Here is a 58,203-nt window from a genome sequence, read left to right as displayed (position 1 = left end):
GAAAACGGGGCTCCACAATTTAATAAACCTACATCTGTGGTCATGCCGAGGGACCAGGAACCTGCCTCAGCACAAAAGCCCTGCTCAGCTCTTAGGGATAAGGGCAGAAAGCCTGCATTTCTATCTGTGGTCTGTGCCTCATGCCCTTATTACTCTGTATCATTATACCAACACCATCACTGCTGTCCACGCTCCCACAGTAATAGACGGCCTCGTCCTCGGCTTGGACCCCAGTGATGGTTAACGTGGTTGTGGAGCCAGATTTGGAACCAGAGAATCGTGAAGGGATGCCCGAGGGTCTCCTGTCATTCCAGTAGATGACGGTGACAGGGGCACTGCCAGGAGTCTTCTGCTGGAACCAGGCATAACCGTAGCTGCTCCCAGAGCAGATAATCTGCACAGTTCATAGAATCATAGAATCATAGAATATCCTGAGTTGGAAGGGACCCGTGAGGATCATCAAGTCCAACTCCTGGCACCACACAGGTCTACCCAAAAGTTCAGACCATGTGACTAAGTGCACAGTCCAAACTCTTCTTAAATTCAGACAAGCTCGGTGCAGTGACCACTTCCCTGGGGAGCCTGTTCCAGTGTGCAACCACTCTCTCTGTGAAGAACCCCCTCCTGATGTCAAGCCTAAACTTCCCCTGCCTCAGCTTAACCCCGTTCCCGTGGGTCCTGTCGCTGGTGTTAATGGAGAAAAGGTCTCCTGCCTCTCGACACCCCCTTACGAGGAAGTTGTAGACTGCGATGGGGTCTCCCCTCAGCCTCCTCTTCTCCAGGCTGAACAGGCCCAGTGCCCTCAGCCGTTCCTCGTACGTCTTCCCCTCCAGGCCTTTCACCATCTTCGTAGCCCTCCTCTGGACACTCTCCAACAGTTTTATGTCCTTTTTATACTGTGGTGCCCAGAACTGCACACAGTACTCGAGGTGAGGCCTCACCAGCGCAGAGTAGAGCGGGACAATCACCTCCCCTGACCTACTAGCAATGCCGTGCTTGATGCACCCCAGGACACGGTTGGCCCTCCTGGCTGCCAGGGCACACTGCTGGCTCATATTCAACTTGCTGTCTACCACGACCCCCAGATCCCTCTCTTCTAGGCTGCTCTCCAGCGTCTCATCACCCAGTCTGTACGTGCAGCCAGGGTTTCCCCATCCCAGGTGCAGGACCCGGCACTTGCTCTTATTGAACTTCATGCGGTTGGTGATCGCCCAGCTCTCCAACCTATCCAGATCCCTCTGCAAGGCCTTTCCACCCTCATTCGAGTCCACAACTCCTCCAAGTTTGGTGTCATCAGCAAACTTGCTCAAAATACCTTCTATTCCTACATCCAGATCGTTTATAAAAATATTGAAAAGTACTGGCCCTAAAATGGAGCCTTGAGGGACCCCACTGGTGACCGCCTGCCAGCCTGACGCAGCCCCATTTACCATAACCCTTTGGGCCCTGCCCGTTAGCCAATTGCTCACCCATCGTATGATGTTTTTATTTAGCTGTATGGTGGACATTTTGTCCAGTAGGATCCTATGGGAAACCGTGTCAAAAGCCTTGCTGAAGTCCAAAAAAATCACATCAGCTGATTTCCCTTGGTCCACCATACGGGTGATCTTATCATAAAAGGAAATCAGGTTAGTTAGGCAGGACCTACCCTCCACAAACCCATGCTGGCTGGGACCAATGACTGCTTTGTCCCCCAGGTGCGCCTCAATAAGTTCGAGAACCATCTTCTCCATGATTTTACCAGGCACTGATGTGAGACTGACAGGCCTGTAATTGCTAGGGTCTTCTTTCTGACCCTTCTTGAAAATCGGCACAACATTTGCCAGCTTCCAGTCTACCGGGACCTCTCCAGATTCCCAGGATCGTTGAAAAATAATTGAGAGAGGTTCCGCGATGACGTCCGCCAGCTCTTTCAGCACCCGGGGATGAATCCCATCCGGACCCATGGACTTGTAGGGATCCAGGTGGAGTAGCAAATCCCGCATACGTTCAGGGTCGGTTGGGAGTTTGTCATCCCCACCGTCCCGGTCCTCCAGCTCAGGGCACCCAGGGTCCCGAAGCCCATCATCGGCATTGAAGACAGAGGCAAAGAAGGCGTTAAGCGTCTCTGCTTTGCCTATGTCATTGTCTGTGAGGAGACCTTCCCTATCAAGGAGCGGCCCTATGTATTCTTTAGTTCTCCTTTTTCCATTCACATATCTAAAAAAACCCTTTTTATTACTTATTTATATTTATTAACCCAGTTCCTCCCAGGTTTGCTGACTTTGAGGCCAGCTGAGTCAGCGCTGCCTGGACAGGGAACCTGGAGAGGGGGAGGAGAGAGGGGAGAAAACAGGGCTCAGCGAGTACCCCACATGCACAGCCCTCACCACGCAGCAACTGAACGGGTCCCAGGCATCCAGAGGCTGCAGGCCCAGGCAGGAATCCACAGACCCTGAGAAATGGGAGCCTGAGGACCAGGGGTTGCTGGAGCAGTCCAGGGCCTCTGGGGGCCATCCCCTGCCCTGGTGATGGAAAGAGACCCTGCACTGTGGGGTGGGGTGGGCAGGGCTGAGTTGGGGACCTCTGCCACCATCTGAGGGTACAGTGGGGAGACAAATGTTCCTGTGATGGCAGGAGGTTTTTGTATCACTTCCCCATTGCCCTGTGTCACCTTGACACCAACATAGCTGCCTTCGTAGTTCCCACAGTAATAGACGGCCTCGTCCTCGGCTTGGACCCCAGTGATGGTTAACGTGGCTGTGGAGCCAGACTGGGAACCAGAGAATCGAGAAGGGATGCCCGAGGGTCTCTGGTTGCTGCTATAGATCACGGTGACAGGGGCACTGCCAGGGGTCTTCTGCTGGTACCAGCCATAGTAGCCGAAGCTACTCCCGGAGCAGATGATCACAGATCCTGCCACGTTCACCGATTTCGAGTCTGGCTGAGTCAGTGCTGCCTGGACCAGGGAACCTGGAGAGGGAGAGGAGAGAAAATGGAGCTCAGGGAGTACCTGGTACACACAGCCCTCACTGAGAAGCAGCAGAATGGGACCTCTGAGGCTGAGGCTCTTACAGCACCGAGGCACTGACAGCCCTGAACACTGAGCCCATGGCCAGAGACCCACAGCCTCACAAGGACACCTCCCAGAACTAGGGATGCTGAATACCACAAACCCTGGAGAAGGGATCGGGCCCTGACCACGTTGGTTGAGTAGACCCCAGCCTAGTCCCAGAGATGTCCCAAGGGTCATAGGGCATAAAAGGGAGGAATCTAACACCTATGGCCATGCAGAGGGGCCAGAAACCTGCCTCAGCCCCACAGCCCTGCTCAGCTCTAAGGCACAAAAGTAGAAAGTCTCCATTTCGAGCTGTGCTCTGTCCCTCACTTCCACATTGCTCTGTGTCACTATACCAGCACCAGCACTGCTGTCGTAGCTAGCACAGTAATAGACGGCCTCATCCTCGGCTTTGACTCCAGTGATGGTTAACGTGGCTGTGGAGCCAGATTTGGAACCAGAGAATCGTGAAGGGATGCCCGAGGGTCTCTGGTTGTTGTTGTAGATCACGGTGATAGGGCCAGTGCCAGGGGTCTTCTGCTGGAACCAGCCATAGTAGTTGTAGCTGCTCCCAGAGCAGGTGATCTGCACGGTTCCTCCCAGGTTCACCGACTTCGAGGCCGGCTGAGTCAGCGCTGCCTGGACCAGGGAACCTGGAGAGGGAGAGGAGAGAGGGGAGAAAATGGGGCTCAGTGAGTGCCCTGCACACACAGCTCTCACCATGCGGCAGGAGGACGACCATGTTCGAAGTGCCAAAAGATCTTGGTCCCACCCAGAGACCCACAGTCCCACACACAGACTACGGACAGAGTCCCAGGACCACTTCAAGGAGAGCTGGAAGCAGCAGCAAGAGAGACAGCAACTGGTGTAGGCGGTTTCACAATATAAATCCCTGCCTGTTTTAGGGATGGGAACAAGGCACACCACCCCCAAAGACACCTCCCATACCACAAGGGACATGGGGGAGGACGTTCACAGTCGGGAACATAGAGAGGGAATAAGAATCTGGCTACTGCAACAGCTCTGTACGGCCAACAGGAAGGAGAGAAAACCTTCCTAGGGCTTTGGATACTCCCACATCTTGTAACTCACTGTCACTGTACAGCACTCCAGCTGCTGTCGTAGCCACCACAGTAATAGACGGCCTCATCCTCGGCTTGGACCCCAGTGATGGTTAACGTGTTTGTGGAGCCAGATAAGGAACCAGAGAATCGTGAAGGGATGCCTGAGGGTCTCTTGTTGTTGTAGTAGATCACGGTGACAGGGGCACTGCCAGGGGTCTTCTGCTGGTACCAGCCATAGCTGCTGCTACTCCCAGAGCAGGTGATCTGCGCGGTGCCTCCCAGGTTCACCGACTTCGAGGCCGGCTGAGTCACCGCTGCCTGGACCAGGGAACCTGGAGAGGGAGAGGAGAGAGGGGAGAAAATGGGGCTCAGCGAGTGGCCTATATGCACAGACATCACCAACAGTAGTTGGACATCACTGCGCAGCAGCGGGACAGGACCAACGAACTTGGAGCACATTCTCAGTGCTCTCTGACACCCTGACACCATCATAGCTGCTGTCCCAGCTAGCACAGTAATAGACGGCCTCGTCCGTGGCTTGGACCCCAGTGATGGTTAACGTGTTCGTGGAGCCAGATGTGGCCTGAGGGTCTGTTGGTGCTGCTATTGATCACGGTGACAGGGGCACTGCCAGGGGTCTTCTGCTGGAACCAACCATAGCCATCACTACTCCCGGAGCAGGTGATCTGCACGGTGCCTCCTGGGTTCACTGACTTCGAGGCCAGCTGAGTCAGCGCTGCCTGGACCAGGGAACCTGGAGAGGGAGAGGAAAGAGGGGAGAAAATGGGGATCAGCGAGTGCCCCACACGCACAGCCCTCACTGACAGTAGTTGGACAAGACTCAAACCCGGAGGCTCTTACAACACCGAGGGACTGACAGCCCTGAACACTGACCAATGAGCAGAGCCCCACAGCCTTGCAAGGACACCTGCCAGACCCACAAATGCTGAATATCAGTGCTCAGACCTGCTCAGCCCTGAAGGAGAACGGCAAAAAGCCTCCATTTTAACCTGTGGGCTGTTTTTCACTTCCACATTGCTCTGTGTCCCTGTACCAGCATCAGTGCTGCTGTCCTCGCTCCCACAGTAATAGACGGCCTCGTCCTCATCTTGGACCCCAGTGATGGTTAACGTGGATGTGGAGCCAGATGTGGAAGCAGAGAATCGTGAAGGGATGCCTGAGGGTCTCTTGTTGTTAGATCACAGTAGATCACAGTGACAGGGGCACTGCCAGGAGTCTTCTGCTGATATCAGCCATAATCGTAGCCGCTGCTACCCCCAGAGCAGCTGATCTGCACGGTTCCTCCCAGGTTCACTGACTTTGAGGCCAGCTGAGTCAGTGCTGCCAGGGAACCTGTAGAGGGAGAGGAAAGGGGAAGAACACAGGGCTCAGCGAGTGCCCTGCACACAAAACTATTTTCATGTACTGGGAAAGGGATCAACATCACTGGTAGAGTCCACAGCTGCCCCCTTGAGGGAAGAGGGCAGAAAAACTTTGTCTATAGCACCAGTCTGTTGCTCACTTCCACATCTGCCTCTGTCACTGAACCACCACCATAACTGCTGTCCCTGCTCCCACAGTAATAGACGGCCTCGTCCTCGGCTTGGACCCCAGTGATGGTTAATGTGGCCGTGGAGCCAGATGCAGAACCAGAGAATCGAGAAGGGATGCCCGAGGGTCTCTGGTTGTTGCTATAGATCACGGTGACAGGGGCACTGCCAGGAGTCTTCTGCTGGTACCAGCCATACCAATAGTTGCCACTACTGTCAGTGCTAGCCCCGGAGCAGGTGATCTGCACGGTTCCTCCCAGATTCACCGACTTCGAGGCCGGCTGAGTAATCGCTGCCTGGACCAGGGAACCTGGAGAGGGAGAAGAGAGAGGGGAGAAAACAGGGCTCAGTGAGGGCCCCACACGCACAGCCCTCACCACGCAGCAGTGGGACAGGGCCCCTGAGCCTGGAGGCTGTGCTGACACTGTGCGAATGACAGCCCTGAACACAGCCCACGGCCAGAGCCATACAGCCTTGCAAGGACACTTGTCAGACCCACGGATGCTGAATATCAGTGCTCAGACCTGCTCAGCCCTGAAGGATAAGGGCAAAAAGCCTCCATTTTAACCTGTGGGCTGTCCTTCACTTCCACCTTGCTCTGTGTCCCTGTACCAGCATCAGTGCTGCTGTCCCAGTTACCACAGTAATAGACGGCCTCATCCTCTGCTTGGACCCCAGTGATGGTTAACGTGTTCGTGGAGCCAGACAAGGAACCAGAGAACCGTGAGGGGATGCCTGAGGGTCTGTTGGTGTTCCAATAAATCACGGTGACAGGGCCAGTGCCAGGGGTCCCACACTGCTCCAAAGATTCATCCGAGTGGCCAGAGCAGTCACCTTGACCATTGCAGACAAAGCTTTTGGAAATACATTGTCCACTACTGCATGTGAACTCTGCTGCACTACAAGTCACATTGCCACAATTCTCTTCATCTTCTCCACTGTCACAGTCTTTCTCGCCATCACATTTCCATGACACTGGGATACACTGGGTCGACTGAGGACCACAGCTGATTTCATTTACCCGGCATGTTCTCATATGACACAGCTCAGCACTCTTGTCAGACCCATCTTCACAGTCCGGATCCCCATCACACTGCCATCTGTTTGGCACACACTGACCACTGTTGCACACAAAGTCAGATTCAGCACACGTCTTCTTCACATATATTCTTCACACAAGCACTCTCATCACTGCCATCTGAGCAGTCTTCACATTTTACTCTAGCACCGTTGGCAGCAGTGCACAGTCAGGCGAGGGCGAGCAGCAGGCAGAGTGCCCTGCACCGTCACCTGTGTCACTTATACTACTCCTATTACCCATGCTGTTAGTGTCAGTGGCATCCTCCTTGTACCATTTCTGTCTTTGTCTCCCCCCTTTTCTTTTTGTCACTGGCCATTCACCACAAATGGATGAGACACATGATTACTAGTTAGGAAAGAGAGTGTAACGTCTGCTATACGGCTGCAGGCAGTGCCAGCTGCAACCTTAGGTTTGTGAAAGAGCCTGCCAGTGGTCATTTGGCAGTGTAATCTGCGTCTCTGCACTCCTGCCCTGCAATAGAGCTAAGTCGTCATTAGTAATAGTTATAACACCGATCTGGGGACGAATAGTCTTTTTTACATTGCAAGATAAACCTTTTATAAAAAGAATGCCAGAGTGAAACAGCACAGCCGCTGCTGCCGCTGCCTCCATGGTTATGTCAGACAGGCTGCAGGGTCCTGATGTCTGCCCCTCTGCTCTGTGCCAACTCGCCTCACGATGAGGATCAGCTACTGGTGTCCACTGACGCCTCTGGTCTCCCGTAGCAACTCGATCTCGGATGTTCCGCAATTACTTTAATTTTCCCACATTTTGCAGCTTCTGCGAGGTCTATTCTGTGTCTCTCAGAGCCGTCCGTGGCTCTGCAGCGTCTCTCAGGGCTCTCTCTGTCCAGCAGTAGTTCCCTCCGTAGTGTCTCAGGTCTCCCAGCGCCGCTCCAGTCTCTCGGCGCCACTCCGGTCTCTCGGCCTGTTCAGGTCTCAGCAAGTCCAGGTCTTGGCCTGTGCGGGCCTCATGTGTTGCAGGAAGCATGTCATGTCATGCTCCTGCCTTTTTCTTGTCACAGTCAAAACATTTAAGAGCAAAAATAGGATACACGAGATACACAATATACACCGGGCCCATATATTAGGCACCACCACTCAAAAGATGGATAAAACAGCACTTCTTTTCAGTCTGTCAAGCACTTCGTTCGTCTCTGCCCACTCCCCTTGCGTAGAGTACAGAACCACGGATCGGAACTCTGCACTCGCTTTGCAGCAACGCTGCGTCTCACTCACACAGCACCATCGCACACAGAGGCCTCCAGCACATCTCATTCATACCACAGGAATATAATTTAGAATGATAACCAACCAAATAAGTATTGTCTCTGACTGTGTTCTTCGTGAAGTGACTTGTAACACTTTGTTTCAAACCCTTACATTTACACAAATACTTTCAACACAAAATACATACATAAAAACACATACAATTATTAACACTCCAGTTAGTATCCCTCCAGCAGCCGAAAACATACCGTTTGTCTGCAGTTTCAGGAGATCCTTGCTCCTGCGGTGAGCAGCTGAGAGTGGAGTCCCCTCCGAGCAAAAACGCTCAGGGTGCACCTAGGGGCGTCCACGCTGCAGCTGATCCCGCAGCCGAGCAGAGTGCCTCCTGCCTGGCTCACCAAAATGACTCACGGAAAGCTGACCCCACCATCAGTAGGATTGTAAAGTAGGTATGTTTACTCAGTTCCGTGCAGCACGGGGTGGGTAGTCCCACCAAAGTCGTGTGCGCCTAACGTGGCAACTTGCTTTAGTAAAAAGTTACATATACATAAACATTCCTATACATATACATAACCTGTCCCTTTATGAACAGTCCTCCTTATTTTAGACCCCTTGGTTAAAGTCTGAACCATGAGGTTGTTTTTGATCTGGTTCTCGGGGTCCGAGAGGCTCCTGTTATCTGGTGGTATAAGTGCAGCACAGGCACAAATGTAGCACATATTCATTCTTAATCAATTGCTCTCTAATTTCTAATTCGAATGTTTCAGCTTGCTCTTTTCTGGATCCACGGGTATTCTACTATTAATGTTCAAAGCCTGACAGACCCCGTCCTCCGTGGATCAAAATACATGGGGTCCTAAGGGTTCTTTTGGTCATTCTATCATATAATACTGGATCATTTTCAATTTACTCTTTAATTTTCTGGGGCCCCTATTGTTCCAATTTCTAATCATTATTCATAATGGACTTTTTGGTCATATATCTGGTAATTTGCTCCCTTTCTGGTCCTTGGTCTTCGATTTTATCTGACCCATCCGGGAATTTTACTAGTGGCAATTCCCACAGCCCTTGGTTGCCCAGTGAGAGTGTCTTGCAGGGGGTTTAGGACCTATCACCCACCCACGTATTCCTCTTCTCACCAGTCCAGCCCCCCCGACAGGAGATTAGAACCAGTGAGAAAACAAAAAGACCTCCACGCTGACTTTAGAAGTCTCAGTTACACTCTCACACACAAAAACTGGCAACCGTACCTTTACCCAACCGGACGGTATCTTACGAATCAGTCGTCTTCGTCCAGAATCCAATCGGACGGTATCCACCAGGGTCTCTGCTGTCTTCGTCTGGGATCGAACCAGACGGTATCCAAACGACTGTCGTCTTCATCCGGTTTGATCCTGGACACCAGAATCCAACCGAAAGGTATCCAAACGACTCTGTCGTCTTCGTCCGGATCTTCGCGTGCAGAATTACGGGCAAAAAACAGCTGGCAAGGGAGCTCAAAAAAAAAATCAAATTCTTTGCTTACCTTTATTCAGGTTCAGGATGGCATTAGTCCCGATCTGACTCAAACAGGAGCCACCAAATGGTGGGGCGCCTCTCCTAGATTAAATCAGAATTCAGGAACTATAGCCATCCCGGACGAGCCCCCAAATTGTTATAAATGGCTCAGGATTCAAATTAGGATTAAATAAAAAAATAGGATTTATTAAAAGAATATAAAGGAATAGAGGTAAGCAAACAGCGCTGGGTGCACCGTGAGTCTCCGCTCCACCAGGACGCACACCAGTTACATCAAGCAGCTAATTTTTATGCTCCTAGACTAATACATATTCATTACTACTTCTAAAAAAAAAAGGTTATTATAATTAGTTTCCGGGGTCCAGTCCCTCCTACTGGAGCATGCGCATCAGTCTCCTCTGGGGGTCTCTAGGGGTCTTTCATGCTGAAGGCTCGTAGTCTTCCTCTCACCTCTGTACTCACTTGGCACAATTCCAAGTTTATAGAACACTTTCTGCAGGTCTTGTCTCCCAACTGTCCTTCAGCTTCTTTTTCCTTCCTCTTAATCTCTTGGCCCCCTGGCCAGATACCAAAGATCCACATAGTATCCCATAACAGTCACTAGTTGTTATCAGTTGTTCTGAAACTCCCAGACATCAAACACAAACAGCTTTCTTATTTGACGCTTCACGAGTAATTAAAACATTCTTCCCCAGCCATTCACAGACACATCTATAGCAGTGTTAAGTTGATCTCGAAGAAGACAGGAAAAAAGGCTGTAACTGTTAGAAATAGAAGTCCGGAATAACAAAAGCAAACAGGTTCATGAATTTAAGGAGTATTTTCTGAAGACTTGATAAATTGACTAGAATGAGGGGGAGACTGGGACACACTGCATCTGTGGTTCAAGAATTAAATTGCCAGTGCAGGGCCCAGAGGCAGACAGGATTCAAACAGAATTGTTCTTTATGGACATGAATTTATGGACACGAATTTGAATTGTTAAAACATTCCTCACATTCCTCATATCCAACCTAAAACACCCCTGGCGCAACTTTAGCCCATTCCCTCTCATCCTGTCACCAGGCACGTGGGAGAATAGATCAACTCCCACCTCACTACAGCCTCCTTTAATGTACTTAGAAAGAGAGATAAGGTCGCCCCTGAGCCTCCTCTTCTCCAGGCTGAACAAGCCCAGCTCCTTCAGCCGCTCCTCGTAGGACTTGTTCTCCAGGCCCCTCACCAGCTTCATCGCCCTTCTCTGGACCCGCTCAAGCACCTCGATGTCCTTCTTGTAGCGAGGGGCCCAAAACTGAACACAGTACTTGAGGTGCGGCCTCACCAGAGCCGAGTACAGGGGGACGATCACCTCCCTGGCCCTGCTGGTCACACTGTTTCTGATACAAGCCAGGATGCCGTTGGCCTTCTTGGCCACCTGAGCACACTGCTGGCTCATATTCAGCCGACTGTCCACCATCACTCCCAGGTCCTTCTCTGCCTGGCAGCTCTCCAACCACTCATCTCCCAGCCTGTAGCTCTGCTTGGGGTTATTGCGCCCCAGCTGCAGGACCCGGCACTTGGCCTTGTTGAACTTCATGCAGTTGACCTCAGCCCATCGGTGCAGCCTATCCAGATCCTCCTGCAGAGCCTTCCTACCCTCAAGCAGATTGATACATGAACCTAGCTTGGTGTCCTCTGCAAACTTACTGAGGGTGCACTCAATGCCCTCGTCCAGATCATTGATGAAGATATTAAAGAGGACCGGCCCCAGCACCGAGCCCTGGGGGACGTCATTAGTAACTGGTCTCCAACTGGACTTGACTCCATTTATCACGACTCTTTGGGCCCGGCTGTCCAGCCATTTTCTAACCCAACGAAGCGTGCGCCAGTCCAAGTCAAGAGCAGCCAGTTTCTTGAGGAGAATGCTGTGGGAGACGGTGTCAAATGCCTTGCTGAAGTCAAGGTTGACCACATACACAGCCTTTCCCTCATCCACGAAGTGAGTCACTTTGTTGTAGAAGGAGATCAGGTTCATCAAGCAGGACCTGCCTTTCATAATAAACCCATGCTGACTGGGCCTGATCACCTGGTTGCACTGTAAGTGCCGCGTGATGACTCTCAAGATAATCTGCTCCATGAGCTTCCTTGGCACTGAGGTCAAACTGATAGGCCAATAGTTCCCCTGGTCAGTCCTCCAGCCCTTCTTGTAGATGGGCGTCAGGTTTGCTCGCCGCCAGTCAACTGGGACCTCCCCCGATAGCCAGGACTGCTGATAAATGATGGATAAGGGCTTGGCCAGCACCTCTGCCAGTTCTCTCAGTACCCTCGGGCGGATCCCATCTGGCCCCATCGCCTTGCGTACATCCAAGTGCCATAGCAGGTCGCCAAACATTTCCTCATGGATAGCAAGGGCCACATTCTGCTCCCCATCCCCTTCCACCTGTTCAGGGTACTGGGTATACAGAGAGCAACTGTTTTTGCCGCTAAAGACTGAGGCGAAGAAGGCATTAAGCACCTCCGCCTTTTCCTCATCTCTTGTAACTAAGTTTCCCCCCACATCCAGGAAAGGATGGAGATTCTCCTTAGTCCATTTTGCGTTGATGTATTTGTAAAAAGATTTTTCGTTGTCTTTAACGGCAGTAGCCAGATTGAGCTCCAGATGAGCTTTGGCCTTCCTAATTTTGTCCCTGCACAGCCTCGCTACATCCTTATAGTCCTCCCTAGTGACCTGCCCACTTTTCCAAAGATTATAAACCCTCTTTTTTCTCCTAAGCTCAAGCCACAATTCTCTGTTCAGCCAGGCTGGTCTTCTTCCCCGCTGGCTGGACTTTGGGCACTTGGGAACAGACCGATCCTGCGCCATTAAGATTTCCCTCTTGAAGAGCGCCCAGCCTTCCTGGACTTCTCTGCCCTTCAGAACTGCCTCCCAAAGGACTTGACCAACTAGTGTACTGAACAGTTCAAAGTTGGCCCTCCGGAAGTCCAATACAGTGGTTTTACTGGTCCCCTTACTGGCTTCTCCGACAATGGAGAACTCTACCATTTCATGGTCACTCTGCCCAAGACAGTTTCCAACCACCACATCTCCCACCAGTCCTTCTCTGTTTGTGAACAGAAGGTCTAGCGGGGCACCTCCTCTGGTAGGCTTACTAACCAGCTGCGTCAGGAAGCTATCTTCCCCGCTCTCCAGAAACCTCCTAGACTGCTTTCTCTGGGCTGTGTTGTGCTTCCAGGATATGTCAGGGAAGTTGAAGTCCCCCACAAGAACAAGTATTGATGATTTCACAACTTTTGTCAGCTGCCTGTAGAACTCCTCATCAGTCTCCTCATCCTGGTTCGGCAGTCTATAACAGACCCCCACCAGAATGCTTCCCTTGTTGGCCTTCCTGCTGATCCTAACCCATAGGGACTCAACCTTATCATTCCCAGCCTCAAGTTCCACAACACCAAAACTCTCTCTGATATAGAGAGCCACACCACCACCCCTTCTGTGCTGTCTGTCCCTTCTGAAGAGCCTACAGCCAGACATTGCAGCACTCCAGTCATGAGAGTGGTCCCACCACGTTTCCATGATGGCAACCAAGTCGTAGCCTGCCTGCCGCGCGATGGCTTCCAGCTCCTCCTGTTTGTTACCCATGCTGCGTGCATTAGTGTAGATGCACTTCAGTTGGGCCATTGCCTTCTCTCCCGGCCTTGCCGTTGTTCCCCCTGGCACAGCTCTAACAAGCCTTGTTTCAGTCCCATACCCTTCTTACCTAGTTTAAAGCCCTCTCAATGAGCCCTGCCAGCTCCTGGCCCAGGATCTGTTTTCCCCTTAGAGATAGGGACCAGTCTGTAGCCACCAGGCCAGGTGCGGAGTAAAGCGCACCATGGTCAAAAAAAAAATTAAAATAAAAAAATTCTGTGTTGGCACCAGCCTCTAAGCCACGTGTTTATCAGGTGGCCTTTCCGTGTCCTCTCTGTACCCCTCCCTGCCATCGTAGGGATGGACAAAAACACCACCTGTACTCCCGCTCCAACTAGCCCTGCTGAGCTGAGAGGAAGGGGGAGACTAAACCAACCTCTTGGACATGCAGGATCTCTCTGCCCAGTCAGCATCACCTTGTCATAACCACTGCTGCTGTCGTAGCTCCCACAGTAATAGACGGCCTCGTCCTCGGCTTGGACCCCAGTGATGGTTAATGTGGACACGGAGCCAGATGTGGAAGCAGAGAATTGAGAAGGGATGCCCGAGGGTCTCTGGTTGTTGCTATAGATCACGGTGACAGGGACATTTCCAGGGGTCTTCTGCTGGAACCAGGCATAATAGTAACTGCCATAGAAGCTACCACCCCCAGAGCAGGTGATCTCCACAGTTCCTGCCATGTTCACCGATTTTGAGTCTGGCTGAGTCAGCGCTGTCTGGACCAGGGAACCTGGAGAGGGAGAGGAAAGGGGAAGAGCACAGGGCTCAGTGAGTGCACTGCACACAAAACCATCTTCATGTACTAAGAAAGGGATCAACATCACTGGAAGAGGAGAGTCCACAGCTGCTCTCTTGAGGGAGGAGGGCAGAAAAACTTTGCCTTTACCTCCAGGCCCTCCCTCACTTCCACATCTCCCTGAGTCACTAAACCAAACACCACTGCTGTCACTGCTCCCACAGTAATAGTCGTCCTCGGCTTGGACCCCAGTGATGGTTAACGTGTTCATGGAGCCAGATGTGGAACCAGAGAATCGTGAAGGGATGGATGTCTGAGGGTCTCTTTGTGCTATCATAGATCAAGGTGACAGGGGCACTTCCAGGGTTTTTCTGCTGGTACCAGCCATACCAGCTGCTACTCCCAGAGCAGGTGATCTGCACGGTTCCTCCCAGGTTTGCCAATTTGAGGCCAGCTGAGTCACTGCTGCCTGGACCAGGGAACCTGGTGAGGGAGAGGAAAGGGGGCAGAAAACGGGGCTCAGCGAGTGGTCCACATTCACAGACTTCAATGCATAACAGTGGGACAGGGCCAAGGGACTTCCTGCACATCCTCATTGCTCTCTGACACCCCGACACCATCATAGCTGCTGTCCCAGCTAGCACAGTAATAGACGGCCTCATCCTTGGCTTGGACCCCAGTGATGGTTAACGTGTTTGTGGAGCCAGATGTGGAAGCAGAGAATCTTGAAGGGATGCCCGAGGGTCTCTTGTCGTTGAGATAGATCACGGTGACAGGGCCAGTGCCAGGGGTCTTCTGCTGGAACCAGGCATAGTCACTGCTACTCCCGGAGCAGGTGATCTGCACGGTGTCTCCGGGATTCACCGACTGAGGCCGGCTGAGTCACTGCAGCCTGGACCAGGGAACCTGGAGAGGGAGAGGAGAGAGGGGAGAAAATGGGGCTCAGCAAGTGCCCCACACGCACAGCCCTCACCCCACATTAGCAGGACAAACACAAACCTGGAGGCTCTTACGACGCCGAGGCAGTGACAGCCCTGAACACTGAGCCAATGGCCAGAGCTCCACAGCCTTGCAAGGACACCTGCCAGAAAAAGGAATGCTGAATACCACAAACAGTGGAGAAGGGATTGGGCCTGAACCATGTTGGGCCTGAGGGGATAGGGCCTGAAGGGATTGGGCCTGAAGGGATTGGGCCTGAAGGGATTGGGCCTGAACCAGCTGCAGACACCTCCCCAGGGCACTGGGGCATGAAAGGGAGGAAACTCAGAGCTGTGGTCATGCCGAGAAACCAGAAACCTGCCTCAGCCCCACAGGGCTGCTGAACACTGGGGGACAAGTGAAGAAAGCCTCCATTTCTAGATGTGGTCAGTCTCTCACTTACACATTGCTTTGTGTCACTATACCAGCACTAGCACTGCTGTCGTGGCTCCCACAGTAATAGACAGCCTCATCCTCGGCTTGGACCTGACCCCAGTGATGGTTAATGTGGCTGTGGAGCCAGAAGCAGAACCAGAGAATCGTGAAGGGATGCCTGAGGGTCTCTCGTTGTTCTGGTAGATTACGGTGACAGGGGCACTGCCAGGGGTCTTCTGCTGGTACCAGCCATACTGAAAGCTACCCCCAGAGCCACACATCTCTGCAGCTTGTCCCATGCACACAGGCATCACCGGTGCCTGAACCAGACCACTGGGCAACCAAAGGGCTGAGGCAGGAGCTCTCCCTGTCTGCCCAGGGCATGCCCGGGTCTCCCCAGGTGCCCAACGCGCACGCACCCAGCCACGTGCACTGCAGGCAGCTGTGCAGCTGCAGGGCCCTGGGCAACACTCAGCCTGGGCGAGCTGAAATACAGCAAAGCCCGGGGACATGGTGGACAAGGGGAAGGGGAACAGGAAAGAAGGGAGACCCCCACACCCAGTGACATGGCCTTGCTGAGCTGAGAGGAAGGGGGAGACTAAACCAACCTGTTTGACATGCAGGATCTCTCTGCCCAGTCAGCATCACCTTGTCATAACCACTGCTGCTGTCGTAGCTCCCACAGTAATAGACGGCCTTGTCCTTGGCTTGGACCCCAGTGATGGTTAACGTGTTCGTGGAGCCAGAATAGGAACCAGAGAATCGAGAAGGGATGCCCGAGGGTCTCTGGTTGTTGCTATAGATCACGGTGACAGGGACATTTCCAGGGGTCTTCTGCTGGAACCAGGCATAATAGTAACTGCCATAGAAGCTACCACCCCCAGAGCAGGTGATCTCCACAGTTCCTGCCATGTTCACCGATTTTGAGTCTGGCTGAGTCAGCGCTGCCTGGATCAGGGAACCTGGAGAGGGAGAGGAGAGAGGGGAGAAAACGGGGCTCAGCGAGTGCCCTGCACACAAAACCATCTTCATGTACTAAGAAAGCGATCAACATCACTGGAAGAGGAGAGTCCACAGCTGCTCCCTTGAGGGAGGAGGGCAGAAAACCTTTGCCTTTACCTCCAGGCTCTCCCTCACTTCCACATCTCCCTGTGTCACTAAACCAACACCACTGCTGTCACTGCTCCCACAGTAATAGACGGCCTCGTCCTCGGCTTGGACCCCAGTGATGGTTAACGTGTTCGTGGAGCCAGATGTGGAAGCAGAGAATCGTGAAGGGATGTCTGAGGGTCTCTTGTTGTTGTTGTAGATCACGGTGACAGGGGCACTGCCAGGGGTCTTCTGCTGGTACCAGCCATATTCGTTGTAGCTACCCCCGGAGCAGGTGATCTGCAGTACAAGGAAGACAGGCGTCTCCTGGAAAGAGTCCAGCGGAGGGCCACAAAGAAGATATGGGGCCTGGAGCATCTTCCCTATGAAGAAACGCTGAGAGACCTGGGTCTGTTCAGCCTGGAGAAAAGAAGACTGAGAGGGGATCTCCTCAGTGTATATAAATGTCTGAGGGGTGGGGGACAGAAGGATGTAGCCAACCTCTTCTCAGAGGTTTATGGGGGTGGGACAAGGGGCAATGGCTGCAAGTTAGAGTATGGGAAGTTCCGCACTTACATGAGAAAGAACTTCTTCACAGTGAGGGTGACGGAGCATTGGAACAGGCTGCCTAGGGAGGTTGTGGAGGCTCCTTCTCTGGAGATATTCAAGGCCTGTCTGGACGTCTACCTGGGAAGCCTGCTCTGAGAAAACTGCTTTGGCAGGGGGGTTGTACCCAATGATCGAGCTTTCGAGGACCCTTCGAACCCCTACAGTTCTGTGATTCTGTGATTCTGTGATTCTGTGATGGCTAACGTGCTCACGGAGCCAGATTTGGAACCAGAGAATCGTGAAGGGATGCCCGAGGGTCTCTGGCTGCTGTTGTAGATCACGGTGACAGGGCCAGTGCCAGGGGTCTTCTGCTGGTACCAGCCATAGTTGTTGCTGCTCCCAGAGCAGGTGATCTGCACGGTGTCTCCCGGGTTCACTGACTTCGAGGCCGGCTGAGTAATCGCTGCCTGGACCAGGGAACCTGGAGAGGGAAAGGAGAGAGGGGAGAAAACGGGGATCAGCGAGTGCCCCACACGAACAGCTTTCACCCCACATTAGTGAGACAAACCCAAACCTGGAGGCTCTTACGACGCCGAGGCAGTGACAGCCCTGAACACTGAGCCAATGGCTAGAGCCCCACAGCCTTGCTAGGACACCTGCCAGAAAAAGGAATGCTGAATACCACAAACAGTGGAGAAGGGATTGGGCCTGAACCATGTTGGGCCTGAGGGGATTGGGCCTGAGGGGATTGGGCCTGAACCAGCTGCAGACACCTCCCCAGGGCACTGGGGCATGAAAGGGAGGAAACTCAGAGCTGGGGTCATGCCGAGGGACCAGGAACCTGCCTCGGCCCCACAGGGCTGCTGAACAATGGGGGACAAGTGAAGAAATCCTCCGTTTCTAGATGTGGTCAGTCTCTCACTTATACATTGCTCTGTGTCACTATACCAGCACCAGCACTGCTGTCGTGGCTCCCACAGTAATAGACGGCCTCGTCCTCGGCTTGGACCGCAGTGATGGTTAATGTGGCTGTGGAGCCAGACTGGGAACCAGAGAATCAAGAAGGGATGCCCGAGGGTCTCTGGTTGTTGCTATAGATCACGGTGACAGGACCAGTGCCAGGGGTCTTCTGCTGGAACCAGCCATAGTAGCCATAGCTACTCCCGGAGCAGGTGATCTCCACAGATCCTGCCACGTTCACTGATTTTGAGTCTGGCTGAGTCAGTGCTGCCTGGACCAGGGAACCTGGAGAGGGAGAGGAGAGAGGGGAGAAGACGGAGCTCAGGGAGTACCCCGTACACACAGCCCTCACTTAGAAGCAGCAGAACGGGGCCTCTGAGGCTGAGGCTCTTACAGCACTGAGGCACTGACAGCCCTGAACACTGAGCCCATGGCCAGAGACCCACAGCCTCACAAGGACACCTCCCAGAACTAGGGATGCTGAATACCACAAACCCTGGAGAAGTGATCAGGCCCTGACCACGTTGGTTGAGTAGACCCCAGCCCAGCCCCAGAGATGTCCCCAGGGCACTGGGGCATAAAAGGAGGAATCTCACAGCTATGGCCATGCAGAGGGGCCAGGAACCTGCCTCAGCCCCACAGCCCTGTGCAGCTCTAAGGCACAAAAGTAAAAAGTCTCCATTTCGAGCTGCGGTCTGTCCCTCAATTCCACATTGCTCTGTGTCACTATACCAGCATCAGCACTGCTGTCTAAGCCACCACAGTAATAGATGGCCTCATCCTCGGCTTTGACCCCAGTGATGGTTAATGTGGCTATGGAGCCAGATGTGGAACCAGAGAATCGTGAAGGGATGCCCGAGGGTCTCTTGTCGTTGCCATAGATCACGGTGACAGGGCCAGTGCCAGGGGTCTTCTGCTGGTACCAGCCATACCAATATTTGCCATCACTGGAAGCGCCGTCCCCAGAGCAGGTGATCTGCACGGTTCCTCCCAGGTTCACCGACTTCGAGGCCGGCTGAGTAATCGCTGCCTGGACCAGGGAACCTGGAGAAGAAGAGGAGAGATGGGGGAAAATGGGGCTCAGTGAGTGCCCCACATCCACAGACCTCCCGATGCACAGGGAAAGGGAACACCACCACTGGAAGAGAAGAGACCTGAGCTGCAGCCATGATGGAGAAGCGCAGAAAACCTTCATCTTTAGCTCATGTCTCTCCCTCACTCTGAAAACTTTCTGCCACTCTAAATCAGCACTAGCACTGCTGTCATCGCAGCTCCCACAGTAATAGACAGCCTTATGCTCAGCTTGGACCCCGTGATGGTTAACATGTTTGTTAACCATTTGTTAACATGTTTGTTGCCAGTGCCAAGGGTCTTCTGCTGGAACCAGGCAAAGTAGTTGTTGCTGCTCTCAGAGCAGGTGATCTGCACGGTTCCTCCCAGGTTCACCGACTTCGAGGCCGGCTGAGTCAGTGCTGCCTGGACCAGGGAACCTGGAGAGGGAGAGGAGAGAGGGGAGAAAATGGGGCTCGGCTCACAACTCACAGCTGTGGTCAGGCAAAGGAACCAGGAACCTGCCTCAGCCACATAGCCCTGATCATCTCTGGGGAACAAGAGCAGGAAGCCTCCATTTCTAGCTGTGCTCTGTCCCTCATGTCCCCATTGTTCTGTGTGACTATACCAGCACTAGCACTGCTGTCCTCGCTCCCACAGTAATAGACGGCCTCGTCCTCGGCTTGGACCCCAGTGATGGTTAATGTGGCCGTGGAGCCAGATGCAGAACCAGAGAATCGAGAAGGGATGCCCGAGGGTCTCTTAGTGTCCTCATAGATCACGGTTACAGGGGCAGTGCCAGGGATCTTCTGCTGGTACCAGCCATAATAGTAGCTGCTGCTACCCCCGGAGCAGGTGATCTGCACGGTTCCTCCCAGGTTCACCGACTACGAGGCCGACTGAGTCACTGCTGCCTGGACCAGGGAACCTGGAGAGGGAGAGGAGAGAGGGGAGAAAACGGGGTCAGCGAGTGCCCCACACGCACAGCCCTCACCACACAGCAGTGGGACAGGGCCCCTGAGCCTGGAGGCTGTGCTGACACTGTGCGAATGACAGCCCTGAACACAGCCCACGGCCAGAGCCATACAGCCTTGCAAGGACACCTGCCATAACCAGGGATGCTGAATATCAGTGCTCAGACCTGCTCAGCCCTGAAGGACAAGGGCAAAAAGCCTCCATTTTTACCTGTGGGCTGTTCTTCACTTCCACATTGCTCTGTGTCCCTGTACCAGCATCAGTGCTGCTGTCCCAGTTACCACAGTAATAGACAGCCTCGTCATCGGCTTGGACCCCAGTGATGGTTAACGTGTTCGTGGAGCCAGACAAGGAACCAGAGAATCGTGAAGGGATGCCCGAGGGTCTCTTGGTGTTCTCATAGATCACAGTGACAGGGGCACTGCCAGGGGTCTTCTGCTGATACCAGCCATAGTAGCCGCTACCCCCGGAGCAGGTGATCTGCACGGTGCCTCCCAGGTTCACTGACTTTGAGGCCGGCTGAGTCAGCGCTGCCTGGACCAGGGAACCTGGAGAGGGAGAGGAGAGAGGGGAGAAAACGGGGCTCAGTGAGTGCCCTGCACACAAAACCATCTTCATGTACTAAGAAAGGGATCAACATCTCTGGAAGAGGAGAGTCCACAGCTGCTCCCTTGAGGGAGGAGGGTAGAAAAACTTTGCCTTTACCTCCAGGCTCCCCCTCACTTCCACATCTCCCTGCGTCACTAAAGCAACACCACTGCTGTCACTGCTCCCACAGTAATAGACGGCCTTGTCCTCGGCTTGGACCCCAGTGATGGTTAACGTGGCTGTGGAGCCAGATGTGGAACCAGAGAATCGTGAAGGGATGTCTGAGGGTCTCTGGTTGTTGTTGTAGATCACGGTGACAGGGGCACTGCCAGGGGTCTTCTGCTGGTACCACCCATAAGCGTAGCCACTGCTACCCCCGGAGCAGGTGATCTGCACGGTTCCTCCCGGGTTCACCGACTTCGCGGCCGGCTGAGTAATCGCTGCCTGGACCAGGGAACCTGGAGAGGGAGAGGAGAGAGGGGAAAAAAAGGGCTCAGCGAGTGCCCCACACGCACAACCCTCAACCCACAGTAGTGGGACAACACGGAAACCTAGAGATTCCTAAAACACCGAGGGACTGACAGCCCTGAACACTGACCCATGAGCAGAGCCCCACAGCCTTGCAAGTACACCAGCCAGAACCACGAATGCTGAATATCACTGCTCAGACCTGTTCACTCAGCCCTGAAGGAGAAGGGCAAAAAGCCTCCATTTTAACCTGTGGGCTGTCCTTTATTTCCACATTGCTCTGTGTCCCTGTACCAGCACTAGCACTGCTGTCCTCGCTCCCACAGTAATAGACGGCCTCGTCCTCAGCTTGGACCCCAGTGATGGTTAACGTGCCCACGGAGCCAGATTTGGAACCAGAGAATCGAGAAGGGATGCCCGAGGGTCTCTGGTTGTTGTTGTAGATCACGGTGACAGGGGCACTGCCAGGGGTCTTCTGCTGGTACCAGCCATAACCCCCGGAGCAGGTGATCTGCACGGAGCCTCCTGGGTTCACCGACTTCGAGGCCGGCTGAGTCACTGCTGCCTGGACCAGGGAACCTGGAGAGGGAGAGGAGAGAGGGGAGAAAACGGGGTCAGTGAGTGCCCCACACGCACAGCCCTCAGCGCGCAGCAGCAGGACGAGGCCAGGGCCCCATTGCCCAAAGGGCCCGGGCAGGCGCAGCGAGTGTGTCCAGGGCACCTGAGGTGTGGGCGAGCACCGCGAGGAGGAGAGGGGCCCAGGCCATGGCGAGATCCCACCAGCTGCGCGTCCCCACGCCGACGGGGCTGTGCCGCGGACCCCGACTCCCTCTTAAACCCCCTCCCCGGCCGCAGCACGGCCCCTCCACACAGCCCCGGCCCCACGGTCTCTGGCAGCCCCTGCCCCAGCGCTCCCCCTGCCCTGGGGGAGCTGGATGTGGTACTTAGGGACGTGGTTCAGTGGGTGACATTGGTGGTATGGGGACGTTGGTTGCTGCTGAGGTGCTCTCCAACCACAACCACTCGCTGATTCTCTGCACATCTGCCCTCGGTGAGCCCCAGCCGAGCCTCCCAGCAGGGCTGAGGGCTGGCAGCAGTGCTTTGCCCCCTGCCTGGCCGCAGGAGCTGCCTTCTCCTCCACGGGGCTCCCCGTGGGGCTCTGCATTAAGCCAGGCCCTGGCCCCGCACTGCAGCAGTGCCTCCTGCCCACCACAGGACTCGCACAGCACCGTGAGGGACCCCGGGGCCCTTGTCCCCTGGCGGCAGCTGCAGGAGACCGAGGAGGAGAAACACAAGGGTTAGAGATCAGCCAAAGACCCCTCACCGACACCGTGCAGGCTCACGCGATCCAAGACACAAACCCACCCGTCTGCACCCAAGCTCCCGGTGCCTCCCTCTGTCTGTGTGCACACCTGGGGATGCCTGCACCATTCGCCAGCTAAGAGCAACTGCAGAGCAAAGAACTGGGATCTCGTGCCCGACAGGAACTGCGTGGGCATCAGGACCTTCAGGGCTACTCAGCAGTAAGGAAACACGCACACGTCCCCCGTGCCTGTGACTCCCAAGCCAGCTGAGGGACTGCAGCGGCCTCACAGCAATCAAGACCAGATGATGACGAGTTCACCTGAACTCAGTACCATGCATTGTCCACAAACTGGTCCAGCCAGAGGCAACCCCGCTGTCACCAGCTCACAGCGAGGGCACTGACTTCGAGGCCGGGTGAGTAATCGCTGCCTGGACCAGGGAACCTGGAGAGAGAGAGGAGTCTGTGTCACTATACCAGCTCTAGCACTGCTGTCGTGCCTTCCAGAGCCATAGACGGCCTCATCCTCAGCTTGGACCCCAGTGATGGTTAACGTGCCCGTGGAGCCAGATGTGGAACCAGAGAATCTTGAAGGGATGCCCGAGGGTCTCTTGTCGTTGCTATAGATCACGGTGACAGGGCCAGTGCCAGGGGTCTTCTGCTGGTACCAGCCATAACCGTAGCTGCTGCTACCCCCGGAGCAGGTGATCTGCACGGTTCCTCCCAGGTTCACCGACTTCGAGGACGGCTGGGTCACTGCTGCCTGGACCAGGGAACCTGGAGAGGGAGAGGAGACAGGGGAGAAAACAGGGCTCAGCTCCCAACTCACAGCTGTGGTCTGGCAAAGGGACCAGGAACCTGCCTCAGCCACATAGCCCTGATCATCTCTGGGGGACAAGAGCAGGAAGCCTCCATTTCTAGCTGTGCTCTGTCCCTCATGTCCCCATTGCTCTGTGTGACTATACCAGCACCAGCACTGCTGTCCCCGCTCCCACAGTAATAGACGGCCTCGTCCTCGGCTTGGACCCCAGTGATGGTTAACGTGTTCGTGGTGCCAGATGTGGAAGCAGAGAATCGAGAAGGGATGCCCGAGGGTCTGTTGCTATTGGCATAGATCACGGTGACAGGGCCAGTGCCAGGGATCTTCTGCTGGTACCAGGCATAATAGTAACTGCCATAGAAGCTACCACCCCCAGAGCAGGTGATCTCCACAGTTCCTGCCATGTTCACCGATTTTGAGTCTGGCTGAGTCAGCGGTGCCAGGACCAGGGAACCTGGAGAGGGAGAGGACAGAGGGGAGAAAATGGGGCTCAGCGAGTGCCCTGCACACAAAACCATCTTCATGTACTAAGAAAGGGATCAACATCACTGGAAGAGGAGAGTCCACAGCTGCTCCCTTGAGGGAGGAGGGCAGAAAACCTTTGCCTTTACCTCCAGGCTCCCCCTGACTTCCACATCTCCCTGTGTCACTAAACCAACACCACTGCTGTCCCTGCTCCAACAATAATAAATGGCCTCGTCCTCGGCTTGGACCCCAGTGATGGTTAACGTGGCTGTGGAGCCAGATAAGGAACCAGAGAATCGTGAAGGGATGTCTGAGGGTCTCTGGTTGCTGTTGTAGATCACGTTGACAGGGGCACTGCCAGGAATCTTCTGCTGGTACCAGCCATATTCGTTGTAGCTACCCCCAGTGCAGTTGATCTGCACGGTGTCTCCCAGGTTCGCCAACTTTGAGGCCAGCTGATTAATGACTGCCTGGAGATGGAGAGAAGAGAGGCGAGAAAATGGGACTCAGCTCCCAGCTCCCATCTCCCAGCTGTGATCAGGCAGAGGGGCAGGAACCTGCCTCACCCACACAGATCTACTTAGCTTTTGGGGACAAGGACAGGAAGCCTCCATTTCTAGCTGTGCTGTGCCCCTCATGTCCCCATTGCTCTGTGTCACTATACCAGCACTAGCACTGCTGTTGTGCCTTCCAGAGCCATAGACAGACTCATCCTCAGCTTGGATCCCAGTGTTGGGGTCCCAAGTACCCAGACATCTGCTGGGTAAGCAACTCAGCCAGGCACGAGCAGCCGAAACGGTTCCTACCATGCTTTGCGGACAATTTTCTGACGCAGGTGGTGGAGGAGCCAACGAGGTGTGGGGTGCTCCTGGACCTTGTTCGTACAAACAGGGATGGCCTTGCTAGGGATGTGAAGGCTGGGGGCAGCTTGGGATGCAGCAACCGTGAGATGGTGCAGTTCCAGATGGAACTAGGCAAAGGAAGTAAGGCTAAAAGCAGGATTGCTACCCTGGACTTCTGAAGAGCCAACTTCAGCCTCTTCCGGGACCTGCTTGGGAGTATCTCATGGGATAGGCTGCTAGAAGGCAAGGGTGCTTGTGAGAGCTGGGCTACATTTAGGCAGCACTTCTTCCATGCTCAGGATCGGTGCATCCCGAGGAATAGGAAATCGGGGAAGGGGAGCAGGAAACCCGCATGGATGAGCAAGGAGCTCATCAGTAAGATCAAAAGGAAGAGGATGGTCTATGAAATGTGGAAAAAGGGCCTGTCCTCTGGGGAGGATTACAGATGTGTTGTCAGGGCCTGCAGGGACGCGACGAGGAAGGCTAAAGCCCACCTAGAGATGAGGCTTGCAAAAGAGATAAAGGATAAGAAGAAAGGTTTTTTCAAGTATGTAAACAGCAGGAGGAAGACTAGGGATAATGTGGGTCCCTTGCTGAATGAGGGGGATGTCCTGGTCACGGGAGACACTGAGAAGGCAGAGATACTGAATGCTTTCTTTGCTTCAGTCTTTGCTTCAAGGACACTCCCCCAGGACTCCTCGCCCCTGGCAATAGGACAAAGGGTCTGGGAAATGGAGGGCTCCCCCCTGGTGGATGTGGGAGTGGTTCGGGAGTGTCTGAGTGGGTTCAACACACACAAATCCATGGGTCCCGATGGGATGCATCCACGTGTGCTAAGGGAGCTGGCAGATGTGATTGCCGAACTGCTCTCTATCATCTTTGAAAGGTCCTGGAGAACAGGAGAGGTGCCTGAAGACTGGAGGATAGCCAATGTCACTCTGGTCTTCAAGAGGGGCAGGAAGGGGGATCCGGGAAACTACAGGCCAGTCAGTCTCACCTCTGTCCCTGGAAAGGCATTGGAGCAGCTTGTTCGGGGTGCCGTCTCCAAGCAATTGGAAGAGAAGAAGGTTATGAGGAGTAGTCAGCATGGATTCACCAAGGGGAAGTCGGGCTCAACCAAACTCGTTGCCTTCTGTGATGGCATCACCAGCTGGGTAGATGGGGGGAGAGCGGTGGATGTCATCTTCCTTGACTTTAGCAAAGCTTTCGATACTGTCTCCCATGACATCCTGATAGCAAAGCTGAGAAAGTGTGGGATAGAGGAGGGGACGGCAAGGTGGGTTGAGAACTGGCTGACTGAGCTCAGAGGGTGGTAATTGGAGGAGCAGAGTCTGTCTGGAGGCCTTTGACTAGCGGTGTTCCCCAGGGGTCATTGCTGGGTCTGGTCTTGTTCAGCATCTCCATCGATGACCTTGATGAAGGAATAGTGTCTGCCCTCAGCAAGTACGCCGATGGCACAAAGCTGGGAGGAGTGGCTGACACGCCAGAAGGCTGTGCTGCCATTCAGCGAGACCTGGACCGGCTGGAGAGATGGGCAGGAAGAAACCAAATGAGATTTAATAAGAGCAAGTGTAGAGTCCTGCACCTGGGAAGGAACAGCCCGAAGTATCAGTACAGGCTGGGGGACGACCTGCTGGAGAGGAGCTCTGAGGAGAAGGACCTGGGGGTCCTGGTGGACGACAGGTTGACCATGAGCCAGCACTGTGCCCTTGTGGCCAAGAGGGCCAACGGGATCCTGGCGTGCATTAGAAGGAGCGTGGCCAGCAGGTGAAGGGAGGTGATCCCTCTACTCTGCCCTGGTCAGGCCTCACCTGGAGTACTGTGTCCAGTTCTGGGCTCCCCGGTACAAGGAAGACAGGGATCTCCTGGAAAGAGTCCAGCGGAGGGCCACAAAGATGATACGGGGCCTGGAGCATCTTCCCTATGAAGAAAGGCTGAGAGACCTGGGTCTGTTCATCCTGGAGAAGAGAAGACTGAGAGGGGATCTCCTCAGTGTATATAAATATCTGAGGGGTGGGGGACAGAAGGATGTAGCCAACCTCTTCTCAGTGGTTTGTGGGGATGGGACAAGGGGCAATGTCTGCAAGTTAGAGCACAGGAAGTTCCGCACTGACATGCGAAAGAACTTCTTCACGGTGAGGGTGATGGAGCATTGGAACAGGCTGCCTAGGGAGATTGTGGAGGCTCCTTCTCTGGAGATATTCAAGGCCTGTCTGGACGCCTACCTGAGCAGCCAGCTCTGAGGAACCTGCTTTGGCAGGGGGGTTGGACCCGATGATCTTTCGAGGACCCTTCGAACCCCTACAGTTCTGTGATTCTATTCTGTGATTCTGTGATGGTTAACGTGCCCACGGAGCCAGATGCGGAACCAGAGAATCGTGAAGGGATGCCCGAGGGTCTCTTGTTGTTGTAGTAGATCACGGTGACAGGGGCAGTGCCAGGGGTCTTCTGCTGGTACCAGCCATAGTTGCTGCTACTCCCGGAGCAGGTGATCTGCACGGTGCCTCCCGGGTTCACCGACTTTGAGGCCGGCTGAGTCAGCGCTGCCTGGACCAGGGAACCTGGAGAGGGAGAGGAGAGAGGGGAGAAAATGGGGCTCAGCAAGTGCCCCACACGCACAGCCCTCACCCCACATTAGCAGGACAAACACAAACCTGGAGGCTCTTACGACGCCGAGGCAGTGACAGCCCTGAACACTGAGCCAATGGCTAGAGCCCCACAGCCTTGCAAGGACATCTGCCAGAAAAAGGAATGCTGAATACCACAAACAGTGGAGAAGGGATTGGGCCTGAACCATGTTGGGCCTGAGGGGATTGGGCCTGAAGGGATTGGGCCTGAACCAGCTGCAGACACCTCCCCAGGGCACTGGGGCATGAAAGGAAGGAAACTCACAGCTGTGGTCATGCCGAGGGACCAGGAAGCCGTCTCAGCCCCACAGGGCTGCTGAACACTGGGGGACAAGTGAAGAAAGCCTCCATTTCTAGATGTGGTCAGTCTCTCACTTACACATTGCTCTGTGTCACTATACCATCACTAGCACTGCTGTCGTGGCTCCCACAGTAATAGACGGCCTCGTCCTCGGCTTGGACCCGACCCCAGTGATTGTTAACATGACTGTGGAGCCAGAAGCAGAACCACTGAATTGCGAAAAGATGCCAGAGGGTCTCTGGTTGTTCTGGTAGATCACGGTGACAGGACCAGTGCCAGGGGTCTTCCGCTGGTACCAGCCATAATTGCAGCCACTGCTAGCCCTGGAGAAGGTGATCTGCACGGTGTCTCCCAGGTTCACTAACTTTGAGTCCAGCCACACATCTCTGCAGCTTGTCCCATGCACACAGGCATCACCGGTGCCTGAACCAGACCACTGGGCAACCAAAGGGTTGAGGCAGGAGCTCTCCCTGTCTGCCCAGGGCATGCCCGGGTCTCCCCAGGTGCCCAACGCGCACGCACCCAGCCACGTGCACTGCAGGCAGCTGTGCAGCTGCAGGGCCCTGGGCAACACTCAGCCTGGGCGAGCTGAAATGCAGCAAAGCCCGGGGACATGGTGGACAAGGGGAAGGGGAACAGGAAAGAAGGGAGACCCCCACACCCGGTGACATGGCCCTGCCTAGCTGAGAGGAAGGGGGAGACTAAACCAACCTCTTTGACATGCAGGATCTCTCTGCCCAGTCAGCATCACCTCATCATAACCACTGCTGCTGTCGTAGCTCCCACAGTAATAGACGGCCTCGTCCTCGGCTTGGACCCCAGTGATGGTTAACGTGGACACGGAGCCAGATGTGGAAGCAGAGAATCGAGAAGGGGTGCCCGAGGGTCTCTGGTTGTTGTTGTAGATGACGGTGACAGGGCCAGTGCCAGGGGTCTTCTGCTGGTACCAGCCATAGTAGCTGCTGCTACCCCCGGAGCAGGTGATCTGCACAGTGCCTCCCGGGTTCACCGACTTCGAGGCCGGCTGAGTCAGCGCTGCCTGGACCAGGGAACCTGGAGAGGGAGAGGAGAGAGGGGAGAAAACGGGGTCAGTGAGTGCCCCACACGCACAGCCCTCAGCACGCAGCAGCCCAAAGGGCCTGGCCGGGCGCAGCGAGTGTGTCCAGGGCACCTGAGGTGTGGGCGAGCACCGCGAGGAGGAGAGGGGCGCAGGCCATGGCGAGATCCCACCAGCTGCGCTTCCCCACGCCGACGGGGCTGTGCCGTGGACCCCGACTCCCTCTTAAAGCCCCGCCCGGCCGCAGCACGGCCCCTCCATGCAAATGCAGCCCCGCGCTCTCGGCCACATCCCGCTCCTCGCTCCCCTCCTCCCCGCCCGGCCCCTCCACCGCAGGCACAGGGGGGTTGTCCCCGGCCTCGTGCTGGGGACACGTGGCAGCACCCAGGCCCAGAAGTGGAGCACATGGAGCCCCCGCCCCAGCTCCTGTGGCTACGAGGCCAAACAGCCGGGGAGAGCTGGAATGGAGGGGCGAAGGGGACCATACGGTGAGGAGACGGTGCCCGTGCTGGGCTGGAAGGACTAATCCTTGCCAGAAAACTGCCATGGGGAGCTTCCACAGGGTCTGATGGCACCAAACTGGGCTCTGCCATGGGGAAAGCCTGTGCCAGGGGGCTGGGAAAGGGCCGCAGCAGAGCCCCTGCTTGCCTGCTTCCTAGCTCCTCATCTGGTTGTTATCTGCCACCCCAGAGCCCCGGGCAGCTTGACATGCAGAAGGCAAGGGCAGCAGCATGTGGGGCAGGGAGTGGGGCTGTTAGCAAATGCAGATCTCCCCCAGGGCTGCAGGGTGCTTGGTGCTGCTCTGCCCATCCCTCCCACAGTGTACCAAGGTCCTGGGAACAGGGCTGGGGACAGGACTGCACTTGTGCCTCTCTAACTTCCCCCACAGATCCCTTATCCCTCTGCCCCAGCAGGCTCACAGGAATGCAGCAAATGTCCCTACACAGGACATTCAGGAACCGGTGATGTGCAGGAGCCCTCAGCCTCAGACCCAGAGGTAGTGCTGGGGTTAGGGAGCAGGATGAGGACAGGAGCAGGGTCCTGGGCAGTCCTTTTGGCCCTGGGGACGTGGCTGGGGCAGGGACCAGGGCCAGGGGCTGCCCAGGTCCCCCAGGGGCAGGCTGGAGATCCTGCACAGACCCAGCATGAGCCCAAAGCTGTGGCACTGGGCAAACACAGCCAGTGCTGCAGCAGCTCAGGGGTCTGTCCTTGTGGGGCACGATGGAGCACAAAACAGCCAGCCCTGAGCTGCCCCTGCAGCCTCATACAGCATCCACACAAAACATCCCCTGTCATGGTCTGAAGGTGAAGCTTTGACCTGGCTCTTTAGTGATCAACACATTGTGGTCTCTTGGTGCTTTCTGCAGGCTGAGTCCCTGCAGTGATGCCCCAGGGCAGTGGCTGTAGCCAGGCAGGGAGGCAGCCATCAGGGCCCCGGGATCAGCCTGGGAGCACCGGGGTACCTGGGCCCTGCAGTTTGGGGCAGGGATGGGTCTGCTGGGACCATCCCATCCCTGAGGTATGGGTGCAACCTTGGGGTTCTGCAGGAGGGCAGAGCAGAGAGACCAGGTATAACCACTTGCAGCACAGAGCTGCAAGGGCAGCAATGAGACGGGGACCTGCGCCACCATCTGAGGAGACAGCAGGGAGCCAGCTGCTCCAGCGATGGCAGGAGGTTTTTGTATCACTTCCCCATTGCTCTGTGTCACTGTGACAATTTAGTACTGCCATCCCAGCTAGCACAGTAATACACAGCCTCGTCCTCGGCTTGGACCCCAGTGATGGTTAACGTGTTTGTGGAGCCAGACAAGGAACCAGAGAATCGTGAAGGGATGCCCGAGGGTCTCTTGTCGTTGCTATAGATCATGGTGACAGGGCCAGTGCCAGGGGTCTTCTGCTGGTACCAGCCATACCAATATTTGCCATTACTATCAGCGCTACCCCCAGAGCAGGTGATCTGCACGGTTCCTCCCAGGTTCACCGACTTCAGGCCGACTGAGTCAGTGCTGCCTGGACCAGGGAACCTGGAGAGGGAGAGGAGAGAGGGAAGAAAACGGGGTCAGCGAGTGCCCCACACGCACAGCCCTCAGCGCGCAGCAGCCCAAAGGGCCCGGCCGGGCGCAGCGAGTGTGTCCAGGGCACCTGAGGTGTGGGCGAGCACCGCGAGGAGGAGAGGGGCCCAGGCCATGGCGAGATCCCACCAGCTGCGCGTCCCCACGCCGATGGGGCTGTGCCGCGGACCCTGACTCCCTCTTAAACCACCGCCCGGCCGTAGCACGGCCCCTCCACACAGCCCCGGCCCCACGGTCTCTGGCAGCCCATACTGAAAGCTACCCCCAGAGCCACACATCTCTGCAGCTTGTCCCATGCACACAGGCATCACCAGTGCCTGAACCAGACCACTGGGCAACCAAAGGGCTAAGGCAGGAGCTCTCCCTGTCTGCCCAGGGCATGCCCGGGTCTCCCCAGGTGCCCCACGCGCACGCACCCAGCCACGTGCACTGCAGGCAGCTGTGCAGCTGCAGGGCCCTGGGCAACACTCAGCCTGGGCGAGCTGAAATGCAGCAAAGCCCGGGGACATGGTGGACAAGGGGAAGGGGAACAGGAAAGAAGGGAGACTCCCACACCCGGTGACATGGCCCTGCCTAGCTGAGAGGAAGGGGGAGACTAAACCAACCTCTTTGACATGCAGGATCTCTCTGCCCAGTCAGCATCACCTCGTCATAACCACTGCTGCTGTCGAAGCTCCCACAGTAATAGACGGCCTCGTCCTCGGCTTGGACCCCAGTGATGGTTAACGTGTTTGTGGTGCCAGATGTGGAAGCAGAGAATCGGGAAGGGATGCCCGAGGGTCTCTGGTTGTTGCTATAGATCACGGTGACAGGGACATTTCCAGGGGTCTTCTGCTGGTACCAACCATAATAATATTTGCCATCACTGGCAGCGCTAGCCCCAGAGCAGGTGATCTGCACGGTGCCTCCCACGATCACTGACTTCGAGGCTGGCTGAGTTAGTGCAGCATGGACCAGGGAACCTGGAAAGGGAGAAGAGAGAGGGGAGAAAATGGGGCTCAGTGAGTGCCGCACACGCACAGCCCTCAACCCACAGTAGCGGGACAACACGGAAACCTAGAGATTCCTACAACAGCGAGGGACTGACAGCCCTGAACACTGACCCATGAGCAGAGCCCCACAGCCTTGCAAATACACCAGCCAGAACCACGAATGCTGAGTATCACTGCTCAGACCTGCTCACTCAGCCCTGAAGGAGAAGGGCAAAAAGCCTCCATTTTAACCTGTGGGCTGTCCTTTACTTCCACCTTGCTCTGTGTCCCTGTACCAGCACTAGCACTGCTGTCCTCACTCCCACAGTAATAGACGGCCTCGTCCTCGGCTTGGACCCCAGTGATGGTTAATGTGGCTGTGGAGCCAGATTTGGAACCAGAGAATCGAGAAGGGATGCCCGAGGGTCTGTTGCTATTGGCATAGATCACGGTGACAGGGGCACTGCCAGGGGTCTTCTGCTGGAACCAGCCATAACTGTAACTCCCATAGGAGCTGCCACCCCCGGAGCAGGTGATCTGCACGGTGCCTCCTGGGTTCACCGACTTCGAGGCCGGATGAGTCACCGCTGCCTGGACCAGGGAACCTGGAGAGGGAGAGGAGAGAGGGCAGAAAACGGGGTCAGTGAGTGCCCCACATGCACAGCCCTCAGCACGCAGCAGTGGAACGAGGCCAGGGCCCCATTGCCCAAAGGGCCCGGGCGGGCGCAGCGAGTGTGTCCAGGGCACCTGAGGTGTGGGCGAGCACCGTGAGGAGGAGAGGGGCCCAGGCCATGGCGAGATCCCACCAGCTGCGCGTCCCCACGCCGACGGGGCTGTGCCGCGGACCCCGACTCCCTCTTAAACCCCCGCCCGGCCGCAGCACTGCCCCTCCACACAGCCCCGGCCCCACGGTCTCTGGCAGCCCCTGCCCCAGCGCTCCCCCTGCCCTGGGGGAGCTGGATGTGGTACTTAGGGACGTGGTTCAGTGGGTGACATTGGTGGTATGGGGACGTTGGTTGCTGCTGAGGTGCTCTCCAACCACAACCACTCGCTGATTCTCTGCACATCTGCCCTCGGTGAGCCCCAGCCGAGCCTCCCAGCAGGGCTGAGGGCTGGCAGCAGTGCTTTGCCCCCTGCCTGGCCGCAGGAGCTGCCTTCTCCTCCACGGGGCTCCCCGTGGGGCTCTGCATTAAGCCAGGCCCTGGCCCCGCACTGCAGCAGCGCCTCCTGCCCACCACAGGACTCGCACAGCACCGTGAGGGGACCCCGGGGCCCTTGTCCCCTGCTGGCAGCTGCAGGAGACCGAGGAGGAGAAACACAACGGTTAGAGATCAGCCAAAGACCCCTCACCGACACCGTGCAGGCTCACACGATCCAAGACACAAACCCACCCGTCTGCACCCAAGCTCCCGGTGCCTCCCTCTGTCTGTGTGCACACCTGGGGATGCCTGCACCATTCGCCAGCTAAGAGCAACTGCAGAGCAAAGAACTGGGATCTCGTGCCCGACAGGAACTGCGTGGACATCAGGAGCTTCAGGGCTACTCAGCAGTAAGGAAACACGCACACGTCCCCCGTGCCTGTGACTCCCAAGCCAGCTGAGGGACTGCAGCAGCCTCACAGCAATCAAGACCAGATGATGACGAGTTCACCTGAACTCAGTACCATGCATTGTCCACAAACTGGTCCAGCCAGAGGCAACCCCGCTGTCACCAGCTCACAGCGAGGGCACTGACTTCGAGGCCGGCTGAGTAATTGCTGCCTGGACCAGGGAACCTGGAGAGAGAGAGGAGTCTGTGTCACTATACCAGCTCTAGCACTGCTGTCGTGCCTTCCAGAGCCATAGACGGCCTCATCCTCAGCTTGGACCCCAGTGATGGTTAACGTGCCCGTGGAGCCAGATTTGGAACCAGAGAATCGTGAAGGGATGCCTGAGGATCTGTTGTTCTTGGCATAGGTCATGGTGACAGGGCCAGTGCCAGGGGTCTTCTGCTGGTACCAGGCATAACAGTAACTGCCATAGAAGCTACCACCCCCAGAGCAGGTGATCTCCACAGTTCCTGCCATGTTCACCGATTTTGAGTCTGGCTGAGTCAGCGCTGCCTGGACCAGGGAACCTGCAGAGGGAGAGGAGACAGGGGAGAAAACAGGGCTCAGCGAGTGCCCTGCACACAAAACCATCTTCATGTACTAAGAAAGGGATCAACATCACTGGAAGAGGAGAGTCCACAGCTGCTCCCTTGAGGGAGGAGGGCAGAAAAACTTTGCCTTTACCTCCAGGCCCTCCCTCACTTCCACATCTCCCTGAGTCACTAAACCAAACACCACTGCTGTCACTGCTCCCACAGTAATAGACGGCCTCATCCTCGGCTTGGACCCCAGTGATGGTTAACGTGTTCGTGGAGCCAGATGTGGAAGCAGAGAATCGTGAAGGGATGTCTGAGGGTCTCTTTGTGCTATCATAGATCACGGTGACAGGAGCACTGCCAGGGTTTTTCTGCTGGTACCAGCCATACCAGCTGCTACTCCCAGAGCAGGTGATCTGCACGGCGTCTCCCAGGTTCGCCAATTTGAGGCCGGCTGAGTCACTGCTGCCTGGACCAGGGAACCTGGTGAGGGAGAGGAAAGGGGGCAGAAAACGGGGCTCAGCGAGTGGTCCACATTCACAGACTTCAATGCATAACAGTGGGACAGGGCCAAAGGACTTCCAGTACATCCTCATTGCTCTCTGACACCCCGACACCACCACTGCTGCTGTCCCAGCTAGCACAGTAATAGACAGCCTCATCCTCGGCTTGGACCCCAGTGATGGTTAACGTGGCTGTGGAGCCAGATGTGGAAGCAGAGAATCTTGAAGAGATGCCCGAGGGTCTCTTGTCGTTGCTATAGATCACGGTGACACGGCCAGTGCCAGGGGTCTTCTGCTGGTACCAGGCATAATAATATTTGCCATCACCGGCAGCGCTACCCCCGGAGCAGGTGATCTGCACGGTGTCTCCCGGGTTCACCGACTTCGAGGCCGGCTGAGTAATCACTGCCTGGACCAGGGAACCTGGAGAGGGCAAGAAGAGAGGGAAGAAAACGGGGCTCAACAAATTAATAAACTCACAGCTGTGGTCATTCCAAGGGACCAGGAACCTGCCTCAGCACCAAAGATCTACTCAGCTCTTAGGGACAAGGGCAGAAAGCCTGCATTTCTATCTGTGCTCTGTCCCTCATGTCCCCATTGCTCTGTGTGACTATACCAGCACCAGCACTGCTATCCACGCTCCCACAGTAATAGACGGCCTCGTCCTCAGCTTGGACCCCAGTGATGGTTAACATAGCTGTGGAGCCAAATTTGGAACCAGAGAATCGTGAAGGGATGCCCGAGGGTCTCCTGTCGTTATAGTAGATCACAGTGACAGGGGCACTGCCAGGGGTCATCTGCTGGAACCAGCCATAGTAGCCGTAGCTACTCCCGGAGCAGGGATCTCCACAGATCCTGCCACATTCACTGATTTCGAGTCTGGCTCAGTCAGTGCTGCCTGTACCAGGGAACCTGGAGAGGGAGAGGAGAGAAAACGGAGATCAGGGAGTACCCCGTACACACAGCCATCACTGAGAAGCAGCAGAACGGGGCCTCTGAGCCTGGAGGCTTTTTCTACACCAAGGGACCAACAGCCCTGAACACTGAGCCCATGGCCAGAGACCCACAGCCTCACAAGGACACCTCCCAGAACTAGGGATGCTGAATACCACAAACCCTGGAGAAGTGATCGGGCCCTGACCACGTTGGATGAGTAGACCCCAGCCTAGTCCCAGAGATGTCCCAAGGGTCATAGGGCATAAAAGGGAGAAATCTCACAGCTATGGCCATGCAGAGGGGCCAGGAACCTGCCTCAGCCCCACAGCCCTGCTCAGCTCTAAGGCACAAAAGTAGAAAGTCTCCATTTCGAGCTGTGCTCTGTCCCTCACTTCCACATTGCTCTGTGTCACTATATCAGCACCAGCACTGCTGTCGTAGCTAGCACAGTAATAGACGGCCTCATCCTCGGCTTTGACCCCAGTGATGGTTAACGTGGCTGTGGAGCCAGACAAGGATCCAGAGAATCGTGAAGGGATGCCCGAGGGTCTCTTGTTGTTGTCATAGATCACGGTGACAGGGCCAGTGCCAGGGGTCTTCTGCTGGTACCAGCCATAGTCACTGCTACTCCTGGAGCAGGTGATCTGCACGGTGTCTCCTGGGTTCAGAGAAGGCCATTGCCCTCTCTCCCGACCTTGCCGTTGTTACCCCTGGCACAGCTCTAACAAGCCTTGTTTCAGCCCTGTCCCCCTTCTTACCTAGTTTAAAGCTCTCTCAATGAGCCCTGCCAGCTCCTAGCCCAGGATCTGTTTTTCCCTTAGAGATAGGGACCAGTCCGTGGCCATCAGGCCAGGTGCTGAGTAAAGCGCCCCATGTTCAAAAAAAAAAAAATTCTGTGTTGGCACCATCCTCTGAGCCACGTGTTTATCAGGTGGGCTTTCCGTGTCGTCTCTGTACCCCTCTCTGCCACCGTAGGGATGGACAAAAACACCACCTGTACTCCCGCTCCATCCACTAACCGTCCCAGTCCCCTTAAAGTCTCGTTTGATGGTCTTCAGGTTTCTCTCTTCAGTGTCATCACTGCCAGCCTGGACTATCAAAAGAGGATAAAAGTCAGAGTGGAAAACCAGGTTGGGAAGCTTTCTGGCAATGTCCCTGACCCTGGCCCCAGGGAGGCAGCAGACTTCCCTACAGGTAGGGTCAGGCCGACAAATAGGTCCCTCTGTTCCCCTGAGGAGAGTCTCCCACAACAACCACCCTTCTTTCTGTCCTGGTGGAGGCAGTCCTGAGGCGTGGAGTCTACTTCCTCGCCCTAGGCATCCTCCTGGGTAGACTTTCTACCTCTTCCTCAGCTACCGGTCTCTCAAGCTCCAGGGCCTCAAACCTGTTGCCTGAGGGCACCTGGGAAGACGGAGCCGGTAAGAGGGGGGCATCGCCTGCAATGCTGAGCAGGGACCTGTTTCCATTCCTCCTCAACTCCTAGGTCCCTGCTCAACGGCGACAGGGCAGGGGCTCCACCCCCATTTGGGGTGTCTCACCCCGGTGCCTGTCCTTCAGGCCACGCAGGGATTTGCTCCACGAATCTATCTCGCGCTCACAGTCCCTGATATCCCTCAACCTCTCGCCCTCCTCCTTGAGCTCCAGCACCATGCGGATCAGGTCATCCACCTGCTCGCACCTCACACACAGAGTCCCTCTGCCCCCCGCAGGTGGTAGCAACAGGCTCAGGCACTCCCTGCACCCGGAGACCTGCCCTGCCGCAGCTTTGGGCGGGCAGTCAGTCTGGGTGTGTGCAGACTTCCTAGAGAGTGCTCTGTGCCTGGTGTGCACCATTGCAGCCTATCTAGCAGTAGACCACCATTACAGGAGGTGTTCGTACGGGCAGGGGGGAGTGCTCTGCCCTTCCTGCTCGCCCTGCCTGCACGAGCTGCCATGCCCCTCCCTCCTGACGCGCCAAGCCCTGTGTGCCTGTCCTGGTCACCACGCTCCTGGTCGCCACGATTCCTAGGGGCAGCTTTTGAACGGCCGGGGAGTGGGCGCTGCTGGCTCCTCCTACACCTCATTCACCCCCCTCACGAGGGCTGCCGGGCCCTGGCGGCTACCTCGAGTGGGCTCAATGCTGGAAAAATTAGCCCTGCCTGTCTGATCCCCTGCTCCGCTGCAGAACACGTCTGCCCCGGAGCCAATTGCCTCGGTAAGTGGCTCAAAAATATATATATATATTCAAACCCGAGCCCAAAAATCTGTTTAATATAAAGTCCTCTCATCGATGACATATCAGATATTAAATTGATAGGAACAGATACTACACTTGATCCTAGCCAAAAGGCCGAGAAGATGTGGAAGCAGAGAACTGTGAAAGCATGCCCGAGGGTCTGTTGGTGTTGCTATAGATCACGGTGACAGGGGCACTGCCAGGGGTCTTCTGCTGGAACCAGCCATACCAATATTTGCCATTACTATCAGCGCTACCACCGGAGCAGGTGATGTCCACGTTGTCTCCTGGGTTCACCGTCTTCGAGGCCGGCTGAGTAGTTGCTGCCTGGACCAGGGAACCTGGAGAGGGAGAGGAGAGAGGGGAGAAAATGGGGCTCAGTGAGTGGCCCACATGCACAGATCTCACTGCGTAGCAGTGGGAAAGGGCCAAGGACCTTACAGCACATCCTCATTGCTCTCTGACACCCCGAAACCACCATAGCTGCTGTCGTAGCTCCCACAGTAATAGACAGCCTCATCCTCGGCTTGGGCCCCAGTGATGGTTAATGTGGCTGTGGAGCCAGATGTGGAACCAGAGGATCTTGAAGGGATGTCTGAGGGTCTCTTGTTGTTGTAGTAGATCACGGTGACAGGGCCAGTGCCAGGGGTCTTCTGCTGGTACCAACCATAGTCATCACTACTCCCGGAGCAGGTAATCTGCACGGTGTCTCCCAGATTCGCCAATTTGAGGCCGGCTGAGTCAGTGCTGCCTGGACCAGGGAACCTGGAGAGGGAGAGGAGAGAGGGTTTGTAAATGGGGCTCAGAGAGTGCCCCACACGCACAGCCCTCACCAACAGTAGTTGGACAAGGCTCAAACCCGGAGGCTCTTACAACACCGAGGGACTGACAGCCCTGAACACTGACCAATGAGCAGAGCCCCACAGCCTTGCAAGGACACCTGCCAGAACCACAAATGCTGAATATCAGTGCTCAGACCTGCTCAGCCCTGAAGGAGAAGGGCAAAAAGCCTCCATTTTAACCTGTGCGCTGTCCTTTACTTCCACCTTGCTCTGTGTCCCTGTACCAGCACTAGCACTGCTGTCCTCACTCCCACAGTAATAGACGGCCTCGTCCACATCTTGGACCCCAGTGATGGTTAATGTGGCCATGGAGCCAGATTTGAAACCAGAGAATCGTGAAGGGATGCCCGAGGGTCTCTTGGTGCTCTCATAGATCACGGTGACAGGGGCACTGCCAGGGGTCTTCTGCTGGTACCAGCCGTAGTAGCTGCCACTCCCAGAGCAGGTGATCTGCACGGTGTCTCCCGGGTTCACCGACTTCGAGGCCGGATGAGTAATCGCTGCCTGGACCAGGGAACCTGGAGAGGGAGAGGAGAGAGGGGAGAAAATGGGGATCAGTGAGTGCCCCACACACACAGCCCTCACCATGCGGCAGGAGGACAACCATGTTTGAAGTGCCAAAAGATCTTGGTCCCACCCAGAGACCCACAGTCCCACACACAGACTACGGACAGAGTCCCAGGACCCCTTCAAGGAGAGCTGGAAGCAGCAGCAAGAGAGACAGCAACTGGTGTAGGCGGTTTCACAATATAAATCCCTGCCTGTTTTAGGGATGGGAACAAGGCACACCACCCCCAAAGACACCTCCCATACCACAAGGGACATTGGGGAGCACGTTCACAGTCAGGAACATAGAGAGGGAATAAGAATCTGGCTACTGCTACAGCTCTGTATGGCCAACAGGAAGGAGAGAAAACCTTCCTAAGGCTTTGGATTCTCCCACATCTTGTAACTCACTGTCACTGTACAGCACTCCAGCTGCTGTCGTAGCCACCACAGTAATAGACGGCCTCATCCTCGGCTTGGACCCCAGTGATGGCTAATGTGGCCGTGGAGCCAGATGCAGAACCAGAGAATCGTGAAGGGATGCCCGAGGGTCTCTTGTTGTTCTGGTAGATCACGGTGACAGGGGCACTGCCAGGAGTCTTCTGCTGGTACCAGCCGTAGCTGCCACTACCCCCGGAGCAGGTGATCTGCACGGTGCCTCCCAGGTTCACCGACTTCGAGGCCGGCTGAGTCAGCGCTGCCTGGACCAGGGAACCTGGAGAGGGAGAGGAGAGAGGGGAGAAAACGGGGTCAGTGAGTGCCCCACACGCACAGCCCTCAGCACGCAGCAGCGGGACGAGGCCAGGGCCCCGTTGCCCAAAGGGCCCGGGCGGGCGCAGCGAGTGTGTCCAGGGCACCTGAGGTGTGGGCGAGCACCGTGAGGAGGAGAGGGGCCCAGGCCATGGCGAGATCCCACCAGCTGCGCGTCCCCACGCCGACGGGGCTGTGCCGCGGACCCCGACTCCCTCTTAAACCCCCGCCCGGCCGCAGCACGGCCCCTCCACACAGCCCCGGCCCCACGGTCTCTGGCAGCCCCTGCCCCAGCGCTCCCCCTGCCCTGGGGGAGCTGGATGTGGTACTTAGGGACGTGGTTCAGTGGGTGACATTGGTGGTATGGGGACGTTGGTTGCTGCTGAGGTGCTCTCCAACCACAACCACTCGCTGATTCTCTGCACATCTGCCCTCGGTGAGCCCCAGCCGAGCCTCCCAGCAGGGCTGAGGGCTGGCAGCAGTGCTTTGCCCCCTGCCTGGCCGCAGGAGCTGCCTTCGCCTCCACGGGGCTCCCCGTGGGGCTCTGCATTAAGCCAGGCCCTGGCCCCAAACTGCAGCAGTGCCTCCTGCCCACCACAGGACTCGCACAGCACCGTGAGGGGACCCCGGGGCCCTTGTCCCCTGGCGGCTGCAGGAGACCGAGGAGGAGAAACACAACGGTTAGAGATCAGCCAAAGACCCCTCACCGACACCGTGCAGGCTCACGTGATCCAAGACACAAACCCACCCGTCTGCACCCAAGCTCCCGATGCCTCCCTCTGTCTGTGTGCACACCTGGGGATGCCTGCACCATTCGCCAGCTAAGAGCAACTGCAGAGCAAAGAACTGGGATCTCGTGCCCGACAGGAACTGCGTGGGCATCAGGAGCTTCAGGGCTACTCAGCAGTAAGGAAACACGCACACGTCCCCCGTGCCTGTGACTCCCAAGCCAGCTGAGGGACTGCAGCAGCCTCACAGCAATCAAGACCAGATGATGACGAGTTCACCTGAACTCAGTACCATGCATCATCCACAAACTGGTCCAGCCAGAGGCAAGCCCGCTGTCACCAGCTCAGAGAGAGGGCACAGCAGGCTCCAAAGGGGACACTGGCCCACTGCCAACACCCCCCAGTGCCAGCAGCAGGAGCACTGACACCCACACTCAGCAGGGAACCCATGAGCCCATAGGACCCATCGATGAGCACCCAGGGTAGATGGATACTGGCCACACTGCGGCCTAAGCTCCCACAGTAATAGACGGCCTCGTCCTCAGCTTGGACCCCAGTGATGGTTAACGTGGCTGTGGAGCCAGATTTGGAACCAGAGAATCGAGAAGGGATGCCTGAGGGTCTCTTGTTGTTGTTGTAGATCACAGTGACAGGGGCAGTGACAGGAGTCTTCTGCTGGTACCAGCCATAGTAGCTATCACCCCCAGAGCAGGTGATCTGCACGGTTCCTCCCAGGTTTGCTGACTTGAGGCCAGCTGAGTCAGCACTGCCTGGACCACGGAACCTGGAGAGGGAAAGGAGAGAGGGGAGAAAACTGGGCTCAGTGAGTGCCCCACATGCACAGCCCTCAGCACGCAGCAACTGAACGGGTCCCAGGCATCCAGAGGCTGCAGGCCCAGGCAGGAATCCACCACCCCTGAGAAATGGGAGCCTGAGGACCAGGGGTTGCTGGAGCAGTGCAGGGCCTTTGGGGGCCATCCCCTGCCCTGGTGATGGAAAGAGAACCTGCACTATGGGGTGGGATGGGCAGGACTGAGTTGGGGACCTCTGCCAACATCTGGGGGTACAGTGTGGAGACAAATGTTCCTGTGATGGCAGGAGGTTTTTGTATCACTTCCTCATTGCCTTGTGTCACCTTGACACCACCACTGCTGCTGTCGAAGCTCCCACAGTAATAGACGGCCTCGTCCTCGGCTTGGACCCCAGTGATGGTTAACGTGGCTGTGGAGCCAGACTGGGAACCAGAGAATCAAGAAGGGATGCCCGAGGGTCTCTGGTTGCTGCTATAGATCACAGTGACAGGGGCAGTGACAGGGGTCTTCTGCTGGTACCAGCCATAACCGTAGCCGTAGCTACTCCCGGAGCAGGTGATCTGCACGGTTCCTCCCAGATTCACTGACTTCGAGGCCGGCTGAGTCAGTGCTGCCTGGACCAGGGAACCTGGAGAGGGAGAGGAGAGAAAATGGAGATCAGGGAGTACCCCGTACTCACAACCCTCACTGAGAAGAAGGCGGAATGGGGCCTCTGAGTCTGGAGGCTTTTACTACACCAAGGGACCAACAGCCCTGAACACTGAGCCCATGGCCAGAGACCCACAGCCTCACAAGGACACCTCCTAGAACTAGGGATGCTGAATACCACAAACCGTGGAGAAGTGATCGGGCCCTGACCATATTTGATGAATAGACCCCAGCCCAGCCCCAGAGATGTCCCCAGGGCACTGGAACATCAAAGGAGGAATCTTACAGTTATGGCCATGCAGAGGGGCCAGGAACCTGCGTCAGCCCCACAGCCCTGCTCAGCTCTAAGGCACAAAAGTAGAAAGTCTCCATTTCGAGCTGTGATCTGTCCCTCAATTCCACATTGCTCTGTGTCACTATATCAGCACCAGCACTGCTGTCTGAGCCACCACAGAAATAGATGGCCTCATCCTCGGCTTTGACCCCAGTGATGGTTAACGTGGCTGTGGAGCCAGATTTGGAACCAGAGAATCGTGAAGGGATGCCTGAGGGTCTCTGGTTGTTGTTGTAGATCACGGTGAGAGGGCCAGTGCCAGGGGTCTTCTGCTGGTACCAGCCATAGCGGTTGCTGCTCCCGGAGCAGGTGATCTGCACGGTTCCTCCCAGGCTCACCGACTTCGAGGCCGGCTGAGTCAGCGCTGCCTGGACCAGGGAACCTGGAGAGGGAGAGGAGAGAGGGGAGAAAATGGGGCTCGGCTCCCAACTCACAGCAGTGGACAGGCAAAGGGACAAGGAATCTGCCTCAGCCACATAGCCCTGATCATCTCTGGGGGACAAGAGCAGGAAGCCTCCATTTCTAGCTGTGCTCTGTCCCTCATGTCCCCATTGCTCTGTGTGACTATACCAGCACTAGCACTGCTGTCCACGCTCCCACAGTAATAGACGGCCTCATCCTCGGCTTGGACCCCAGTGATCGTTAACATGTTAATGGAGCCAGATGTGGAACCAGAGAATCATGAAGGGATGCCCGAGGGTCTCTTAGTGTCCTCATAGATCACGGTGACAGGGGCAGTGTCAGGGGTCTTCTGCTGGTACCAGCCATATACGTTGTAGCTACCCCCGGAGCAGGTGATCTGCACGGTGTCTCCCAGGTTCACTGACTTTGAGGCCGGCTGTGTCAGCGCTGCCTGGACCAGGGAACCTGGAGAGAGAGAGGAGTCTGTGTCACTATACCAGCACTAGCACTGCTGTCGTGCCTTCCAGAGCCATAGACGGCCTCATCCTCAGCTTGGAACCCAGTGATGGTTAACGTGCCCACAGAGCCATATATGGAACCAGAGAATCGAGAAGGGATGCCCGAGGGTCTTCTGTCGTTGTAGTAGATCACGGTGACAGGGGCACTGCCTGGGGTCTTCTGTAGGAACCAGCCATAGTTGCTGCTATTCCCAAAGCGGGTGATCTGTACAGGGTCTCCTCGGTTAACTGACTTTGAGGCCAGCTGAGTAATCTCTGCCTGTACCAGGGAACCTGGAGAGGGAGGGGAGAGAGGGGAGAAAACTGGGCTCAACAAATTAATAAACTCACAGCTGTGGTCATGCCGAGGGACCAGGAACCTGCCTCAGCAACCAATGCCCTGCTCAGTTCTTAGGGACAAAGGCAGAAAGCCTGCATTTCTAGGTGTGGTCTGTGCCTCATGCCCTTATTACTCTGTATCATTATACCAGCACCAGCACTGCTGTCCCAGCTCCCACAGTAGTAGACGTCTCCATTCTCGGCTTGGGCCCCAGTGATGGTTAACATGGCTGTGGAGCCAGATTTCTAACCAGAGAATTGTGAAGGGATGCCCAAGGGTCTCTGGTTGATGCTATAGATTACGGTGACAGGGGCACTGCCAGGAGTCTTCTGCTGGAACCAGCCATATTGGTTGTAGCTACCCCCGGAGCAGGTGATCTGCACAGTATCTCCTGGGTTCACGGACTTCAAGGCCAGCTGAGTCAGTTCTCTGGACCAGGGAACCTGTAGAGGGAAAGGAGAGAAGGAAGAAAACGGGGCTCAGTGAGTGCCCCACACGCACGGCCCTCACCACACAGCAACTGAACGGGTCCCAGGCATCCAGAGGCTGCAGGCCCAGGCAGGAATCCACAGCCCCTGAGAAATGGGAGCCTGAGGACCAGGGGTTGCTGGAGCAGTGCAGGGCCTCTGGGGGCCATCCCCTGCCCTGGTGATGGAAACAGACCCTGCACTACGGGGTGGGGTGGGCAGGACTGAGTTGGGGACCTCTGCCACCATCTGAGGGTACAGTGTGGAGACAAATGTTCCTGTGATGGCAGGAGGTTTTTGTATCACTTCCTCATTGCCTTGTGTCACCTTGACACCACCATAGCTGCCTTCGTAGTTCCCACAGTAATAGACGGCCTCGTCCTCGGCTTGGACCCCAGTGATGGTTAACATGCCCGTGGAGCCAGATTTGGAACCAGAGAATCGAGAAGGGATGCCCGAGGGTCTCTGGTTGTTGTTGTAGATCACGGTGACAGGGGCACTGCCAGGGGTCTTCTGCTGGTACCAGCCATAAAAATATTTGCCATCACTGCCAGCACTACTCCCAGAGCAGGTGATCTGCACGGTGTCTCCTGGGTTCACGAACTTTGAGGCTGGCTGAGTAATCGCTGCCTCGACCAGGGAACCTGGAGAGGGAGAGGAAAGAGGGGAGAGAACGGAGCTCAGCGAGTGGTCCACATGCACACACCTCACTGTGCAGCTGCGGGACATCCTCATAGCTCTCTGACACCCCGACACCAACATAGCTGCTGTCGTAGCTCCCACAGTAATAGACGGCCTCGTCCTCGGCTTGCACCCCAGTGATGGTTAACGTGGCTGTGGAGCCAGATGTGGAACCAGAGAATCGAGAAGGGATGCCCGAGGGTCTGTTGTCGTTGCTGTAGATCACAGTGACAGGGGCAGTGACAGGAGTCTTCTGCTGGAACCAGCCATAACCATAGCTGCTGCTACCCCCGGAGCAGGTGATCTGTGCGGTTGTTGTGGTTTTACTTGGGTGGGCGGCCAGGCTCCACCACAACCGCTCTCTCTCTCTCCCTCCTCAAAGGGAAAAGCAGAGAAAAACATGATGCAAAGGGTTCAAGGCTTGAGATAAAGACTAGGAGATCACTCAACAATGATCGTGACAGGCAATACAGATTCAGCATAGGGAGATAGTAAGATTTTCTACATAATACTAACAAGCTAGAGAAGTGAGAAACAAAGGAAAGAAGCCAAAAGCACCTTCCCCCCATCTACCCTCTTCCACCTCCTCCCCCCAAGCAGCGCAGGGGAACAGAGGAACGGGGGTTATGGTCAGTCCATAGCGCTTCTCCGCCGCTCCTTCTCGATCACTCTCATCCCCTGTGCTGTGGGGTCCCACCCACGGGATACACGGGATGCAGTCCTTGATGAGCTGATCTGGTGTGGGCTGCCCACAGGCAGCAGCTCTTCCAGAACTGCTCCAGATATGGGTCCGTAGCACGGGGTCCATCCCTCAGGAGCAAACTGCTCCAACCTGGCTCCCCTACGGGCAGCAGCTCCTGCCACGTCACCTGCTCCTGCGTGGGCTCCTCTCCACGGGTACAGCTCCGGCCCGGAATCTGCTCTGGCAGGGGTCCTTCACAGGCTACAGCCTGCGTCGGGGAAGGTCCACCTGCTCCACCGTGTTCTCCTCCATGGGCTGCAGCGTGGAACCTGCTCCACCGTGGTACTCCATGCGCTGCAGGGGGGCGGCTGCTGCACCATGGTCTCTCCAGAGGCCACAGGGGACTTCTGCTCTGTTGCAGGGAGGACCTCTCGCCCTCCTTCTTCACTGACTTTGGTGCCTGCAAGGCTGTTCCTCAATCCTCTCACTCTCCCATATGCTGTGTGGCACAGTGGATTTTTTTTTATGTTTTTGTTGCTGTTGTTGTTTTTCTCCTAGTTTCACAGACGTCAAGGTCAGCTGAGTCAGAGCTGGCTGGACCAGGGAACCTAGAGAGAGAGGAGAGAGGGAATAAATCTGGGCTCAGCGATTCTTTAAACTCACAGTTTTGGTCCTGTAGAGGGGCCAGGAACCTGTCGCAGACCCACAGCCCTGCTCAGCCCTGAGAGTCACAGACAAAAAGCCTCCATTTCTAGCTGTGGCCTGTTCCTCACTTCCCAATCGCCCTGTGTCGCTATACCAGCACTAGTACTGCTGTCCCAGCTAGCACAGTAATAGAAGGCCTTCTACTTGTCTTATACCTCAGAGATGGTTAAAGTGGCCGTGGAGCCAGATGTGGAAGCAGAGGATTGCTTAGGGATGCTCGAGGTTATGTAGGTGTTGCTATAGATCACGGTGACAGGGGCACTGCCAGGGTCTTCTGCTGGAACCAGCCATAGCTGTTGCTGCTCCCGGAGCAGGTGATCTGCACGGTGTCTCCCAGGTTCACGGACTTCGAGGCCAGCTGAGTAATCGCTGCCTGGACCATGGAACCTGGAGAGGAAGAGAAGAGAAGGGAGAAAACAGGGCTTAGCGAGTGCCCCACATGCACAGCCCTCAGAACAAAGCACTGGGACGGGGCCCCCGAGCCTGGAGGCTCTGATGACACCATTCAACTGACAGACCTACACACAGAGCCCTGGGCCAGTGCCAGGGGTCATCTGCTGGAACCAGCCACAACTGTAGCTTCTGATACCCCCACAGCAGGTGATCTGCACGGTGCCTCCCAGATTCATCGACTTTGAGGCGGGCTGAGTAAGCGATACTGCAAGCTACCTCCAGAGCCACACATCTCTGCAGCTTGTCCCATGCACACAGGCATCACCGGTGCCTGAACCAGACCACTGGGCAACCAAAGGGCTGAGGCAGGAGCTCTCCCTGTCTGCCCAGGGCATGCCCGGGTCTCCCCAGGTGCCCAACACGCACGCACCCAGCCACGTGCACTGCAGGCAGCTGTGCAGCTGCAGGGCCCTGGGCAACACTCAGCCTGGGCGAGCTGAAATGCAGCAAAGCCCGGGGACATGGTGGACAAGGGGAAGGGGAACAGGAAAGAAGGGAGACCCCCACACCCGGTGACATGGCCCTGCTGAGCTGAGAGGAAGGGGGAGACTAAACCAACCTCTTGGACATGCAGGATCTCTCTGCCCAGTCAGCATCACCTCATCATAACCACTGCTGCTGTCGTAGCTCCCACAGTAATAGACGGCCTCGTCCTCGGCTTGGACCCCAGTGATGGTTAACGTGTTTGTGGTGCCAGATGTGGAAGCAGAGAATCGGGAAGGGATGCCCAAGGGTCTGTTGCTATTGGCATAGATCACAGTGACAGGGCCAGTGCCAGGGATCTTCTGCTGGTACCAGGCATAACAGTAACTGCCATAGAAGCTACCACCCCCAGAGCAGGTGATCTCCACAGTTCCTGCCATGTTCACCGATTTTGAGTCTGGCTGAGTCAGCGCTGCCTGGACCAGGGAACCTGCAGAGGGAGAGGACAGAGGGGAGAAAACGGGGCTCAGCGAGTGCCCTGCACACAAAACCATCTTCATGTACTAAGAAAGGGATCAACATCACTGGAAGAGGAGAGTCCACAGCTGCTCCCTTGAGGGAGGAGGGCAGAAAACCTTTGCCTTTACCTCCAGGCCCTCTCTCACTTCCACATCTCCCTGTGTCACTAAACCAACACCACTGCTGTCACTGCTCCCACAGTAATAGACGGCCTCATCCTCGGCTTGGACCCCAGTGATGGTTAACGTGTTCGTGGAGCCAGATGTGGAAGCAGAGAATCGTGAAGGGATGTCTGAGGGTCTCTTTGTGCTATCATAGATCAAGGTGACAGGAGCACTGCCAGGGTTTTTCTGCTGGTACCAGCCATACCAGCTGCTACTCCCAGAGCAGGTGATCTGCACGGTGTCTCCCAGGTTTGCCAATTTGAGGCCGGCTGAGTCACTGCTGCCTGGACCAGGGAACCTGGTGAGGGAGAGGAAAGGGGGCAGAAAACGGGGCTCAGCGAGTGGTCCACATTCACAGACTTCAATGCATAACAGTGGGACAGGGCCAAGGGACTTCCAGTACATCCTCATTGCTCTCTGACACCCCGACACCACCACTGCTGCTGTCCCAGCTAGCACAGTAATAGACAGCCTCATCCTCGGCTTGGACCCCAGTGATGGTTAACGTGTTCGTGGAGCCAGATGTGGAAGCAGAGAATCTTGAAGGGATGCCCGAGGGTCTCTTGTCGTTGGTATAGATCACGGTGACACGGCCAGTGCCAGGGGTCTTCTGCTGGTACCAGCCATACCAATATTTGCCATCACTGGCAGCGCTACCCCCGGAGCAGGTGATCTGCATGGTGTCTCCCGGGTTCACCGACTTCGAGGCCGGCTGAGTAATCACTGCCTGGACCAGGGAACCTGGAGAGGGCAAGAAGAGAGGGAAGAAAACGGGGCTCAACAAATTAATAAACTCACAGCTGTGGTCATTCCAAGGGACCAGGAACCTGCCTCAGCACCAAAGATCTACTCAGCTCTTAGGGACAAGGGCAGAAAGCCTGCATTTCTATCTGTGCTCTGTCCCTCATGTCCCCATTGCTCTGTGTGACTATACCAGCACCAGCACTGCTATCCACGCTCCCACAGTAATAGACGGCCTCGTCCTCAGCTTGGACCCCAGTGATGGTTAACATAGCTGTGGAGCCAAATTTGGAACCAGAGAATCGTGAAGGGATGCCCGAGGGTCTCCTGTCGTTATAGTAGATCACAGTGACAGGGGCACTGCCAGGGGTCTTCTGCTGGTACCAGCCATAGTAGCCGTAGCTACTCCCGGAGCAGGTGATCTCCACAGATCCTGCCACATTCACCGATTTCGAGTCTGGCTGAGTCAGTGCTGCCTGGACCAGGGAACCTGGAGAGGGAGAGGAGAGAAAATTGAGATCAGGGAGTACCCCATACACACAGCCCTCACTGAGAAGCAGCAGAACGGGGCCTCTGAGCCTGGAGGCTTTTACTACACCAAGGGACCAACAGCCCTGAACACTGAGACCATAGCCAGAGACCCACAGCCTCACAAGGACACCTCCCAGAACTAGGGATGCTGAATACCACAAACCCTGGAGAAGTGATCGGGCCCTGACCACGTTGGATGAGTAGACCCCAGCCCAGTCCCAGAGATGTCCCAAGGGTCATAGGGCATAAAAGGAGGAATCTCACAGCTATGGCCATGCAGAGGGGCCAGGAACCTGCCTCAGCCCCACAGCCCTGCTCAGCTCTAAGGCACAAAAGTAGAAAGTCTCCATTTCGAGCTGTGCTCTGTCCCTCACTTCCACATTGCTCTGTGTCACTATACCAGCATCAGCACTGCTGTCGTAGCTAGCACAGTAATAGACGGCCTCATCCTCGGCTTTGAACCCAGTGATGGTTAACGTGGCTGTGGAGCCAGATTTGGAACCAGAGAATCGTGAAGGGATGCCCGAGGGTCTCTTGTTCTTGTCATAGATCACGGTGACAGGGCCAGTGCCAGGAGTCTTCTGCTGGTACCAGCCATAGTAGCCACTGCTACTCCCAGAGCAGGTGATCTGCACGGTTCCTCCCAGGTTCACCGACTTTGAGGCCGGCTGAGTCACCGCTGCCTGGACCAGGGAACCTGGAGAGGGAGAGGAGAGAGGGGAGAAAACGGGGTCAGTGAGTGCCCCACATGCACAGCCCTCAGCACGCAGCAGTGGAACGAGGCCAGGGCCCCATTGCCCAAAGGGCCCGGCCGGGCGCAGCGAGTGTGTCCAGGGCACCTGAGGTGTGGGCGAGCACCGCGAGGAGGAGAGGGGCCCAGGCCATGGCGAGATCCCACCAGCTGCGCGTCCCCACGCCGACGGGGCTGTGCCGCGGACCCCGACTCCCTCTTAAACCCCCTCCCCGGCCGCAGCACGGCCCCTCCACACAGCCCCGGCCCCACGGTCTCTGGCAGCCCCTGCCCCAGCGCTCCCCCTGCCCTGGGGGAGCTGGATGTGGTACTTAGGGACGTGGTTCAGTGGGTGACATTGGTGGTATGGGGACGTTGGTTGCTGCTGAGGTGCTCTCCAACCACAACCACTCGCTGATTCTCTGCACATCTGCCCTTGGTGAGCCCCAGCCGAGCCTCCCAGCAGGGCTGAGGGCTGGCAGCAGTGCTTTGCCCCCTGCCTGGCCGCAGGAGCTGCCTTCTCCTCCACGGGGCTCCCCGTGGGGCTCTGCATTAAGCCAGGCCCTGGCCCCGCACTGCAGCAGCGCCTCCTGCCCACCACAGGACTCGCACAGCACCGTGAGGGGACCCCGGGGCCCTCGGCTCCTGCTGGCAGCTGCAGGAGACCGAGGAGGAGAAACCCAAGGGTTAGAGATCAGCCAAAGACCCCTCACTGACACCGTGCAGGCTCACACGATCCAAGACACAAACCCACCCGTCTGCACCCAAGCTCCCGGTGCCTCCCTCTGTCTGTGTACACACCTGGGGATGCCTGCACCATTCGCCAGCAAAGAGCAACTGCAGAGCAAAGAACTGGGATCTCGTGCCCGACAGGAACTGCGTGGGCATCAGGACCTTCAGGGCTACTCAGCAGTAAGGAAACACGCACACGTCCCCCGTGCCTGTGACTCCCAAGCCAGCTGAGAGACTGCAGCGGCCTCACAGCAATCAAGACCAGACGCTGCACGAGTTCACCTGAACTCAGTACCATGCATCATCCACAAACTGGTCCAGCCAGAGGCAACCCCGCTGTCACCAGCTCACAGAGAGGGCACAGCAGGCTCCAAAGGGGACACTGGCCCACTGCCAACACCCCGCAGTGCCAGCAGCAGGAGCACTGACACCCACACTCAGCAGGGAACCCATGAGCCCATAGGACCCATCGATGAGCACCCAGGGTAGATGGATACTGGCCACACCACGGCCTAAGCTCCCACAGTGATAGACAGTATGGTCCTCAGCTTGGACTGCAGAGATTGTTAATGCATTCATGGAGCCAGATATGGGACCAGAGAATCGTGAAGGGATGCCCGAGGGTCTCTGTGCTATCATAGATCACGGTGACAAGGGCACTGCCAGGGTTTTTCTGCTGGTACCAGCCATACCAGCTGCTACTCCCAGAGCAGGTGATCTGCACGGTGTCTCCTGGGTTCGCCAACTTTAAGGCCATCTGAGTCAGTGCTGCCTGGACCAGGGAACCTGGAGAGGAGAGGGGAGAAAATGGGGCTCAGTGAGTGGCCAACATGCACAGATCTCACTGCGTAGCAGTGGGACAGGGCCAAGGGCCTTGGAGCACATCCTCATTGCTCCCTGACACCCTGACACCACCATAGCTGCTGTCCTTGCTCCCACAGTAATAGACAGCCTCATCCTCGGCTTGGACTCCAGTGATGGTTAACGTGTTCGTGGAGCCAGATGTGGAAGCAGAGAATCGAGAAGGGATGCCCGAGGGTCTCTTGTCGTTGCTATAGATCACGGTGACAGGGCCAGTGCCAGGGGTCTTCTGCTGGTACCAGCCATAACCATAGCTGCTGCTACCCCCGGAGCAGGTGATCTGCACGGTTCCTCCCAGGTTCACTGACTTCGAGGCCGGCTGAGTAATCGTTGCCTGGACCAGGGAACCTGGAGAGGGAGAGAAGAGAGGGGAGAAAATGGTTCTCAGCTCCCAACTCACAGCTGTGGTCAGGCAAAGGGACCAGGAACCTGCCTCAGCCACATAGCCCTGATCATCTCTGGGGGACAAGAGCAGGAAGCCTCCATTTCTAGCTGTGCTCTGTCCCTCATGTCCCCATTGCTCTGTGTGACTATACCAGCACCAGCACTGCTGTCCACGCTCCCACAGTAATAGACGGCCTCGTCCTCGGCTTGGACCCCAGTGATGGTTAATGTGGCCGTGGAGCCAGATGCAGAACCAGAGAATCGAGAAGGGATGCCCGAGGGTCTCTGGTTGTTGCTATAGATCACGGTGACAGGGGCAGTGCCAGGGGTCTTCTGTTGGTACCAGCCATACCAATAGTTGCCACTACTGTCAGCGCTATCCCTGGAGCAGGTGATCTGTACGTTTCCTCCCAGGTTCACTCTCTTCAAGGCCAGCCGAGTAATTGCTGCCTGGACCAGGGAACCTGGAGAGGGAGAGGAGAGAGGGGAGAAAACAGGGCTCAGTGAGGGCCCCACACCCACAGCCCTCACCACGCAGCAGTGGGACAGGGCCCCTGAGCCTGGAGGCTGTGCTGACACTGTGCGAATGACAGCCCTGAACACAGCCCACGGCCAGAGCCATACAGCCTTGCAAGGACACCTGCCAGACCCACGGATGCTGAATATCACTGCTCAGACCTGCTCAGCCCTGAAGGACAAGGGCAAAAAGCCTCCATTTTAACCTGTGGGCTGTTCTTCACTTCCACATTGCTCCGTGTCACTATACCAGCATCAGTGCTGCTGTCCAAGTTACCACAGTAATAGACGGCCTCGTCCTCTGCTTGGACCCCAGTGATGGTTAACGTGGATGTGGAGCCAGATGAAGAACCAGAGAATTGTGAAGGGATGCCTGAGGGTCTCTTGGTGTTCTCATAGATCACAGTGACAGGGGCACTGCCAGGGGTCTTCTGCTGGTACCAGCCATAGTAGCCGCTACCCCCGGAGCAGGTGATCTGCACGGTGCCTCCCGGATTCACCGACTGCAGCTCCGACTGAGTCACCGCTGCCTGGATCAGGGAACCTGGAGAGGGAGAGGAGAGAGGGGAGAAAATGGGGCTCAGCGAGTGCCCCACACGCACAGACCTCACTGCACAGCAGCAGTGGCATGAGGCCACTCTGCCCACAGGCACCCATCGGACAGCAGGACCTATGGCTCCACAAGGCTGCCCATGAACTGATGGTGCTGGGCACTCAGGAGTCCCACTCTAGAGGCCACCTGGATTCATGCCCCCAGTCAGGAGCAGCCCACTCCCAGCTCTGATTTGCACATGGCAGCCCCTGGTGTCCAGGAGCCAGCACTCATATGGGAAATGCCCCCTCCTGCAAAGCTCCCTGGCCCCGCAATGCCCACCCCAAGGTGCCCAGGACTTGAGCAGCCGATGGGCAGGGGAAAGGGCAGCAGTGCCGGGGGCTCCATTCCTGCCAGCAGCACAGAGGGGATGTGCTGGAACAGGGCACTTGCCACGTGATGGGTTCCATCCCATTGGGCACATTGGCAGCTCCTTCACCATGTTCAAGCAGTAGCAGCAGGCAGCAGAGGGGACTCAGTGACTCAGTTCCTTACTGGTGGGACTCACAGTGACTGTGGCAAGCACTGCTGTCCCTGCTCCCACAGTAATAGACGGCCTCATCCTCGGTTTGGATACCAGTGATGGTTAACGTGTTTGTGGAGCCAGACAAGGAACCAGAGAATCGTGAAGGGATGCCCGAGGGTCTCTAGTTGTTCTCATAGATCACGGTGACAGGGCCAGTGCCAGGGGTCTTTTTCTGGTACCAGCCATAATAGTAGCCACTGCTACCCCCGGAGCAGGTGATCTGCACGGTTCCTCCCAGGTTCACCGACTACGAGGCCAACTGAGTCAGCGCTGCCTGGACCAGGGAACCTGCAGAGGGAGAGGAAAGGGGAAGAACACAGGGCTCAGCGAGTGCCCTGCACACAAAACCATCTTCATGTACTGGGAAAGGGATCAACATCACTGGAAGAGTCCACAGCTGCCCCCTTGAGGGAAGAGGGCGGAAAAACTTTGTCTTTAGCACCAGTCTGTTGCTCACTTCCACATCTGCCTCTGTCACTAAAGCAGCACCACTGCTGTCCCTGCTCCCACAGTAATAGACGGCCTCGTCCTCGGCTTGGACCCCAGTGATGGTTAACGTGGATGTGGAGCCAGACTGGGAACCAGAGAATCGTGAAGGGATGCCCGAGGGTCTCTTTGTGCTATCATAGATCACGGTGACAGGGGCACTGCCAGGGTTTTTCTGCTGGTACCAGCCATACCAGCTGCTACTCCCAGAGCAGGTGATCTGCACGGTGTCTCCTGGGTTCACCAACTTCAAAGCCATCTGAGTCAGTGCTGCCGGGACCAGGGAACCTAAAGAGGAGAGAGAAGAGAAAATGGGGCTCAGTGAGTGGCCCACATGAACAGATCTCACTGCGTAGCAGTGGGACATAGCCAAGGGCCTTGGAACGCATCCTCATTGGTCTCTGATACCCCGACACCACCACTGCTGCTGTCCCAGCTCCCACAGTAATAGACGGCCTCATCCTCGGCTTGGACCCCAGTGATGGTTAACGTGGACACGGAGCCAGATGTGGAAGCAGACAATCATGAAGGGATGCCCGAGGGTCTCTTGGTGCTCTCATACATCACGGTGACAGGGGCACTGCCAGGGGTCTTCTGCTGGTACCAGCCATACTGAAAGCTACCCCCAGAGCCACAAATCTCTGCAGCTCGTCCCATGCACACAGGCATCACCAGTGCCTGAACCAGACCACTGGGCAACCAAAGGGCTGAGGCAGGAGCTCTCCCTGTCTGCCCAGGGCATGCCCGGGTCTCCCCAGGTGCCCAACGCGCACGCACCCAGCCACGTGCACTGCAGGCAGCTGTGCAGCTGCAGGGCCCTGGGCAACACTCAGCCTGGGCGAGCTGAAATGCAGCAAAGCCCGGGGACATGGTGGACAAGGGGAAGGGGAACAGGAAAGAAGGGAGACCCCCACACCCGGTGACATGGCCCTGCTGAGCTGAGAGGAAGGGGGAGACTAAACCAACCTCTTGGACATGCAGGATCTCTCTGCCCAGTCAGCATCACCTTGTCATAACCACTGCTGCTGTCGTAGCTCCCACAGTAATAGACGGCCTTGTCCTTGGCTTGGACCCCTGTGATGGTTAACGCGTTCGTGGAGCCAGATGTGGAAGCAGAGAATCGAGAAAGGATGCCCGAGGGTCTGTTGCTATTGGCATAGATCGCAGTGACAGGGCCAGTGACAGGGATCTTCTGCTGGTACCAGGCATAACAGTAACTGCCATAGAAGCTACCACCTCCACAGCAGGTGGTCTCCACAGTTCCTGCCATGTTCACCGATTTTGAGTCTGGCTGAGTCAGCGGTGCCAGGACCAGGGAACCTGGAGAGGGAGAGGAGAGAGGGGAGAAAACGGGGCTCAGCGAGTGCCCTGCACACAAAACCATCTTCATGTACTAAGAAAGGGATCAGCATTACTGGAAGAGGAGAGTCCACAACTGCTCCCTTGAGGGAGGAGGGCAGAAAACCTTTGCCTTTACCTCCAGGCCCTCCCTCACTTCCACATCTCCCTGTGTCACTAAAGCAACACCACTGCTGTCACTGCTCCCACAGTAATAGATGGCCTCGTCCTCGGCTTGGACCCCAGTGATGGTTAACGTGTTCATGGAGCCAGATGTGGAAGCAGAGAATCGTGAAGGGATGTCTGAGGGTCTCTTTGTGCTATCATAGATCATGGTGACAGGGGCACTGCCAGGGTTTTTCTGCTGGTACCAGCCATACCAGCTGCTACTCCCAGAGCAGGTGATCTGCACGGCGTCTCCCAGGTTCGCCAATTTGAGGCCGGTTGAGTCACTGCTGCCTGGACCAGGGAACCTGGTGAGTGAGATGAAAGGGTGCAGAAAACGGGGCTCAGCGAGTGGCCCACATTCACAGACTTCAATGCATAACAGTGGGACAGGGCCAAGGGACTTCCAGTACATCCTCATTGCTCTCTGACACCCCGACACCACCACTGCTGCTGTCCCAGCTAGCACAGTAATAGACAGCCTCATCCTTGGCTTGGACCCCAGTGATGGTTAACGTGTTTGTGGAGCCAGATGTGGAAGCAGAGAATCTTGAAGGGATGCCCGAGGGTCTCTTGTCGTTGGTATAGATCACGGTGACAGGGCCAGTGCCAGGGGTCTTCTGCTGGTACCAGCCATAATAATATTTGCCATCACTGGCAGCGCTACCCCCGGAGCAGGTGATCTGCACGGTGTCTCCTGGGTTCACCGACTTCGAGGCCGGCTGAGTAATCACTGCCTGGACCAGGGAACCTGGAGAGGGCAAGAAGAGAGGGAAGAAAACGGGGCTCAACAAATTAATAAACTCACAGCTGTCCGGCCCCCTCCCCCCAGCTAGCCACCCCTATATATTGTTTAGCATGACGTCAGATGGTATGGAATACCCCTTTGGCTAGTTTGGGTCACCTGTCCTGGGTCTGTCCCCTCCCAGCTCTTACTGCACCCCCAGCCTGCCCGTTGGCAGGACAGAGCAAAAGGCTGAGATGTCCTTGGCTTAGTATAAGCACTGCTCTGCAACAATTAAAGCATCGGGGTGTTATCAGCACCAAGGGACCAGAAACCTGCCTCAGCACCAAAGATCTACTCAGCTCTTAGGGACAAGGGCAGAAAGCCTGCATTTCGATCTGTGCTCTGTCCCTCACGTCCCCATTGCTCTGTGTGACTATACCAGCACCAGCACTGCTGTCCACGCTCCCACAGTAATAGACGGCCTCGTCCTCAGCTTGGACCCCAGTGATGGTTAACATAGCTGTGGAGCCAAATTTGGAATCAGAGAATCGTGAAGGGATGCCCGAGGGTCTCCTGTCGTTATAGTAGATCACAGTGACAGGGGCACTGCCAGGGGTCTTCTGCTGGTACCAGCCATAGTAGCCGTAGCTACTCCCGGAGCAGCTGATCTCCACAGATCCTGCCACATTCACTGATTTCGAGTCTGGCTCAGTCAGTGCTGCCTGGACCAGGGAACCTGGAGAGGGAGAGGAGAGAAAATTGAGATCAGGGAGTACCCCATACACACAGCCCTCACTGAGAAGCAGCAGAACGGGGCCTCTGAGCGTGGAGGCTTTTACTACACCAAGGGACCAACAGCCCTGAACACTGAGACCATGGCCAGAGACCCACAGCCTCACAAGGACACCTGCCAGAACTAGGGATGCTGAATACCACAAACCCTGGAGAAGTGATCGGGCCCTGACCACGTTGGATGAGTAGACCCCAGCCTAGTCCCAGAGATGTCCCAAGGGTCATAGGGCATAAAAGGAGGAATCTCACAGCTATGGCCATGCAGAGGGGCCAGGAACCTGCCTCAGCCCCACAGCCCTGCGCAGCTCTAAGGCACAAAAGCAGAAAGTCTCCATTTCGAGCTGTGCTCTGTCCCTCACTTCCACATTGCTCTGTGTCACTATACCAGCATCAGCACTGCTGTCATAGCTAGCACAGTAATAGACGGCCTCATCCTCGGCTTTGACCCCAGTGATGGTTAACGTGGCTGTGGAGCCAGATTTGGAACCAGAGAATCGTGAAGGGATGCCCGAGGGTCTCTTGTTGTTGTCATAGATCACGGTGACAGGGCCAGTGCCAGGAGTCTTCTGCTGGAACCAGCCATAGTAGCCACTGCTACTCCCAGAGCAGGTGATCTGCACGGTTCCTCCCAGGTTCACCGACTTTGAGGCCGGCTGAGTCAGCGCTGCCTGGACCAGGGAACCTGGAGAGGGAGAGGAGAGAGGGGAGAAAACAGGGTCAGTGAGTGCCCCACACGCACAGCCCTCAGCAGGCAGCAGCGGGACGAGGCCAGGGCCCCATTGCCCAAAGGGCCCGGGCGGGCGCAGCGAGTGTGTCCAGGGCACCTGAGGTGTGGGCGAGCACCGCGAGGAGGAGAGGGGCCCAGGCCATGGCGAGATCCCACCAGCTGCGCGTCCCCACGCCGACAGGGCTGTGCCGCAGACCCCGACTCCCTCTTAAACCCCCGCCCGGCCGCAGCACGGCCCCTCCACACAGCCCCGGCCCCACGGTCTCTGGCAGCCCCTGCCCCAGCGCTCCCCCTGCCCTGGGGGAGCTGGATGTGGTACTTAGGGACGTGGTTCAGTGGGTGACATTGGTGGTATGGGGACGTTGGTTGCTGCTGAGGTGCTCTCCAACCACAACCACTCGCTGATTCTCTGCACATCTGCCCTCGGTGAGCCCCAGCCGAGCCTCCCAGCAGGGCTGAGGGCTGGCAGCAGTGCTTTGCCCCCTGCCTGGCCGCAGGAGCTGCCTTCTCCTCCACGGGGCTCCCCGTGGGGCTCTGCATTAAGCCAGGCCCTGGCCCCAAACTGCAGCAGCGCCTCCTGCCCGCCACAGGACTCGCACCGCACCGTGAGGGGATCCTGGGGCCCTTGACCCCTGGCGGCAGCTGCAGGAGACCGAGGAGGAGAAACACAAGGGTTAGAGATCAGCCAAAGATCCCTCACCGACACCGTGCAGGCTCACACGATCCAAGACACAAACCCACCCGTCTGCACCCAAGCTCCCGGTGCCTCCCTCTGTCTGTGTGCACACCTGGGGATGCCTGCACCATTCGCCAGCAAAGAGCAACTGCAGAGCAAAGAACTGGGATCTCGTGCCCGACAGGAACTGCGTGGGCATCAGGACCTTCAGGGCTACTCAGCAGTAAGGAAACACGCACACGTCCCCCGTGCCTGTGACTCCCAAGCCAGCTGAGGGACTGCAGCAGCCTCACAGCAATCAAGACCAGATGATGACGAGTTCACCTGAACTCAGTACCATGCATCATCCATAAACTGGTCCAGCCAGAGGCAACCCTGCTGTCACCAGCTCACAGCGAGGGTACTGACTTCGAGGCTGGCTGGGTAATTGCTGCCTGGACCAGGGAACCTGGAGAGGGAGAGGAGAGAGGGGAGAAAACGGAGCTCAGCAAGTGCCCCACAAGCACAGCCCTCACTGCACAGAAGCAGTGGAATGAGGC

The 58,203-nt window shown here is 56.4% G+C and overlaps 1 protein-coding gene, 1 pseudogene and 3 gene segments (V, D, J or C); all 5 read right to left on the bottom strand.

Annotated features, from left to right (window-relative positions):
- Window positions 1-3,244: 3,244 nt before the first annotated feature.
- Window positions 3,245-21,708, bottom strand: LOC137841399 (Ig lambda chain V-1 region-like). The segment is given in 2 exon segments: window positions 3,245-3,690; window positions 21,633-21,708. Coding segments are annotated over 2 exon segments (477 nt in total).
- Window positions 21,709-27,343: 5,635 nt separating this feature from the next.
- On the bottom strand, window positions 27,344-28,521 carry LOC137841380 (Ig lambda chain V-1 region-like). The segment is given in 3 exon segments: window positions 27,344-27,478; window positions 28,021-28,322; window positions 28,441-28,521. Coding segments are annotated over 3 exon segments (483 nt in total).
- Window positions 28,522-37,096: 8,575 nt separating this feature from the next.
- Window positions 37,097-37,273, bottom strand: LOC137841525 (U2 spliceosomal RNA; annotated as a pseudogene).
- Window positions 37,274-38,028: 755 nt separating this feature from the next.
- Window positions 38,029-39,785, bottom strand: LOC137841400 (Ig lambda chain V-1 region-like). The segment is given in 2 exon segments: window positions 38,029-38,507; window positions 39,393-39,785. Coding segments are annotated over 2 exon segments (441 nt in total).
- Window positions 39,786-47,997: 8,212 nt separating this feature from the next.
- LOC137841387 (immunoglobulin lambda-1 light chain-like) lies at window positions 47,998-49,356 on the bottom strand. The gene is made up of 3 exons (XM_068654236.1): window positions 49,252-49,356; window positions 48,744-49,109; window positions 47,998-48,371 (listed from the first exon to the last, which is right to left on the bottom strand). The coding sequence occupies exons 1-3, from the start codon at window positions 49,295-49,297 to the stop codon at window positions 47,998-48,000; spliced, it is 786 nt and encodes a 261-aa protein (XP_068510337.1). The 5' UTR covers window positions 49,298-49,356.
- Between the last annotated feature and the right edge of the window lie 8,847 nt (window positions 49,357-58,203).

The sequence above is a fragment of the Anas acuta genome, chromosome 17 (assembly GCF_963932015.1).
Source record: "Anas acuta chromosome 17, bAnaAcu1.1, whole genome shotgun sequence".
NCBI lineage: Eukaryota > Metazoa > Chordata > Aves > Anseriformes > Anatidae > Anas > Anas acuta.
Note: the sequence above shows the minus strand (reverse complement) of the source record. Positions and strands in the feature narration are given on the sequence as shown.

Excerpts from the sequence above, each read along its gene's own strand:
- LOC137841387 (XM_068654236.1), bottom strand. The coding sequence starts at position 49,297 with ATGGCCTGGGCCCCTCTCCTCCTCGCGGTGCTCGCCCACACCTCAG. Across the intron at positions 49,110-49,251 it reads GGTGCTCGCCCACACCTCAG|GTTCCCTGGTCCAGGCAGCG; the intron begins GTGCCCTGGACA and ends CTCCCTCTCCAG. Across the intron at positions 48,372-48,743 it reads AATGGAGACTTTCTACTTTT|GTTCCCTGGTCCAGGCAGCA; the intron begins GTGCCTTAGAGC and ends CTCCCTCTCCAG.